The sequence below is a fragment of the Malus sylvestris genome, chromosome 15, assembly GCF_916048215.2.
Source record: "Malus sylvestris chromosome 15, drMalSylv7.2, whole genome shotgun sequence".
NCBI lineage: Eukaryota > Viridiplantae > Streptophyta > Magnoliopsida > Rosales > Rosaceae > Malus > Malus sylvestris.
The window spans coordinates 14,434,509-14,503,325 of NC_062274.1; the positions used below are offsets into that span (position 1 = coordinate 14,434,509).

General features: G+C 36.7%; 5 protein-coding genes, 2 long non-coding RNA genes and 2 pseudogenes across 10 annotated transcripts; 7 read left to right on the forward strand and 2 right to left on the reverse strand.

Moving 5' to 3' along the window:
• The first annotated feature begins 2,294 nt into the window (after positions 1 to 2,294).
• LOC126602293 (uncharacterized) lies at positions 2,295 to 3,027 on the forward strand. Its single transcript, XR_007616071.1, has 2 exons — positions 2,295 to 2,513; positions 2,611 to 3,027. It is a non-coding gene; the product is annotated as an uncharacterized LOC126602293 (long non-coding RNA).
• A 14,375-nt stretch (positions 3,028 to 17,402) lies between these two features.
• On the forward strand, positions 17,403 to 21,277 carry LOC126601576 (uncharacterized). Its single transcript, XM_050268305.1, has 6 exons — positions 17,403 to 17,707; positions 17,830 to 17,962; positions 18,254 to 18,357; positions 19,007 to 19,151; positions 19,235 to 19,378; positions 19,491 to 21,277. The coding sequence occupies exons 1-6, from the start codon at positions 17,667 to 17,669 to the stop codon at positions 21,018 to 21,020; spliced, it is 2,097 nt and encodes a 698-aa protein (XP_050124262.1). The 5' UTR covers positions 17,403 to 17,666; the 3' UTR covers positions 21,021 to 21,277.
• Positions 21,278 to 21,416: 139 nt separating this feature from the next.
• On the forward strand, positions 21,417 to 22,639 carry LOC126601578 (uncharacterized; annotated as a pseudogene).
• A 1,666-nt stretch (positions 22,640 to 24,305) lies between these two features.
• On the reverse strand, positions 24,306 to 26,792 carry LOC126601581 (ras-related protein RHN1-like). 2 transcript variants are annotated; one of them, XM_050268310.1, is made up of 8 exons: positions 26,626 to 26,792; positions 26,070 to 26,147; positions 25,802 to 25,969; positions 25,452 to 25,500; positions 25,257 to 25,330; positions 25,064 to 25,157; positions 24,642 to 24,754; positions 24,306 to 24,534 (listed from the first exon to the last, which is right to left on the reverse strand). In XM_050268310.1, the coding sequence occupies exons 1-7, from the start codon at positions 26,662 to 26,664 to the stop codon at positions 24,657 to 24,659; spliced, it is 600 nt and encodes a 199-aa protein (XP_050124267.1). In that variant the 5' UTR covers positions 26,665 to 26,792; the 3' UTR covers positions 24,306 to 24,534; positions 24,642 to 24,656. The 2 variants fall into 2 exon arrangements, with proteins under 2 accessions (XP_050124267.1, XP_050124268.1); XM_050268311.1 differs by having other exon boundaries at positions 26,622 to 26,780.
• A 5,954-nt stretch (positions 26,793 to 32,746) lies between these two features.
• On the reverse strand, positions 32,747 to 35,307 carry LOC126601577 (transcription factor IIIA-like). 3 transcript variants are annotated; one of them, XM_050268308.1, is made up of 8 exons: positions 35,064 to 35,212; positions 34,733 to 34,864; positions 34,420 to 34,586; positions 34,158 to 34,305; positions 33,787 to 34,072; positions 33,458 to 33,696; positions 33,196 to 33,339; positions 32,747 to 33,077 (listed from the first exon to the last, which is right to left on the reverse strand). In XM_050268308.1, exons 3-8 carry the CDS (start codon positions 34,515 to 34,517, stop codon positions 32,901 to 32,903), a joined length of 1,092 nt encoding a protein of 363 aa, XP_050124265.1. In that variant the 5' UTR covers positions 34,518 to 34,586; positions 34,733 to 34,864; positions 35,064 to 35,212; the 3' UTR covers positions 32,747 to 32,900. The 3 variants fall into 3 exon arrangements, with proteins under 3 accessions (XP_050124265.1, XP_050124264.1, XP_050124263.1); XM_050268307.1 differs by lacking the exons at positions 34,158 to 34,305; positions 34,420 to 34,586 and having other exon boundaries at positions 35,064 to 35,307; XM_050268306.1 differs by lacking the exons at positions 34,158 to 34,305; positions 34,420 to 34,586 and having other exon boundaries at positions 34,733 to 34,867; positions 35,064 to 35,307.
• A 1,013-nt stretch (positions 35,308 to 36,320) lies between these two features.
• LOC126601580 (uncharacterized) lies at positions 36,321 to 39,182 on the forward strand. The gene is made up of 3 exons (XM_050268309.1): positions 36,321 to 36,959; positions 37,868 to 37,939; positions 38,751 to 39,182. The coding sequence occupies exons 1-3, from the start codon at positions 36,381 to 36,383 to the stop codon at positions 38,751 to 38,753; spliced, it is 654 nt and encodes a 217-aa protein (XP_050124266.1). The 5' UTR covers positions 36,321 to 36,380; the 3' UTR covers positions 38,754 to 39,182.
• Positions 39,183 to 43,674: 4,492 nt separating this feature from the next.
• LOC126601575 (putative pentatricopeptide repeat-containing protein At1g69350, mitochondrial) lies at positions 43,675 to 47,810 on the forward strand. The gene is made up of 2 exons (XM_050268304.1): positions 43,675 to 44,066; positions 44,719 to 47,810. The coding sequence occupies exons 1-2, from the start codon at positions 44,032 to 44,034 to the stop codon at positions 47,318 to 47,320; spliced, it is 2,637 nt and encodes an 878-aa protein (XP_050124261.1). The 5' UTR covers positions 43,675 to 44,031; the 3' UTR covers positions 47,321 to 47,810.
• A 1,820-nt stretch (positions 47,811 to 49,630) lies between these two features.
• Positions 49,631 to 50,457, forward strand: LOC126601583 (uncharacterized). Its single transcript, XR_007615764.1, has 2 exons — positions 49,631 to 50,043; positions 50,179 to 50,457. It is a non-coding gene; the product is annotated as an uncharacterized LOC126601583 (long non-coding RNA).
• A 3,539-nt stretch (positions 50,458 to 53,996) lies between these two features.
• Positions 53,997 to 54,586, forward strand: LOC126601582 (UDP-N-acetylglucosamine transferase subunit ALG14-like; annotated as a pseudogene).
• The last annotated feature ends 14,231 nt before the right edge of the window (positions 54,587 to 68,817 follow it).

The window sequence follows — 68,817 nt, forward strand, 5'->3', positions numbered from 1 at the left end:
GTTGCTCTTTATAATTCATTAGGCAGTGTGAGAATATGGCACACATGTGACTCTCACATATTCAATTCTAAATATTTGTTCAAGGACCAACTTTAAACTACAGTAGTGAATATTAATTGACCAATTTTGGGTGAGCTCTATGTAGCCATGGCTAAACTTTTACAGAGGGTGATATGCATGCGTTGACGGGTCTTATCTCTATTAAATAGATGATACAAATGATGGTACAATTAGATGATAACCGTAGTATTACTCTTTGTTTAAAGTTAAAAACCTCGATCCATTAACAATTTTTTTCTTCAACCATATCTATACTACATTGAAACTACAAATTCTAAAATTTACTCTTAATTAAATGGTGTCGATTAGTTCAAGAAAACGGCCGTGAGTCTGCGGTCTCCAAGTTTGTGTTTTTTCTCTCATTTTTCAACACATGTCATACTATTTAACTTCAGTACTAATCCCGTTAGATTTTAATAATTAAAAATAAATAGTGAAAGAAAAAAAATTAGGGCCACAAAATAAATGGTACAACTAAGTGGTAACTGCAGCGTTACTTCGCTGCCAGCAAAATACTCTCTTTCTCTCTCTCGGTTAAAGATTCAGATTTGCATCGTAGATATTTGTTTTTTCTGAATTTCTGACAAAGATCATTGCTTCACATTCGAACTCTAATTAATCATGGCTGAGATTTGCGGCTTTCAATTTGACTGATTCGAGTGTAGTGGGCGATGGAGTGTGAATCTAAAAACATGAATTGTCACACAATATTATCTAATTGGGCTTTTGGTAAACACTCAACCAAAATGGTTGTGTTGGTTACTTTGAAGAATATGAGAGGATTCGAAGGTAACGAGTGGGATGCTTATGGAAGTGGGGTGATGAGATTATGGGAAATTTTATTTGAATCCATCTAACATTTTTTTACATCCAATTTACTCTCTTTATTTATATATTTTTTATTATTAAAGAATTAATATCTCTTTAAACTCAAATTTATTACCTAAACTACCATCTCAAACCCAATTCAAAATGTAAAGTTATCTTTACACTCATTCCCTTTATAAAATAACATCTCTAATTGAATGTTTTTTTTCTTCTTCAAAGAGGCATCATTTGCCCCTATATAATTGCATATGACTAGCATTTCCATGGCTTTTTTTTTCTTTCTGCTACCAAACCTATCCATAGACTTAGGATCCAAGAGATCCTTCCATAGATTTGAATTTGCCAGAGAATGCAATGCAAGCTCCAGTTCAGTCCAGCACTTTGCCAGAAACATTTGACATTGATGATTTGGATTTGGATGGAGACATGCCACCCATTAGTTAGTGGTCAAGGTTTATGAGGTTGGACAATCTTTATTTGCACCAAGAATCAAGTTATATGTCTTTGCACTACTAATTAAAAGTCCTTGCAATGGTGTTTTGGGGCGCAGACATAGAGAGAAACAAATACAATATAATAAGTATGAAATTTAATCCAAAGAAGAAACAAACAAATAAAATATTCATAAATCGAGTCATACCTTAGTTGGAGGATTCAAAACTTCAAAATCACTATCTATCAATAGAAAAGCTTGTTTTTCTCTATCAGAACTATTAGGTTTTTAGCCGGAATGGGCGTATGATAAACAAAGGGGTGATGCTAGGGTTTAATTATAGTGTCTGGGTTTATTGAGAAATTTGAGTTTTATTATTAATTTCATTTTGTACTTAATAGTAATTATACAATAAGGTAAAATAGACAATTAACATTTAAAATTTAAGTTGGATGTAGAAAGAACTTACATGGATTTAAATAAAATTTCCATAAACTCATGTGAGAGAGAGGAAGACAAGGGGAGGTTTGCGTGGCGACGAGTGAATCGAGGGTTGACGTCTATGGCATGGGTGGGATGACTTTGGTGGCTGTTGGTTTTTTAATTTATTTTTAGTATTTACCTTTTATTTAGAGAAATGTTATTAGCATTTAAAAAAAAAATTCTACACTCCTTTACAACTGTTTTTTTTCTTCTAATTATAGAATGGTTAGAGTATACCAAATGAGATTTTTTAAGTACTAGTAACAATTCTCCTTATTTATTAAAAACTCACAAGTTTAAGACTGAAGTTAAATAGTACGATACATGTCAACAAATAAGAAAAAAAAAACACGAAAAAAACAGGTACTTGGGGACCGCAGACCGGCGGCCCAAGAAAACTACTCATATTTGTTTGAACTCTCAATATTAAAGAGACACAGAATGAGTTGGGTTTTGCCTTTTCGGCCAATAGTGAAAACTTTTACTTGAATAACGGACTCCACCTATCCTTCCTGGTGGTTTGAGCACTTCGTACCTAATTTTTTTCACGTCAATTTTTTTTTTCCAGACGGGTAGGTTTGAATGTTTGCTGAAAGATTGACATATAATCCTACAAATAAATCACCCCAAATCAAAAAACCCCACATTCTCTTCCAAATCCAGTTCAGAATTTCATCTCCAATTTCCTCCTCCCTCACCGAAATCCATGGTATGTACGATCAAATTTATTTTTTTATGTGCAAAATATTGTTCAATTTATTTACTTTTTGTGACATTTTTTTGCGGTTGCATTTTTGGCGGTGCAGTCTCTTACACCGTTGATGTTTAGGACACTGCTGAGGCTGCTAACATCCTTAATCGGAGATCCTGCTGCCTCAGTTTCGACTTTACTCTATTACAGTGAGTTGCTTCCGCAGAACATCATCCTCCAAAGATTGGTTCGACACGAACTGCTCGATGGAGAAAATTACCTGTTCCATTTCCTCATCAACTTTTTGCGATGTTTTTGGTAGGTACTAACAAATTATCATTCCATATTCTAATCTAAGCTAAACTATGAGGTGGAGATTCAAACTTGGATGCAAATGGACGGACACTACCATGCAAACTTTTTTTTTCTGCTTTTTTGTAAACCATTATTTACTGGTGACTAACTGGCGAGCGTTCGAGTTGTAATATGTGAGTTCAGATCATAGAATGAGATATGTTTCACAGTTCTTTGACCCGATTGCAACTCCATTTAAATCCAAGGTTTGTTATTCACGTGTGTATATATAAGATGTGTAAATACCATTTGAAGACGATTAATGTATGGAATACCAACACTTAGAAATACTAATATTATGAATCATTTAATGAAGCATGTGATTTTGTTAAGTCGTTTAGCATCATTTTAAGGAAAAAAATTTAGGTGGGACGCTCCGACCGTGTTATATGTATAATGTTTCTTATAAAACACATGGAATTTTTTATTTAGATCTTATTCGACCCCAAGTTTGTTTCCCTTTCATGACAGCTACTCTAGTAGATTAGTTATACCGAAGATTCACTCCGCTTTAAGAGTCCACTACATTGTCTGATTGTAATTAGTTATGCTAAAAGTCTCTAATAAGCGTGCTTGAGAGACTCTCGCCATTTTGTATGAGTAGCTGCAATTTTGTCAATTTTCGTTGTTGCCAACCCTAGCTGTGGCTGGGGTCGGTGGCATTTTCTTCTTCTTTTGTTCTGTTTTTTCTGTTGTGTCCTCCTCCTCAATCCTGTTCTAGTTAGGGCTGGTTTGGTATTGCTGTGCTTTGAAAAAAAGCTGCTGTGAGAATAAGCGGCTGTGCTGTGAGAATAAGCGGCTGTGAAATAAAGCCAGTAGAGTGTTTGGTAAACTTTTTTGTGAAAGTGCTTTTGGAAAAAAAATTAGGATGATAGTGTGTCTTTTCATTAAAGGAGCACTGTAGCTCCGTGTGCTTTGAAAAAACTGGCTTTTTTTCAAAGCAGCAAATAGCAGCTTCAGCTTTTCCTTTGATTTTCAGCTTATTCTCACAGCAGCTTCCAAAATAAGCCATTTTTTTTCAGTTTACCAAACACAAAAATGACCCTCAGCTTTTTTTCACAGTGGCTTTTTTTAAAATCACCTCAATCCCAAACGGGGCCTTAGTTCTCCACAATCTTTTGGCAACCCTTTTTCTAGGTCATCTCCAATTCAATATGTAGCCACCTTTCATCGCGATTCATTGCGATCTGTCGAGTTGGTGTATCGAAGTCCGATGTTCTCACCGGTTCGGGTGTTATCAACACCACCACCTTCTCTCTCCCTCTGCCTATGGCAGCGTTGCATGTGGACTTCCACATGCTTCATGGCTGGGTTTTTCAGCTTGTGGTTGCGATTGATGAACTGTTTTCAGCTGGTGGGGGCGATCGGAGTGGGGATGCTTCGTCGGGAGCGTGGAATCGAGTTGTACATGATTTGCTTGTGCGGAAGCGGCTGCAATAGAGTTCTAGTTTGTTGTTTGTTAGTTACTGTGTGTTGGACTTTTGCTACAGGGACTTTAGTTTCTCTAGGATTTTCTTGTTTATTGTTTTTGTGTATTGGGCTGCAAACTGTCTTTGGGCCCTTTTTTGTTTTATGGTCCATTTTGTGTATACTTTGTATCTAGACCATTGTGTTTGTAAAGTTTGTTGTTGGTAATAAATAATACCCCTTGACCAAAAACGAAAAAAAACTAAAAAAAATTGGAAATGGTCGGCATCTATGACTTGCTTCAGCATGAATGTTAGATAGATGAAGGGGTTGGTGGTTATACGATAGTGATGTCCCTTTTAATTAGTGGAAGTAACATGTAGGTTGCTTAATTTATCCCCAAACACATAACTAAAAAGTGGATTAATTTAATCATTCATGTGACTAATTACATCTTGGGCATATTATCTGATCGCTTATATAACCTGTATGCACACATTCAATCTCCAAAGAAAATTTGGGAACCACTTGAACACAAGTGCACAACAGAGAAAAGAGGTACTAATAAATTTTTAATGTTCAAATATTATGAGTTCACTATGTTTGATAACAAACCCATCATAGACCAAGTTCATGAATTATTGGTCATGGTCTCAAAGCTTCGTGAATTTAAAATAGTTATTCCGGATCCTATGATAGTTGAGGCTATTATGACAAAATTACCCCAAACATGGAATAACTATAGAAAGAAACTTCTACACATGGTGGAAGATATTAGTTTGGAGGATTTGCAAAAGGGTATTCAAATTGGAGAGGAAACTCGAAATTGTGATAAGAATTATGCAAATCAGATTCCTCCAGAGTTCACATTGTCGAATGAAACAAATACAAAAAGAACTTCAAAGTCAAATTTGACAAGAGGAAGTTTAAGAAGACCAATTCCAACAACAATCAAAAGAATGCAAATGGTGTCTGCTATCATTGTGAAAAGAAAGGTCATTACATTCGTGATTATAGACATAGAAAAGCAAGTGAGGAATATGTCAATGAGACCAATAGCGCAAATATGGTGAAAAATTCTGGAACTGATAACATTGTTGCAATGGTATCAATGATACATATTGGCATGATTATCGAACTAAATATGGCATCGGCAATAAAATCATCCGATTGGTGGCTCGACTTAGGGGCTACTATACATGTATGCAATAATAAGGCACAATTCAAGACATATGAAGCATCAACGGACAATCAAGAGGTTTTAATGGGAAATCATAATTCTGCCAAAGTTCTAGGAAAATGAATCTTTGAACTTCAGTTTACTTCTGGGAAAAAACTGACGTTGCTTAATGTCCTACATGTTCCAGAAATTAGAAAAAATCTTGTGTTTGCAAATTTATTATGTAAGAACAGTATAAAGACTGTTCTAGAGTCCGATAAGTTAATATTGTCGAAAAATGGGATGGTTATTGGGAAGGGGTATTCTTGTGATGGGATGTTCAAACTAAGTATTAATAATAAAGTGAATTCTTTTGCTTATATTGTTGAATATTCCTCTCATTTATAGCATTTACGTTTAGCTCATGTAAATTTTAGATTTTTAAAATACATGCGCACACTTGATTTAATTGCTTGCAATAATGATTACAATGATAAATGTGAAACATGTATTCAAATGAAAATGACTAAGAAACTTTTTCCAACTGGCGAAAGAAATACAAATTTATTAGACTTAATATATTCTGACATATGTGAATTTAATGGTGTTTTAACAAGATGGGGAAAAAGATATTTTATCATATTTATAGATGATTGTTCTAAGTTCACCTATGTTTATTTATTGTCTAATAAAGATAAAGCTTTTGAGTGTTTTAAGCACTATAAGGCTGAAGTTGAAAACCAAAAAGAAAAGAAAATTAAATGTCTTCGTAGTGATAGAGGTGGTGAATATTTTTCACATGAATTTGATATTTTTTGTGAAGAGCATGGTGTTATACATCAAAGAACAACACCCTATACACGACAACAAAATGGTTTGGCAGTAAGAAAAAATAGGACACTCACTGAAATGATTAATTCTATGATGATCAATGCTAATACTCCTAAATATTTATGGGGATAAGCATTGTTTACAACATGTCATATACACAATAGATTTACATCTACAAAGACACATGTGTCACCTTATAAAATTTGGAAAAGAAGACAATCAAATTTGTCATATTTGAGATTGTGGGGTTGTGTAGCATTTTACAAGGCGCTGGACCCTAAGAGATCCAAGTTGGATCCAAGAGGAATTAAAAGCATATTTGTAGGATATGCAGAAAATTCAAAGACATATAGGTTGCTTAATTTAGACTCAAATACAATAGTTACGTCTAGAGATGTTGAATTTTTATAGAAAATAAATTTTATAACGACTACTCAATGTCTAGAAAAGAGAATGATCAAACATCTTTCTCTAATCCGGCTACTAGTCATTCTCAAGGTGAGAAAAGAAAATAGTTTGAAACTGTTAATAAACAAAGGAAAAGCCAAAGAGTAAGAAAAGAAAAGACTCTAGGCTCTGATTTTATTTCGTCTCAATCTATTGTATTTTTAGTCGAAGGAAATAGAAAAAAGGTTCTTAAAAAAATACTCATATTATTGAATGTTGTGGATGATCCTAAAAGTCTAAGTGAAACAATGATTTCAAGAGATGCAGCTTTTTAGAAAGAGGCTATAGATAATGAATTTGAATAATTAATATCCAATCAGACATGAGTTTTAGTATACTTGCCCCAAGGATCAAAAGCAATAGGTTGTAAGTGGGTATTTAGAAGAAAATACAATATGTTTGTACCATATTTAGGGCCTCCGTATTTAGACCTCGTATAAATACTCGGGGGACTCAAATGTAATTATGTAATAAATGAATGGACAAATATGTAATAAGTGAGGAGCCCTTATTCTATAAAAGGACTCATCACTCTCCTCATTAGGAGAGGTCAAGGTTTAGGCCATGGGAAGAGAGAGAAAACATCTCAGAGAGGGCAAACACAAAAAATAGGCTAGAGAGCACACTGCCTCTAGCCTTCTTGTATATTCACCATTCAGAGTGAAACAATATCAACATCAGTATAGATATAGCCCAAATATTGGGGTGAACCACGATACATTTTGTGTTCTTTACTTTTTTGCAGATTAACAGTCGGATTTACGTTGTTCCAAGACCCTCCGGTTTTGTGCATCAACATTTGGCGCCGTCTGTGGGAATCGACACGAAAAGCTATGTCAGTTCTCTTTCATTTTTTCACCTCTACCGTGAATTTGCAGAAACCCAAGAACCAAACACTTGCACAATCACTGCAAAACCCAAAACTGAACCAACCTCCCCCAGCTTTCTTTCTTTCTTTCTTTCTTTCTTTCTTTCTCTCTCTAAAAATATTTCAGAAGCATGCACTGAATCTCCATCGCCATGGTCAGATCCGCCACTACATATTCGTTGCTCTTCATAAATCAAGCTCAGTCGTGCAAATCAAATGCAAAACCTCCTGATCTTGGTGCCGACACACTCACAGAAGCCTCGAGATCGAAGACAACGGTGGTTAGGCGTGAAAGAAAGGACCGCAGAACTCAGATATGATGTTCAAAAATAAGACGGAGGACACAAAGTTCTCAAATCTAGATGTCGATGAATTCCTCGACTTCTCGTCGGTAAGACGGGGATCCCACTGGAGATCTGTCAGCGACTCCACCACCTTCCTCGATGCACCAATGCAAAAAGAAACCAGCGACCTTTTCTTCTTCCTGCAATTACTTGCAAGATGGGTAAAGGAATATGGATTCACTGGGCGATCATGGTGCTTCACGTCGTCGCCATTCTCTTATGCACCAGAGGCTTTCTTCTCACCCGGACGGAGTTCCCCTTTTACAGCAATTGCTCCGACACTTCCCAATCGCCTTGCTCATACTCCATTCAGGAACCCAAAACCGAAATGACACCGTTGAGCCGAATCAGCAGCGTTGCTGGAGCAAGCCTACTGTTGGGCGACTTGTAATCATCGTTTTCGACGCTTTCAGATCTGAAGGGAAAGTGAACTTTTCCACCTGTCGTCAAAGCATTTCGTCAAAAGATGCCCATCAATATTCTAAAAAAGATAAAGACTCTCATCATGAAGGAGTGCATGTTCCCACTCTCCACATGCGCCTATTTATTTTATTACTTCGAGAGCCACAAGAACTTTCATCATGAAAAGGCTTTTCTGAAAAAACCAGGAACAACAAGATAAGATTCTCCCTTTTATTTTATTTTATTATTTTATTACTTTATTATTATCTATTAACATGATGGCATATTAGTTCAATAATATAATTGTTCCTTTACATGTGATATCACAATGATCATTATCATAAAACGTAGTAAAAGTCTGTACATCCACTACACCATTTACATTATGTAATGATTTTATCACATGCTTACTGTCAAAAACATTACAAAGCACATCACATAAAGTTATATATATATATATACTCTAGTGGAGTGATGATTGACGAATGGAGCAGCAGCTCTTTATTGTTTAGGCTCTCTGCATCTCTCTGCATTCTCTGCCAAAAGAAATAAAACACTTTACTTTACTTTTTCTTTTCAGCAGACATCATTATGTTTTCTCAATATAATTGTTTATTTAATATCTTATTATTTTATTTGTGTCATGATGACTAATTATAAAATAATAATGTTATTATTTTTATGTCATGATGACTTGTGATTAAATAATATAATTATTATTTCCGGTATCACATGATTACTACCACGTTGTTGATTTATGCAGCATGTCATTTATCAAACAACTGAATAAATCATTTATTCATGATTATATATATATATATACACATACATTTAGGCAATACCTAATATATTGTTGACTTATACAACATGTGTTTTACCACACGACTGAATAAATTATTTATTTATAGAAGGCACATAGTACAATATTTTGTCTTGACAAACTTTGTCAATTTGATTTATTCATTATACGGTCATACTTATACTGTCATTTATTGTCAGGAATTATTGAGCAACTAGATCCACTCATCAACATTGTTGCTAATTAAAGAAGTCTACCAACTTATAGACCGATGAGCCACATGCTCATGGTGATCTCTTGTCTGACCGGACACCCACTTGCTTATCACCAACCAGGTGATCAAAAGTACATCTAGTACTTCAAAATTATTCGGCAGTCTGCCGCTATTATCACCAACTAAGTGATCAAAAGTACGTCCAGTACTCCAAAATTATTCAGCAGCCTACCGCTATTATCACCAACTATGTGATCAAAAGTACGTCCAATACTCCAAAATTATTCAGCAGCCTGCCATTATTATCACCAACCAAGTGATCAAAAGTACAACCCGTCATCCAAAAAATCATACATGAGCATCACTCATGACAATCACCATCATACATGAGCATCACTTATGTCAATCATACATAAACATTCATGAGCATCACTCATGTCAGCATTCATGAGCATCACTCATGTCAACATTCATGAGCATCACTCATGTCAACATCCATGAGCATCACTAATGTCAATCAACATAAACATTCATGAACATCACTCATGTCAATCAGCTTCGAAAGCTTCATTTACAGAGCTCTAGCTTCGAAAGCTTCATTTACAGAGCTCTAGCTTCGAAAGCTTCATTTACAAAGCTCCAGCTTTGAGAGCTCTAGCTTCGAAAGCTTCATTTACAGAGCTCCAGCTTCGAAAGCTTCATTTACGAGAGCTCCAACTTCGAAAACTGCATTTACAGAGCTCTAGCTTTGAAAGCTTCATTTACAAAAGTTCTAGCTTCGAAAGCTTCATTTACAAAGCTCCGACTTCAAAGCCTCATTTACAAAAGCTCCAACTTCAAAGCTTCACTTTCAAAGCCTCACCTATAAAACTTCACTTTCAAAGCTTCACCTACAAAGCTTCAGTGCATGGTATACAAAGACCGCCTCCGAACAACCGCCACTTCGGCCCATACATGGATTGAATTTGAAGTTTCCAGCCAACATACTCTATTGACTGAAGACTTGGGGGACTACACTATGTACCATATATTGGGCTTTCGCAATTGGGCCTCATGAAAAACACTTGGCGGACTTAGCCCATTATTTATGTACTAAAGAGCGAACCCTTATTCTATAAAAAGGACTCCATCACTTTCATTATAGAGCAACCATTATTCATGTATTGAGAAGCGAACCCTTATTTTATAAAAGGGACTCCCTCACCTTCATTAGAGAGAGACTCTTAGCCCATCACTTATGTATTGAGGAGCGAACCCTTATTCTATAAAAGGGACTCATTCCCCTCTATTAGAGAGCATCGCCGCCAGCTGAGCAACCGCCTCGCCACGAGCATCACTCCTAACCCATCACTTATGTATTGAGGAGAGAGCCCTTATTCTATAAAAGGGACTCCCTCACCATCATTAGAGAGCATCGCCGCCTGCTGAGCAACCGCCTCGCCGCGAGCATCAACTCTAACACATCACTTATGTATTAAGGAGCGAGCATTTATTATATAAAAAGAACTCCCTCACCATCATTAGAGAGCATCGCCACTTGCTGAGCAACCGCCTCGCCACGAGCATCAACTCTAGCCCATCATTTATGTATTGAGGAACGAGCCCTTATTCTATAAAAGAGACTTCATCACCTTCAACGCCACAAGACGAGCCAACCAAGGTAACATAAGCCACAAGCCGAGCAGCCTCGTAACATGTGCTACTTCTAGTTAAGCATCATTTCACATTGAGTACCGCCTCATATCGAGTATTCAGTTCTATACGACATCTAGTTACTTCGGCCCACACATTGACTGAATTTCAAGTCTCCAGCCAAAAGATTCTCTTGACTGAAGACTTGGGGGACTACTGTTTGTACCATATTTAGGGCCTCCGTATTTAGACCTCGTATAAATACTCAGATGACTCAAATGTAATTATGTAATACATCTTGTGTTCTTTACTTTCTTGCAGATTCACTGTCGGATTTACGTTGTTCCAAGACCCTCCGGTTTTGTGCATCAACACAATACATACAGGTTTATTCAGACATTTAAAGTCAGGCTGGTTGCTAAGGGTTTTAAGCAGAAAAAAGGAATAGACTATTTCGATACATATGCACCAGTAGCTAGGCTCACATCAGTTAGAATATTGTTTGCATTGGCATCTTTATATTATTTGCATGTGCATCAAATGGATGTGAAAACAACATTTTTAAATGGTGATTTGGATGAAGAAGAAGTCTACATGGAACAACTAGAAGGGTTTGTTCTCCTTGGGAACGAAAAGAAGGTTTGTAAATTAGTAAAGTCGTTATATGGATTGAAGTAAGCACCAAAACAATGGCATGAAAAGTTTGATTTTGTCATTTTATCATATGGATTTAGACATAACAGTGCTGATAAATGCATATACTCTAAATTGACCAATGATTATGATGTTGTTATATGTTTATATGTCGACGACTTGCTAATTTTTGGTACAAATGAAAGGTGTATCTGAAACTAAAAAGTATCTAAATTTAAAATTTAAGATGAAGGACTTGAATGAAGTATATACTATCTTGGGAATTAAAGTGAAGAAGCATAGTAGGGGTTACTCTTTGTGTCAGTCACATTATATAGAAAAATTGCTTCTTAAGTTTAAACATCTACAAATAAAAGAAGCAAATACCCCTTATGACCCTGACCCTAGTGAAACTTTGCTTAATAATTCTGGTAGGTCCGTTGCACAGCTTGAGTATGCTAGTGTAATCGGAAGTTTAATATATGCCATGCATTGTACCAGGCCATATATCGCATTTGCACTAAGCAAACTTTCTAGATACATTAGTCATACAGGTATTGCTCATTGGAAAGCAATAAATATAATTTTTGGTTATCTTAAAAGAACTATTAACCTGAGTTTAACTTACTCTGAGTTTCTAGCAGTACTTTAAGGTTATTCAGATGCAGGTTGGATAACAAGTGCTAATGATAATAAGTCTACATCAGGGTGGATTTTTACAATTGTTGGAGGAGAAATTTCTTGGGCTTCGAATAAGCAAACATGTATAGCACATTCAACTATGGAATCTGAATTTATAGCATTAGCGGCAACAGGTAAAGAAGCGAAATGGATTAGAAATTTGTTATTGGAAATAGCGTTGTGGCAACAACCAATGCCATCAATTTCTTTATACTGTAAGTGAGGCTACTTTGTCTAGAGCATACAATAAGGTATATAATGGAAAGTTTAGACGTATTAGCTTGAGGCACGAATATGTCAATCAATTAATAACTGATGGAGTTATTAATATTATTTATGTTGAATCAAGAAATAACTTGCCGGATCCGTTAACGAAAGCACTTTTAAGAGTTTTGGTAGTTAGTGCATCTAGTAGAATGGGGTTAAAACCCTTTATTGAAAATTTGCCACCAATGATGGTAACCCAACTTTGTATAGAACATCACTAATTTAAAAGTTTAATGGTTAATAACAAGTTATTGATAAGTGATTGTGAAAGCATTGAAAATTAATATATAGCTCATTCCAGGATAATTAGTGCAAGATTGCTACGTTTAGGAGGATGAATTTTATTTCTTAATGAGGTTATTTGTAGTTAGGTCTATAGTAGTAGGGACATGGGAAGGAACCTCACCTATATGAACATAAGAAGTGGTGCTGCTTCTACCAAGAGTTGGGTTTTCTCTTGTAAATGTTCATGAAACCAGGATGAAGCACAAGGTCATAATAGTGCTTAATTAGTTCATAAATTTCTTAAAGGAAATAAGACATAGTCATGTGTGTAGTGATTCCGGTTTTAACATAAGAATAGTTGGTTTAAACCAGTGTTCTAAAATGCGGTCTAGGCGGTGCTCCATTGCGATTAACTCGAAATCGTTCACTAAATCGGCAAGGACATTAAGCGGTGTAAGGTGACCGTTTGGGCGGGCTCTGCGGACGTTGGGCGGTCGGGCCGGCCTGGAAAAGAAACTTTTGTCGCCAGACTCACAACCTTCTTGTCTCCCCGAGTCTCGCCGTCTGCCTCTCTATTTGTTAAAAGAGAAGTCGAATATGGAGAGAGAGAGAGAGAGAGAGAGAGAGAGAGAGAGAGAGAGGTAGATGAGATTTGTGCAATTGCAGGGATGGGTAATGGCGATGGGTTGTAAAAGGTTTGCAAAGATGGGCACGGCGACAAGTTGTAGAAAATGAGTGTAATTGTAGAGAGCTGCAAGTTAAGGTTTTAAGAAATTTGCAACTTTTTGCTTTAGCTAGCACCTTTAAACAGTCGGTGAAGGATTAATTAAAAAATGAATGCAGGGCCAACGTTTTATTTTATTGAGAGGCCCAACAATATGGACTTACAAAATGATACAATTTTTGAAGTTTACATGTATCCTCATATTTAACATATATACCTATATATATTCTTTTTTCCTTTTTTTTTGAAAATAACATAGTATTAATGTTTATTTATATATATTATGTCGTAAATTTGATTAATTTATATGTGGTTTGAATTGTGAACTTGTTGTACATGTGTCATCCTATAATACTCCTCACTATTGTTATATGGCATATATGCTTAATGTGTTTTAAATTTTGGACTTGTTGGATACTCTTTTTGCATTTTATCATTCTTTTATTATCTTATCTATGGATTTGATACAAATATAATTTTTTGTAAGTTTCAATATGCATTTATTTACAAGATATACAATAAATTTACCTAAATCCGCCTAGACCCCGCCTAACCGCCTAAGCGCTAGGCGCCAGCCAGCCGCCCAACTAGTGCCTAGCGTTTTTTAAAACCTTAGTTTAAACTTAAGTCACCATCGCATTCGTTATAACTTTGAATTTCTTACATTAATTAAAGGTTTAATTCGAAAGACACATTTCTTGTATGCATGATTATATCAGTATGTTTGTGGTTAATTATAGAAAGAGAAATGTTATTATATTATTTATCATATTATTGAAATTGGGAAGGATTGTTAGAGATTTCAATAATAAATATATAAATTATATATATATGACTTGGCTGCATTGTGCATCATGTGTGTGTGTAATCTATAAAGGGTGTTGTGGTGCGCAGAAACTGTATGGGCAACAACCTTTACAAAAGGTTGGGCTTCATTCAACCTTTTACAGTTGTATATTTTGTTGAATGGTTGCAACTTTTGATTAAAATACATGATGCTTACTCAAATTGTATGAATAGAATTAAAAAATGTAATTAATCAATATTTATTTTCTGAAAATTCTAAATATAAGACATATCTTTTGGATAAACACTATTAAGAATGGTTGTATATCTTCAACTAAAATGAAAGGGTTCGATGAACGGGTGCTTCAATGCATATAAATACCTATTGTGGCATAATGTTTCATACACAAATTTTATAAATTTGTTTCTACATTCCTTGCTCTATTTTCTCTCTATCACATTCATACAATTTCTTTCTAGTTATTTCTAAGGGAATACAATTCGGTTTTGTTAATCGAATATTCCATACTTTGTTGTATCCTGGAAGTGATTTTCCAAGAACCCTTTAGCAAACTCATTCGAATGAGGGCAAATAACACTTTAAAGAAACAATTCAAGTCGTATTTCAAAGTCATCATTCGGATTATTCTCTATATTTCTACATTTTCTCTAACATGGCTTTGGTCGATTCCGTAAGTGGTGGGGCGGTGATGCAAAGTTGTAAAGCCTAATCCATCCACGTAGGTTTCTAACTTTCTCTATGAATGGGGCATGCAGAAGCTTGCAGACGTGGAATGTGATAGTCCTGTGTGCTTTCTGACTCTGCAGATGGATCTGTTCGAGTTAACTAAAAACTTTATTTTGTTTCGAAATATCTTATAATGTATAACTTTATGTAGTTGTCCTGGAAGGTGTAAGTAGCAGCATTCCCTGGCACAAATTGAGGCCTTCGTTGTTCGAACTGGGCTTGAGTTGGCCACTGAAAGGGGATATCAAAATGTTATTTTAGAGAGTGATGCACTTCAGATAATTTCTACATTAGGCGTACCTTCGATGGATTTGTCTTTCATTGCACTAATCATTGAGGATGAGAAATTCCTGATGCGTTTGATCGCTGAAGTTTCTGTTTTCCATGTTCATTGCCAAGCAAATTCAGTTGCCCATAGACTCACTAGGTTCTCCCTCCAGTCGGGGGTGTGAATACTTGGTTTGTGAACCTCTAATTATCATTTGTGATACACTTGAGGATGACCTCTCTTTGCCATGTAATTCTTAGTTTGTCAAACTTTGGAAATGAAATGAAATATCTCTTTTTTCCTAAAAAAAAAAAAAAAAAAAAATTGTAGTTAAATTTAAAAAAAAAACTAATGAAAAGGGCTTGAAAACTTTGAGCTTTAATGATAAGGACAAAATAAGTGAATAGTAACTGGATTGAATTTTTAGTGTAAAAATGTGGTTTTCCGTTAAAGGGAACAGTACCATGAGCTTTTCATTAAAGTTCCCTAAATTTTAATTCTCGCCTTCTTGATTAAGTATTTAATGAACAAAAATACTAAAATAAAGAATACTGCGGAGACTACTAGAAAATCTCGAAATAATTGACATCTTCTATTCATTATATTTTGAATAAGAGTAATGCTAGGTAAACACTATTTCTAGACTAAATTTGTAAAACATGCGATGTGTCATCAATAAAAAATAAACACGTTAATCAACATTCTAATCATCAACAACCACGTCATATAATTTAACAAATTTTGTCTAAATATTTAATCTCCTTAACATTTTTCCTTTGAATAAAATATAATATCTTTGTTGAAGAGAGGAAACGTGGAGTTTTTTTTTTTTTTTTTTTTTTTGTCGAAGATCAAATATTATTACGAATTGAAATGTTTACCTCAGAAGTTAGAGCATTAAACAACCACTCTAGTTCAAAGCAGACCCACATATGATAGCCCCCTACACGCGTGACACAAGTTGTCACCAAATGTGCAGCCCCATTACAGGCACGAGGAGTGAAAAGAAACTCAACTGAACTCAATTGCTACTTAATATGGTGAATGTCCCATATAACACCTTCCATGACAGCCTTCGATTGCAATACACCATTTAGCATGTCCACCATTACCTTCGAATCTGTTTCCACTTGAACTACCCCCGCTCTCCACACAAGCCAACAAAGCCACCCTCATTGCTTCCGCCTCCACCATCGAACTAGATTCACATTAAATATTCCCCACCCCTCCAGTACCTTTAAATATCCCAGCAAAATCTCTAGCAACCCACCCAAAATCACCCCTTCCCGTTTGCTTATATCAAGCCCCATCGCAATTCACTTTAATTGTTCGAAATGGAGGCTCTGGAAGACGTGGAGTTATTCGATCAATGTAATATTTGAATATGAGTAATACAAATCAATGTCGTCATTGAGTTAGAATTTCGTCAAACTTATATTAGTAGATGATGTGACAATTATGTGAGACTCACAAGTCTAATTAAATATTGTCATGTAAAATTTTTTTAAATCATATAAAAATTAATTAAAAGCATTAAAATGAAGTTAAAAAAATAAATAATAATTTAAGCTCAAGGGGTAGGCTAGCGACAGAGAGAGATCATGCCAACCAAAGACCCATCGATGTAATGACCGAGCTGAGGACGTCATCCATTGTCGAGAAACTCCATTTTTTCTTTCCTAGATCGGCTAATCTGTGGACCATCCAAAAAAGAAAATCATTTTTTTCAGACCGATTTCTGATCAATCGGTTAATTGGCCGTTATCAACGCTCTTCATTTTCTTCTGTCAGACCGAAAATGATCATTTCATTGTCGCATGAAAGCAATATATAATTAAAAATAATAATTATTATCAAAAAGGTTAATTAAAAAAATTAAGGAATGTGACCCAAATAAAGCACTTGACGGTCTGGGTCCAGCTCAGCATATTCTATCAACTCCTGGAGGGCTGACTCGTCATTTACCCACCTTGACTTGATTACCCTACGTCCCTCCGGACACCCTCCAGTTGGCCACAAAGTATTCCCTCCAACGACCACGATCTCCAAACCCACCAAATCCGCACTTATTTCCCCAAAACACCCTCCGTAACGTTATAAAAACGGGTCGTTACCCGCGTCAACGTCGGTGTGAAAGGTGAAAGAGCAAGGGCCTTGTTGTCACAAAAGTTCGCTCTCCCATCAGTTTGGTGGCCGAGTGAGAGTTCGAAAAATGTCCTGAAGCGGTTCAGAAAAGCGAGAGCGAGAGAGGAGAGAGAGACACTTCTTCTTCTTCTTTTTCTTCTACTGTTATTGTTCTTGTTCTATTGCACTGCGATTCTGTCAATGCGTGCTCATACATTCTGAGTCGCTGAGTCGAATCGTTCACCGAGTTATTGAAAAATGTTGGACGGGCTGCTGGGCCGTGGATTTGCCTCCAAATGGTTTGCGTTTGCCCTCAGATCTCTCTCCATATACAGTTGCATGATTTGCATCTACCTCTCTATGTATATCAGAATAGAAATATATATATGTGTATAAATATTCTGCATGTTTTGATTTGCAGCAAATCGCTGATTAAATTGACGAAGACTCGGATCGACGTGATACGGAGGAAGAGGAACGCGACGCAGAAGTTTCTGAAGAAGGATATCGCTGATCTGCTCACCAATGGCCTTGATATCAATGCTTTCGGAAGGGTGAGATTGATTGATTACTCTGCTCTTCGATTTTGATTCTTTGATTTCATTTTTTGGGTTTGAATTTTCTGCAATCTGTTTGGTCGCCGAGAAAATTTGTTTTTCTGCCTTTTTGTATTTTACGATATTTGCTCTTTGAAAAGGATAAGAATCGTTGGATTAAATTAAATAAAATGTGCAAGGTTTTTAATTAATCGGAAATCAGACAAAATATGTTGGTGATGTGGACCAAGTTTTGTTTTGCCTACTTGTGCACCTAAAGCAAGAGTATGCTATATTTGGTAAATGCAGGCTGATGGACTCACAGCGGAGTTGATCCTTTCTTCGTGTTATGATTTCGTTGAGCGATGCTGTGATTTGGTGCTCAAGAATCTTTCAGTTATGCAGAAAGAAAGGTACACCTCGTTCTTGAGTGGTTGTGGGAATTTAGAGATTGTTTGCTGCCAAAACCGATCACTCAATTTTCTTTACCTATTTGGCGTGCAACCGCTCTTTTGATATTGGATTGGAACACCTTATACCAATTTTATGCTATTTTAATATGTTTCTTCTCTACATGTTATGGTCAACTTTGTGAATTATTGTGTTATATGATATGCGCATTTGTATAATTTGTGGCTGATTGTGTTAGAAGTCGCAAAAATGGCTGTAGATTTAGTTGACATTTTCTCGTTAAGTGGCTTGATAAGATACGTTGCCCCTGTTGATGAGAAAGGAGACATCAAGTGAGGTAATTTGTTTCGACCAGGGGAAATACTTGTTGGAAAAATATTGGTTTCAGTAAAAATGCGTAAAGAAGTGTGGACATATTGTCACGTGATTGCAATTCTCATAAGCACAACTTGTCTATGGTTCTGCCCCAGATATTTTCAGCTGATTCTACGTCAATGCTCCATTTTGTTTGTTAACCTGATATTATTTCTCTAATATTATGCACATTAGGAAATAATCCAAACAAATTGTTCGGTTTCCTGCTAAAGGAGATGACAGTCCTGTAGTGAAACTCAAGATAACATTCCCTTTGCTACGCTATTTTCTTTGTAGTGATTGCCCTAAGGAATGTAAGGAGCCTGTGTCATCGCTGATGATTGCTGCCGCAAGGTTCTCTGATTTACCAGAGTTGCGTGACCTTAGGCAACTTTTTCAAGAGAGATACGCAAATTCTCTGGAGTATTTTGTGAATCAAAAGGTAATTCTTTATCGACATGCTCATATAGAACTTTATGCATCCGTAACTGCTTTAAGCTAACTTACTGCATTATTAATTGATAGTTTGTTGAGAACATAGCTTCAAAGCCTCCTACACTGGAGAAGAAGATTCAGTTGTTGAAAGACATAGTGGTAGAGTTCTCAATAAATTGGGACTCCAAGGCCTTTGAACAGAGGATGGCAAAACCTCCTCCTGCGTTTACACAGGTATGTCCTACTCTGTTGTTGCCATAACACCTATATCAGATACAATGAGGAATTCATGATAAAAAACATTGCTTTCTCAAATTAAACATCACTTGTGGACTGGACCTTGCAGGACAAGCCAAAAACTTACGGGCCTTCCCATGTTAGTGACGATAAAAGCAAATTGTCTACTGGGAAATCTGCAGGCCCAAAAGGAGAACATAATCTTTTACCCACAGAAAGGAGATTTGATCTTAATGATGCTCAGAAATTACACAAGGAGAAGCTCGGTATTGTATTGAAAAAAGATGATCATGTTCCTGAAACTAGGCATAGACCCTTTGGAATAGAACATAAGTCTTTCAGTGCCAGGGAAGATACTGTCATGGAAAATGATGGCCATGGAATTTTGTTCCGGGAAAGGCAAGAATTGGCTTCTCACAAATATGAAGCATGGAATAGAAAGGAGGACGATCACGTTCATCGGACTAGGCATAGACCCTTGGGAAAAGAACACAAGTCTCTCAGTGCCAGTGAAGATACTGTCATGGAAATAGATGGTGGAAGTTTGTTCCAGGAAAGGCAAGAAGTTGCTTCCCACAAATATGAAGCTTGGAATAGAAAGGAGGATGCTCCCCCAAAGTCAGTTAGATCAGACAGTTCATCTCAAGGAAAAGGACAGGAAAGGGGTCACGAGAGGGAGAACAATGTTCCTAAAAGAGACTTCCATGAAGTTTTACCTCGTGTACAGCCAAGTGTTGCTGGACCTCATGTGAAAAGCAACGGTCAAGGCTTATTTGCTGATGACAATTATGGTGGCAAACAAAATGACGCAAAATTAGGAATTAAAGAAGAAGAGATGCCTAAGTTGAAGCCCCCCTACAATTATGGGGTCCCTCCTCCGTATGTGAAACCGAATGCCAAAGCAAAAGATAGAAAACATGAAGTCAAGGATGGTTCTGGCAGCAAGCGCATCACTAAGGATCCTGTAGCGTATAACATAGCCTTTGTTGACAATATACTCAGAGGGGTAAGCGTAGGATCTGATGATGAGGATGAGAAGCCTGCTGCTACAAAAGTTAATGGTCATGATCATGAGAAGGATTGTGCTCATCGGGATGATGCATCTAGCAACCACATACCAAAACCAAGATCTTCTAGGAGGAGACACTCAAGATCTCGGTCCTCTCACAATGATGCTGGAAACAGTCAAGATACAGAAGTTGCAATCAGAAAAACAAGAAGCAGGAGAAAGGATGAGTCACGACGAGGTCTGCAACTGTTGTTTGATGACGAGCACTATAAGAAGGATGAAGAAGAGAGGAGAATGGACGAGCTTCTGATTCATTACAGTAAAAAGCCATCTAACTTGGACTCAGAATTGTCAAGAAGAAAGTCGAGAAGTCGTCACACACAGCATGCAGGCACTGGTGTTGGTGAATCCCCAAGACACGCAAGCAGAGATGATTCCGAAATGGTTCCAACAGCAGTAAGATCAGTTTCCCTTCCTCATGAACATAGCGGTCCATCAGAGGCACCCAAAGTATTTGCTCGTGCAGCTTCGTTTCAACCCGACAGGTCCAATCCAGCTAAGCATGTGCATCCCAAGCTACCGGACTACGAAGATTTGGCCGCCCAATTTGCAGCCCTAAGAGGAATGTAAAGGGTAAAAGCAAGAATCTTAACTGTATGAGCTCGATGGCGACCATTGTTTCCGGTAGTTGAGTGGCACGGTAGCATCCGACGGTTGGTCTTTTTTACCTCACACTGCATCTAATAAATCATATATTACCGAAATTTCAAATCATTGGAGTCATCATTGTAGAATTTGTTATAGTGTCTTGAGTTTCAATGGATAATTGAGAATGCTTCTTGTCGAGTGGTGTTCATCATAAAATAACAGTTACACACTTTCGGAAATTTTGTCTTCAATCAAGGATAGAGAGGTAAATTTGTAGTTTAGTGTTAGTGCCAAATGACTAATTTGACCTTGATTGTCAGAAGGGAAAGCCTTTACATTCCCCAGGACTATTTGCCCCTCTACATTCCCTTCCCTTGTCACAGGTAACGTACTGTTTCCCGCCAAAACAATAAAGCTGCTCTGTGCTCGGCCTCCAATATAACACCAGGACACTCTTCTCCTCCCTCAGTCCACCACAGTCTAGAGATAGAAAGTGAGGGGGAGAGAGAGAGAGAGAGATGAAGGGCACGTCGAAGGTGATAATGGGGGCAACACTGGTGATGGTGGTGACATAGTCTTAGGCTTGATCTTGGTGCTGCTGGCCGAGCTCTACTGCTCACTCCTCCTCTGCCGCCGCCAGCACAAACCAACAGCTACTCCAACACCGTCGTTGACTCTGCAGCGGCCGCCACAGCCGCTCCTCATCTGCCCTCAACACAGCAGTCTCAAGACCACCCAACCGGCCCTTCTCTCGGCGGCTTCTTAGGTATTCATCGCGCTCCAAGAAGCTACCTTTCCCTACCGGTTTCTTCCAAAGAAGAAGACTGTGCAGGTACAGAGAAGCAGTACTCTCAGCTCCTCCAAGTTTTCGACATCCCGGTCCAAAACCAAGAAATGTTACCAAACACATCTCCCTGCCGTATAGGGATAATTTTGTCAATCCCCTCCCCATCAATTTCTTTTGTAACTTCCCCGCAACCAACCCCAGATGACAAAATTAGTCCCAGTCATGGTGCTAATTGTAACGAAAAAGCTGGTGGCGGCAGCGGCGGTTGCGGTGGTGGAGCTGCAGAGCATTTTGTGTACATTTCCAACGAAGCGATCGGCAGGGCAAGCGAAACAAACACTCCTTTCCAAACGCCGGACATGTCGCCATCAAGGATGGAAATGGGGGTTCTTCTTCAAGCTCCGGGGACGAAGAGGTTGCGCAACGAACCCCCTCAGGTCCGTCAAACCCAATTACCACGCCTCCTTTGACTCCGATGAAGAAGCTCCCTGCGGGGGCTTGCTCTGTTTCTCTCAGAGATGCAAGGTCTTTTGGCACTTCGGGTATTGATTCCAATAGTAACAATGGCCTCTCTTCCTCCTCTGGTTCTCGTTCCACTTCTCCTTAATGGTGATTAATTAGAGCTTTTATATTTCTTCGTTTTTTCATTTTTTTTAATTTTAGTTATATGGTTTTTTTCCGTAGCAAATACGAATTAGGTAGGTTAGTGTATTATATTTGTATCTGGTTTTGTGCATCCAAGTTCGACTCTCTTTTAATTCTCCTCGTAGTTTAGGATATTATATTGTCATAAAGAGATGGGTTTTTTGTGATCTACGTCGGAGAGAATAACTTCCCTACAAGGGTGATAATTTTTTGATAGAGTTGCCCTACTGGAGGAGAAATTTTTAGCTATGACGGGAACACAAATGGTACACCGCGTGTTTTAATAAGAGTGGTGTGAAATTTTATTTTTTAAGTTATTAACTTTTTAGCACACATATCTCATCATTTGCATAGTAACACGTGATGTATCATTCCATGTACCGATCACACTAAAAATTCTCTCCTACCGGAGCAATTCTCATATTGAGCAGGTTTACATTACATGGGTTAGGTATGATCAAATACATAGATCTATTTTTGATAGAGTTGCCCTATTAGAGCAATTCTCTAGGGATAAGGATTGTCTGCCCTCCCACTTTCGGTGCTCTCCGTGTTCTCCTGTTTTGTATGGTCACGGTTAAGCCATATCAACATTTTATATTGTTTTTTTATAGAGATAATAAGACAAAAATGAATAGAAATATAAAATGTTGACGTGACTTAACCGTGATCATACAAACAGGAGGGCATGGAAGTAGGAAGGCAGACAATCCTTGTCCATTCTCTAGAGGCCTCATTTTTCAGATGGACAAATGACGTGGCCGATATTCTTACTTAAGTAGTTAAGTTATTATTAGCTTCAAACGTCTCTATGGCATTTTGAGGGTTGTTTTCACCATGACGAAATATTAAACTAATCACTCAATATTAAGTGCGACGAATGAAATGAGTGACAATTCATGATTAGCATAAGACATCATCACAATAATATCCACATGATGGTAAGTTTTTTTGTAAATGGAAAGACAGTACTCCGATCAGCTTTTCACTGCATGCGTTGGTCATGGCTGGTCCATCCAAGCCATGCCATGCTTGTCTCTTTTCCTTCCCTCCCAAACTGCAAAAGCAGAGAGCCAGAAGTACTTTTCTTGTTTTCACCTGCTTTTGTACTAGTTTATGGAGAAGCAGTTTCATTTCATTTTTCTACACGTGAGAAATTGTGAGAAATTGGATGGGTGTGCACGTGAACGGGAAATGGTGGACTAACAAAAATTCAACAAACAAAAAATACAAATAAAAAAATTATAAAAAAAAAGTCTGTTTTTAAGGGACTTCGATTTGAGATAAACAATGCAATTGAAACCTGCTGGAGGTTTTTGTCCACTTCGGTAAGAATGAGAGAGAGAGAGTGAGAGTGTGTATTTGGTTTGAGATAAACAATGCAATTGAACCTGCCGGATATCTTTATCTATTTTATCACATGACAAATCAAACCTGCCGGATATCTTTATCTATTTTATCACATGACAAATCATGTAACGAGAGAGATGTGTAGAGCAAAATAATAGAACAGTTACAGCCAATAATATCTTTCCGTTGTGCACTGATGAACAAACTAACAACAAGAGGAACTTCGCCAACCCCGTTGTGTACCTCTCTCTCCGCACGAGAGAAAAACATACAATCAAGTTTTTGGACAATTGTTCCAACACCACACTTCATGTGTTGATGACAGTGTTAGGAACAACTGTCTCATTACTCGAGGGCACATGAGTATATCTCATGGGACGGGGATATATAGGTAGGTTATTTTTCAATCTTTGGTGGCGAAATTTTATTGATCTTTCAAGCTACACCAAGAAAGCGTAGATTGTTTTATTCACCGTCATGGCACGTTTTAAGTGTGAAATTTTGCTTCTCATAATAATTATGTTCCACAATCACTCTTTAACATCAATTAACATAATGAAATAATTCTTATAATTTGTACAACATAAACAAAGGAAATTCATATCTTGTAGCAGGTTGGCAGAGCTTGCAGATGGATATTCATTTCTGATACAGCCATAGTTTTAGTTAGTTTCTCCATCTTGTTGAACCATGTCCTTGAAATTGTTCACAATCCTGTTAAAAGAAGTTTAGTATCTTTGTAATCGTCGAATTTAACAGAAAATAAAACACGGTGACCAAAATTGAAATCGAGGCAAGATACAGCGAATGAAAATGCATACCGAAATCATCAAGACTCAAGAGCAACAGAACATTCTCCTGCTGTTTTGAGGTGATCTGCTATGCAGTTTTATCCCAGATTGACGAGAAGGGCTAGCTTTGGCCAATTTTTTTGCTGCAAAAAAAGACTTGTTTTCATAAGCGTTTTTCAAAAATATTTGCTAATGGACTGATGGAATTGGATCATACAACTCGAATACTGCCCAATTGATTTCAAATCAAGCGGAAAACTTGGAATACTTATTATTCCAAACATTATATAGGGTGGGAGACGTGGGCGTAGCCACATTAGTCAATTAGAGCGGATATTCTCCCTCTATGCACCCGAGTTTGAATCCTCTTCCCCGCAATTTAGATTAGTTTAAAGTAGAATATCACTTCTATCGGAAAAGAAAAACATTATGAAAGGGTGATAAGTATGTACCTATTTCATAGAAGAGCTCATTGACATTCTGTGCAGTTTTTGCAGATGTTTCAAGGAAAACCAAACCATTTTCCTTGGCATATTGCTCACCTTCCTGCAGTCAAAAATAAATTCAAAATATAAATTTCATGAGAAAAACTTGAAGAATCAATAAATTACATGTACAAAATGTGTCCTGGTGAAGAGTGAATACCTCAGACCCTACTTTTCTCTTATCTTCCAAATCAGCCTTGTTACCAGCCAAGAACATTATTAAGGTTGGATTTGCTGATTTGAAAAATATTGAACAAATTTCAGTTATCTTGAACAAATATCAAACTTCATTCGAATTGATGCGAAAACTAATTGAAAATGAAACTTTTAAGTACAAAAACTGGCATGCATTCACCTTGTCGTTGCACTTCTAGAACCCATTTTTTCGCCCGAAGGAATGAATCCTGCAGCAAACACACCACATATTGAACATAAGAGATATCATTAGTGAAGCGTTGTTAAATCATTCGACAAATAACAATCCAATCCAATCCTAGGTACCAAACGAGCCAAGTATTATCCGAAGTTCTAGAGGTTGAAGCTGCTTAAAGGAAATCTTTCTGTTGCTAATCAGTGAGCATATTAAGCTGCAGCAGCCATTTTGGATTACCAACAAATGTTCAGGGCATTATGTGACAAACATGAACATGAGAAGACCTAGCAACAAACGTGACGATAGAAACTGTTCTGGACTAGTCTCCATACCATGCTTGTGATATCGTACACCACAACAGCTGCAGCAGCACCGCGGTAGTACATTGGAGCCAGGCTGTGGTACCGTTCCTGGCCGGCGGTGTCCCATATATCGAATTTGATAGTAGCTTCGTTTAGTGACAGAACCTGAGTGAAGAAAGCTGCTCCGATTGTTGATTCCTGCATTTATACAGTACTCATATTAATTAAAAGCCATGAACAAATATTCTAGTATTCTACATTTTGTACATAGAAATTAAGATTTGATCCAAAGTGAAACCTGGTACTCCAAAAATTTTCCAGTCACAAATCTCAATACCAAACTTGTTTTCCCAGTTCCCATGTCCCCAAGAAGTACCTGGAAACAATCATAATAACGAAGTTAACCAATTTACAAAAATTTCAATGCGAAATTATATTTATTGATAAAATGTGACAATTTTAACAATCTAATAGCTAAGTGAATAGAAGAAGCATTTGACTCCTTCATGCATGCTCTACTTGGCTCGGGGGTATAGAGCTCGGTTGGTAGAGCTCCGCTCTTGCAATTGGATATTTTGCCTACTAATATATATTTACATATATATATATATATATATATGTAAATATCTGCGAGAATCCTAATTCAGGAATCATCGCTATAATCAATCCTAAGAGTCATATCATATATCATCGTGGATGGTGCTCATCAAGTTAATCAGAATCATATCAAAACTCAATTAACCTCACAAAATTACTAAGGACAATAGTAATTAGCAATAACTCAATAGATCATGCATACAACTAATTAAGCGAATAAAAGAAAAAAGTAAAAATAAAAAGGAAGACATACCCACCAGCTTGGCTTGTATATTCTTATTGCCGGTTCTCGCCATGGATCTTTCTCGATTAAAATTACTTCCAACTTTTTTCTCGAAAATTCAGGAACAACTGAGACAAGATTTCTTCGTTTGAAAGTGATAACTTAGCAAAGGCACTTATGAGCCCCCAGAGAGAGAAGAAAACCAAAAGATCAAACTGACTGGTAGTTTGTTCCTTGACTGGTAGTTGTTTTCTAGCTGCCTTTTTTTTTTTTTTTTTTTGTATTTTTGGCTGTTAATTATTCCTTTTTTCTTTGCCATTTTTATTTAGCTTGTTACTTTCAATGCATGGTGGATCCAGTCAGATGAAGAAGGAACACTCGGGCATCATTGACATTTTCTTCTAAACTTATCCAATTTTTCTTAACCCGTATGACATGCCGTGCGTTCATACATCAATAATCGCATTTAGGTCTGTATTTACGATTTAGATCTGTTAATATCTATTTCGTTTTTTAAGAGAAATAACGTCTTCTTTTTTTTGTCCAAAAAATGACTTTTGTTTTGTTTTCACTTTTTGTGTTTGCCACATGTGTAAGCTATATTAAAGTGAAAATGAAAAAAAAAAATTAAATGGTTAGTAAACGGATCTTTCAATCATTGGATTCTCACATATAAACCCGAAATCAAATAATCAATTCTTTTATATATATGTATGCAAACATTATTAAGGGAAAACTCGAGTGAGAAGTACTATTCTCACTCGAGTCACTAAAAAAAGTCTCAATTTTTTAAAAGAGCTAGTATTATTAAAGGATAACCAATCAGTAAGTCATTTTATTGCCAATTTAGAGTCTAGTAGACGAGAAAATCCGTTATGAAACTGGTGGTACATTTACTTGTGTCTATTTTGTTGAGTGTGTTTAGATGTACATAGACATATTCACAGTTTAAGATAGATTTACGATGAGTGATGTAGACATAAATGGATACATCCCAAGGTAGATTAATCAAACCAAAATGCAGTTCTTGGAGCTTAAATTAAGTTCAGATGAGTAATGCGCAATAGATAAAAGAAGAATCATAACAAGCCAGCCGACTTGCATTGTTGAATTTCATATATATATATATATGCTATCTTGATAACTTAAAAAGGTCATCGCTATCATCGAACGAAAACGAAACTTGAAGGGATTGGATTAGGGAAGGTGTTAGGCACGGACAAGGATTGTCTGCTCTCCTTGTTCCTGTACCCTCCTGTTTTGTGTAATCACGGTTAAGTCACGTCAACATTTTATATTGTTTTTTTTATAGACATAATAGGACAAAAATGAATAGTAATATAAAATGTTGACGTGGCTTAACCGTGACTACACAAACATGAGGGTATGAGAGGGCACGAGAATAAGGAGGGCAGATAATCCTTGTCCGTTAGGCACCACCCCAAATTTCAAAAGAAAATAAAAACTAAAGAAGGTTGGTGGGGTATCATTTCATACAAATTCCTACAAGGATATAATTTATAAAGATAAGATAACATAATACAAGGATATATATAACCGTGTAATTCAAGTTGAAATTGCTGTAGTATGAGACAGCGCATGCATAGCCTGGTATGTTTGTGTTTGATTTCAAAGATGTATTTGAAATTAACATTACGTACATAGAAAAATGGTTTCTTCTAAGAAGAAATAAATTGTATGAACATTCACCGTCTTGCAGAAGCAAACTATCACTAACAAGCATTCTTTGGTTTAAAGACTATCCCTTTATTTTGCCGACTTTGTAATTGATGACTAATTCCAAAATCTTGGTTCTTTCTGACTATCTTGCGCGGATTTTGAGAACAAGACTATTTTGGTAGACTAATGAACAAGCCTTATGAATAATTCGACTTGTCTAATCTATTATCATCGTTTCCTTTAAAAACAAAAAGAAAAAAAATTGCCAATTTCATTAGCTTGTGAAAATCAAACAAGCTCGCAACAAACAAACTGCCAATTTCAGTTTCTACACATTAAAAACGATGCAATGGTCCTGTAATTTGTATGGATGAAGAAGTTAACCTAGTTAAGTCGGAAACAACAAGAATACATATCAAGTAGTCATGAACAACCCATATCTTCAATATGGGCTCATGTCATGCATGGCTAAGACAATATATATAAACAGACCCCTTAAAGGAAGAGATTTTCATTTTTATCAAAAATGGGAATTAGTTGTGGAACCACTTCACATCGAACTTCAACTATCCAAACTATCTACTTTGTAAGTTTCAATATCATAGATCATCCTTACAAAAAATCAATTCAATCCGAAACTATTTGCTTATTTAATTATCACGATAAAATTTCAATGTTTTCTTTAGACCAAAGTGTGTCAATTTTTTTGAACTCAATTAGATGTCTCAAATATTTCTGATTTGGCTAATATTTTACAAAGATGATTTAGGAAATGAAACTTGAAAAATATACGGTTTAGCTCGTTAAAGTTTAATGTTGTCAGACCGATGACAATGAAAAGCTCTTGCTCTTAAGCAATAATGGGAGATGCCAATTCTTTTTGACTTCGGGTAGGGAGAGCACATGTATGGACCATGTATGGTCTGGTGTAAAATAGCAAATTAATCAGAATGTATGCTACGTGTGCAATCAGCATATATATATTGCATATACTTTATAATCCCTCCCACATGGAAGCCTCATCTTCATGCAACCACTAGCTATTATACCCATTCACCTTACCGACCTCAACATATCACCCTTTTTTTTATCTTCAAGTCTCCTTCCACATCAACTTTTCTTCTAACGACAGAAGTCATGAATCGACAAGTTTGAAATAAGAGAGAGGAGGAGTTGAGATAAGATCAATTATTTTCCCCACAACTAATTTAATCCTAAATTTTCAAGTACATTACAATTTACAAGGTGGGGAGGGTCATCTATGATTTCTTTCTTATTACGTATGTGTTAGTACACTCAAGGGAAAAAAATATTAAAAATAATTTTAATCACTATGTATTAAGGAACATAAAAAAAGTCGGGAATCAAAATATTCTAATTCCCATTACAAACAAAAATAGTAAACATTTCATGATTTGCCTTTCACTTTTTCTTTTAAAACAGTATTGCCTTTCACACTGGTGAAATGTTATTATATGAGGAGTTTTGAATAGGCTCAAAACTCTTAACTTAAGTGGGTGGATTATGGAATCCATCTCATGATCTTGTCCTATTCTCTTCTCTAATACATGATTATTTTTGTTTTTTTGTTTTTGGTAAAAATGATTCATTTATTTAGAAGTTGAGATAATGACTCCTCATCTGTTTTTAGCCACCCTTTTCAACCTTTAGACCGGATTAGCATAACAACCAAGGGTTTAGAGTCTATTAACTTCGTGAAAAGCACAGATGTAGGTTAGAAACAACAAACAAAAAACAAAATTAACTTATTTATGAATAATTTTTTTGTAAAACAATTACGTTGTTACATGATATCATTAATTATGATAATAGAATATAAATGAATGATATAACTAATATTCCATGCACCTATCTGATAATATTAATGTTGTGAGGATCTTAGGAATCCTTCAATCACTTCAGTTCATCGTACATCGTACGGTCAGAAATCATTATTAATTTTTTATTTAAAATTGAATATAAATAATACCTGACGAAAATTGGCCGAACGATGTACGATGACCACATTATATAGACATTTAACATTATAAATGAATCACATGACAGTACGAAAAGACAAATTCTTAATTTGGTTTCTAGAGAGACAAATAAGGGTAGGAATCAAAGATATAGCTTGATTGCCTTACTAGATCGCTTCTGACCGCACACTCTTCGAGGATAAAATCCCTTTTTTTTTCCCTTCTTTCCTCCTATATATAAAGGCAATCTGGCAATAAATTTATATAAGCTTTTCCTTCATTAGTATCACTATCCTCTATCAAAACATGGCCTCCCATGGCAGTGGCCTGAAAGTCTCAACAACTCCAGAAAATGGTGGCAACGCAGAAGCTGCATCAATTACTTCACAAAAAGGTCAATGTCTGTGCTCACCAACGACACATCAAGGCTCATTCCGGTGCCGGTTTCACCGGTCCACGTCATCGGTTTGGATGAAGCGATCAAAGTCCATGCCTACCAATAATAACTCAGAGGCTTCTTTCTCTCCCACATCAGTACTTGATCAGTCTACTTAGTTAACTAAGTCCGCAAAAAAAGTTTGTTGTTGCATCCTTTTCATTAATCCAACTATTTATAGAAGTTGTACGTATATATACAAATAGGTATAATGAAAATCTTGTCTCTGCTTGCTTAATTCAGGTGTAAATGTTTTTATATGAATATATGATGGATATATACAAGTGTTATACTTTTATCTTTATTAATTAGTACTTCTCTTCTTCTTGAACAATCAGAGCACATATATAGGGTTTAGGGTTACCAAGGATCCAATTTTTCATCAAAATAGTACTAAGTACTCTTATGGTAAAATTACTTGAGAAATACTTATAGTCAGGATTGGCCTTGACATGTGCAGGTGGTGTCACCGTACAAAACTCTCAATTTTTTATTTATTTTAAGTGTATATTTGTGTCGCACAAAATTGTAAATCGCTCATTGCAATTAATTATTCTTTTGATATATGAAGTGTATTGGCTATTATATGAAAAAAAATTCAATGTGGCAGTGTTAGAAATACGGTCCGGTACACCAAATGTCATAATACAAGTGGTTGTATACTTGAAAAAAAATTTCCAACCACTTGTATTATGACACTCGGTATGCCTAACCATGTTCCCGAGGCATTGAAAAATCTCTCCATGTATACTGCCTCCCTTCATTTTTCTCCTTTTTTCTAGACCATAATATGGATATCTGATTGAGATGAGTTTTGTAGGGCTGTGATTTTAGTCAGTTTATGTATATCATATTCAATAATAGGAACTGATTTTTCATACGATATCTTAGCCCATGGTATTGGATGGTTGCGTGCCGTCACATCCTCCTTACTCTCATCTCAAATTTTCTTGGATTCACATGAATATCAAGGTTCCAAATATATATTAATCTAATCCATGCAATTTTTTTTCTAATTATTGTAGGCGCAAAAGGAGTGGTAATGAAAACACCCATTCCAAAAAGAGAAAATTTAAACCTGAATACAACATGGTAATAAAAACACTCATTTTATATTAGCTGACATAACACATTATTTCACTCGAAAATCTTAAAAACAATTTGAAAAAACAATTATGTCAATCTCCTTGATGATCTTCTCATTATCATATCCAAGTAAATACAATATAATATTTTAAAGGGGCCTTTTGAACTAAATGTTGGTCAAAAATCACTCGACCATAATTATAATTACACAACTAAATATTGAATTTGACATATTAAAAGTTAATAGTTGATGCCAAATTTCATACCATTTTATGTTAGACAGGTCAAAAACGTAATGGGATCAATTTTTCATTATATTGAAAGGAACTAAACATTAAATCTATTATAATCCTAACTCAACTTTGAACCTTTTTGTGACTAAGAAAGAAAAGCTTTAAATGTCAAGGGGGTTGCAAATAAGGACGGATGCACATTGGGACCAAGGTGGTCCTAGGATCAGGATCACCCGCAAACCAAGAAACAAGCATGTGGAAGTTCTCGGGCTCCGAATGTTTGGTAGTCTCTTTTGTGCTCACTTAGTGTTTGGTGTAATGACTGTTAAGCATATCTCAGTAACACTCGACCGATTGCATCGACAACACTCAACAAATACTCTTGATAACACTAATCAGATTGCTTCGAAAAATAACGATATCTGTTAACATATATGCAACATGATTCGGCCAACATAAACGGCAAGCCTACATCAACAGCCGGAGGTAGTATGGAGGACAATCGAGAAGCAGAGAAAGGGGGCGGCAAAAAGGATCGAGTTATCGCGCCCAAACCAAGGGCGGCACGACGTAGTGAATCTGTAAAGGATGTGACTGCTGCCCTGGAGAGGGAACCTCAGATGTCGAGGTTCTACTCTGATGCATCGCTTGTTCGAACGAATTCAAACAGTAACAGCGCTGGTGAATAATCTAAAAAGTACGAAACATAGTGCAATCCTCACCATGATTGTTTACCAAGACTTCGTTAAATACAGAAATGCTATATATATTTATTGTTGAGATTCATTACACCATCCAACATCCAAATCTCGTGTTGAGAAATTCCTAATTCCTAAAGCTTTCACTCTCATAGGTTAGTATGCGTGTCTGGTCATTTTAACTAGAACGCCACGACTCAATTCTCATCCTCCGCGTCTTGTGAGAGCAACCAGGAGAGGTACTCAGGCTCCAGGCCCAACTGAGCCGGTGGAGTCACCCGTTTTCGTAAGAGCATTTCTATGGTGGGACACTTCCTCTTACGGCCGCCCCTTGGCCTTGACTGGAATTGTTCATCAGCCTCTACGAAATCCCCCTGCAAATCAAAATAATGTTCCAAATATGAATTTGTAATGTGGCATTTTCCCGGAAAGATGCTTATCTGAAAATCCATACATGGAAAGGGTATTGAATGCTCCAAGAACAAAACTCACATAGGCATAAACATGGCGTCCAGTCTTCTCATGGTTATCCCTCACATGCTTGTATGCAAATCTCATGCCACACCCCGAAAAGCTACAGGCAAAAGGTTTATCTTCAAGGTGTACAGCCTTGACATGTTGAGTGAGATTTGATTTCTGCAAATGTCCAGCCAAAACCCGAAAAGGAGTCAAAAATAACCATGGCAACACAGAATAACAAACAATAAATTTTCTGTACCAAAATAATGCAACCAATCCAAAGGCTGCAACTTACAGTCGAAAATGTGTGAAGACAACCCTTGTAACTGCATTTAATTCTCTCAACTGAAGGCGCTCCTCCTTTATGGGTGAGTAGATGCCTTTTGATGTTCCTTTTCAACTTTTTGGAACCACATATCTCACACGTAACATGTTGGTGGCAGGACAGGATATGGTCCTTGAGGCATTGGTCATTGGTAAAATATTTCATACAACCTGCTTCAGAGCAGAATGCCTCCACTGAATCCATATGAACTACAGAAATGAAGGATATTGTCTTTAGTTTGCAATTCACATAGTGCCGAAAACATAAATAAGGATTTAGAATTTAGAAATGAAAGCTACCATGAGAACTCTCATGCTTCCGCAACTTCGAAGCAAATAAAAACACCTTTCCACAACCAATTTCCTGGCACACATGCTGCTTCTGACCTCTTCCAACATAGGTGCCATCCTCACTATGAAGTTCTTTAACATGCCTGCTCATGTTACCTTGGCAAACAAATCCACGATTACAGTTCTCAATTGGACACTTAAAGAGTTTCCCTTGGTGCTGAAGAAGGTGGCGATTTAAGTGGTCTTTTCTTCTGAAGCTGGAACGGCAATCATCCACCGAACAAACATATGGCCTCTGTACAGAATAAGCTAACATAAATAATGAACCAATAAACACAATTCCAAAACCCAAATGAACACGAATTCAAATCACATATTACGTGATTGAGGATCGCTTGATGGAGCTTCACAGGAGGTCTCCCACCTGTTACTGGTCCATTCAAGTCAAACGCTCTCGCATTTTGGAGTTCTTGATTGGGATCCAATGCTTCACGTTGTCCAATGGATACTTCATTAAAATGTTGATTCCTGCAAAATTTCTAACTTCAACCGATGCAAACATAACGAAAACTTCATACAAAAGTAAAGAGAATAAGCTAAAGCGAATTCACAAACAAACTACGCATGTTCAAGCATTCAAACCTCAAACTGAAAGGTACGTGACTGAGGCTCGCTTGATGGAGCTTCACAGGAGGTCTCCCACCTGATACTGGTCCATTCAAGTCAAAAACCTCTCGCATTTTGGAGTGCTTTGTGTGGGATCCAATGCGTCACGCTATCCAAAAGATAGCTCTTAAAAATATCGATGCCTGCAAAACTTCATTCTTAAATTGTTGCAAACATGACGTAAACTTCATCGAAAAAGTACGGAAAGCTATAGACACAATCAACTCATATGAAACTATCACAAACACGTAAAAGCTAAGAACCTTTGAATTCGATAGCAATCAAATACCTCAAGGGAGTGGCTTTGAATGTGTTGCTTCAAATGTGCAGGTTTTTTGAAAGTAGCACCACATTCTTCGCAAGTATTACATTTTTCCTTCTCTCCTTCCCCTTCCCCACCAGCCTCTTTTGCCATATCCATCTGCTACAGCATATAAGAAAACAGCGAAAAACTAAATAAAAATAAACACAATCAATCTGAATAAAACCCAAAACTTCAAATTTCGATTAAAATACAAAAACCAAATCGACCCACAACAGTAAATCCCTCGAATTCAAAAAACCAAATCGTAAAAATTCATAATTTGATAAAAAAAGAAAAAAAAGACGGGATTGGAAACCTTGTGGTGATTGAGGATGTGAGAAGCGATCAGAGTCTCTTTGAAGCGGCAGATCCCGCAGAATTCACAGTAATATCGCCTTATGTCCTTGAAAACTGGCACTTTCTGATCTGCTTCTCTGTTATCCATTGATTTCTCCAACTCTCTCTCGACTCTCTCACTCTCACCCGCCAAATTCATCAGGCAACCGCCGTTTGGTTTTGCCTTCTGGAAGTCTGATTTTCTAGGGTTTTTGTATTAGCAAGGGATATACGCTATTGCCGCATCTTACTATACGACCGCCAATCAAAAAATAAGTTTTAGACATATTGCAAAAAGAGCACCTAGTTTTTCCATTTTTGTGCATTTACCACTTAAGCTTTGTTTTTTCTTTTTTCTAGAAATTATCACCAAAAACGATAAAATAACACTTAGCAACTAGAATAATTATGTTTAATTTCATTATGTGACTTATATGAACTGGAAAAAAAAATAGAGGATATTCTATTTAATATTTCTGCTCTTTCAACCGGAAAAAACATATATATAATAGAGTTACAAATAGAAATAAGTTTGTGTTATTTGTTATTTTTCTCTAGAGTAAACTGACGATTTGTCTTATGAACTATCATTTAATTTTCGATTATCTCTTTGAACATTTTAATTGAAAAATTAAGAACTTAAACTAATTTTTTTGGCCGATTTGTCCCTTGTTGTTAATTTTTCATTCATTCCATCCAAATTTCTGTTAAATGGAAGCATGTGCACACGTCAAGGTAGTTTGGTACTTCATTTTGTAACACAATTGAAAACCTTATATTTCTAAAATATAAACCTATGCAAGTATGTGTGATTTTATAGGTTTTGTATCTAAAGGTCTAGCGAAGTGACGCTTTTGTCCACAAAAGAGTCACATGGTGTATTTGTGATAAAAGTTAACGTTAATTTGGATGAAATCTATGAAAAACTAACGCTAAGGGGGAAATCGGCCAATAAAAATTAGTTTAAGTTCTTAATTTTTCAATTAAAAAGTTCATGATTAAAATTGAAAGTTAAGTGATAGTTCAAAAAGTAAATTGGCAGTTTAGCCTTTTTCTCTATACGAGGGAAAATTGTACCAAAGTGAAAAATGTCCTGGGTCGCATGTGCAAATTGGCCTAATATTGGGGGGTCCTGGGTTAATGATCGGTTAAGGTCCACTTGGACGGCGTCGATCGTGCCACGTAATCTATGGCCCACCAAATCAACAACCTAATATTTTGCGTAGAAAATAAACGGGGAAAAAGCCAAAGAAACTCTGTTAAGTCGTCGTCGCGTCTTTACGCTGTTCCAGCAAACATGGCCTCCTCCAAGAGCGAGTACGTATTCTACGCGCCGATCCCGTCTGGCCCCTACAACCCCCAACCTCAGCAAAACGTCGTCGTTCTAACTCATTACCGCCCCACTCCCGACTACTGCTGCCGACGCTCTCTCCGCCTCTACATCTCAATCACCACCTCCCTCCTCCTCCTCTCCGCCGCCGCCTTCTTCCTCTACCCCTCCGACCCCACCGTCCAACTCGCCCGAATTAGCCTCAACCACGTCCGAATCAACGCGGCCCCCAAGCCCACTCTCGACCTCTCCTTCTCTCTCACCATCAGAGTTCGAAATCGCGACTTCTTCTCTCTGAATTACGACTCGCTCAAAGTTACGGTGGGGTACCGCGCGAGGGAGCTAGGGTTTGTGAGCTCCGACGGAGGGCGCGTGAGGGCCAGAGCATCGTCGTACGTGAACGCCACACTCGTGATCGACGGGCTCGAGGTCCTCCACGACGTGTTCTACTTGCTTGAAGATTTCGCCAAGGGGGTTATTCCCTTTGATACTGATACGGAGGTGGATGGAAGTTTGGGGCTTTTGTTCTTCAAGATTCCGATCAAGGTAAACTTGCTCTTGATGCAATGTAGAGTCTTTTACTTCGAATTGATTCAATGTAGAAGCTTTTCTCTGGAATTGGTTCTGTCTGATATTTGTTTGAACATTGAGAGGAAGAGATTAAATTTTTTATTAGAATCTGTATCTATTTGGGAATTTTTTAACGAAAGTTGCAAACACTCCGTTTATGTAGTCTTCGAATTTTCGTATTTATAAGAAATTCTGAGTTTTGCTATCAGAGAGTTGGGAAATTGTGTAAGAAGTGTTATAACTAGTTCACATTTTTCACTTCTCATTTGGTTGACTGATTTCGCCTTTACTGTTCTTGAGGCTCGTAAAGTTTTCTTCTTTATTTAATTTAGTAGTTCATAGGATCAACTTTGCAAGAGCAGTTTGAGACATCCAGCATTGTTGAAATTTGATTTACTTCTAGTTTGGTCAATCATTTAGGAAATGAGTTGAGAGGAAAGGTGCCGATAAGTTCTTGTATATGCACTCATGATTGGTGCAGAGGGCTACTTGTTTACCCCCAAATTATTTTGTGTTGGAAAAGAAAGAGGAACAATTGTGTGTACTTTTCATTGATGCATAGTATGTGATATAGTGCTGCTGCTAGTAGAAATAAGATTCTGATCCAAACCGTAGAGTTACAGGAAGCCCAGATTTGGTAGGTGAAAGATCGGTACAAACAAATGGGCACATAAGGATAGAGTGACTGTTGCTATCTGCTAACAGATTTATCACTTTAGAAAAGATACATGTGAAATCCTGCAATTGAATAAGGGTGAGATGGTTGAGGTGGACATTGATTATGTTGTGCTTCACTTCACGCTTAACCACTCTATCGTGCATCTTAGATTAGATGTTAAATCTTGCTTTCTAATATTCTAATTATGATCTTTAATGGTAATCAGGCGAGAGCATCATGTGAAGTATATGTAGGTACAACCAATCAAACAGTTGTTCGTGAAGACTGCTACTCTAAGGTGAGGATTTTCTTTTCTTTCTTTAACTAATCTCAAACTCTGCAAAAATCTCTATAGTCCATGCGACATATTCATTTCCTATTCTCACGTCAATTTCGTATATTTGGAAGCTCCATCCTCCTGTGCTATAGTTAGTCCTGACAGATTGATAAAATTCATTCTTCTTGCACTGTAACCACAAATAGAAAAGTGCTATTCACACACCCATTTTTACCTCCCATGGACCCCTGTTAAGTTTTGGCCAATGATATTCTTCAGTTCATATGATCCGACGGCCGAAAATTGAGAGGTGTGTGAGTAGTAAAAATGGGTGTGTGGATAGCACTACCCCACAAATATTGTCTTAATTTCTTGGCGAGGTTTATCCTTTGGCTCTACCCAATTTGTTTAGAGGCTTAGTTCATCTAGAAGCCTGGTTTACACCAGTTCCTCATAGTAATGTGTCGTTTCATTTGGTCTTGAGGTTCACCCTCCTTATCAACAAAGAATCGGTGATACGTTGACATGAATTTGCTTTCTTTGGGCCAGAGTCCTCTTACATTTTGTGCCAAATTCCTCGTGCATCTTTAGAAAATAATGAAATTAAATCCAATCAACTCAACGATAGAGTTGTGCCGTCTGGTGACTAAAGTTGCTTTATACTATTTAACGAAAGAAGTTTTCAAATATTAGTGTCTGTGGATGTGTCCTTGACCTGCATATGAGAATGTTACCTGCAAGAATTTTCTGATATACTGCTGATTCTTGCAGTATATCCTCTAATTTGGATGTCATAATAGCCTTGATTAACTACCTTATTTGATTCTTGCAGTGAAATCAATGGAGTTTTACTGCTGTATAACCTCTAATTTGGATGCTAAAGTCGAAGATCGAGTTCAAATTGATCACAGACAGCATGTAGAATGTGAACAGGGTGTGCTTGATTATGCAATCAACGAAGCTTGAATAGCAAAAGAAAATCATTAGATGAAAATCCCAGTGGGGAAGGCTTTTACTTGTTTCACTATACTCTGTAAAATTTGGTTCCTCAGTCAACTTCGCAGTCGAGACGTGTCAATTTTAACAAAGGATCCAACGTCGGTGGATGCTATGAAATCTCGAATTATCAATGTCATTTTCATAAGCACGCTGTGGAGTATGGACCAACAAATGCAATAATGTAGACTGTCAACGTTGGGGTAGAAATTGGTTTGAGGAAATTGATTTGATGGCTAGAGTTTTCCTCTATGCACCCGAATTTAAATTCTCGCTATATAAATTTGTTTTGTCATCGACGGCAGGACAGTCGAATGCAATAAAAAATAAACCGTTAGAAATGGGAAATAAAAAAGACATAATTATTATTATGCACAAATTACTTCATGCATAAGTTGAGAGAAAAACAGATCGCCCGTATATATGATCATCTTTTCCCCTTAATTTGTACTAATATAATGGAACTAATTAATTACTCGACATATTTCCTCTCAACTTCCGACCACCGCCCCAGACATACTCAGCACGGTGTTGCCTACACCGGAACGACCCCGGATGCCGCGTCGGCGAGCACAAGCACCGCCTTGTATCGCCGCCACCTCCAGCAGCAGCCTCTCCAACCCTTCTGGCCGCAGCTGCAGCCGCATGCAGGTTCACTGCCGTCTCTACCGCCACATACGCCTCCAGAAGAAGCCACCTGCGATGCTGCTGTAGCACGGCCAAGCCTCTCACTCTCCGTCTCACCGAATTAGGCACGCCTGAAGGGTGACACATAATTTCTAGCCTCCAATTCCAGAAAACTGAATTACAAAACAAAATGTTAATTTGGAAAATTGAGAGCAGATTGAGAAATTGAGAGCAAAGGAATGTGGGAAGGGAGGTAGCTACAGAATTATACGGAGGAATAAGAATATATTTATAAGAGGGGAAGATGGCTAAGCCAAGTTAATTTGGCGTGAAAAGAAGGTAGATTTTCGATATGATTCCCGGGAAAGGAGCTACAATTTTTGCTTTTAAATGATGCTTTAATTCTTGAGGAGGAGTTTGTGATGGTTAAGGTATGAGAGGTTGTATCAGAGCCCAGGCAAGCCACGGCTGGACTAGTTGAGTCGTTGTCTGTTATCGATAGACTTGTATATATATAACACGTGTATATTGTTATCGATAAACTCATAAGGATAATATATCGGTACGTAAGTTTCGATACGATTGTAACAAACACAAGTCTCGATACTTACGTACCGATATATTATCCTTATGAGTTTATCGACATCGTAAGTTTCGATACGATTGTATCGATACATAAATTTTGAAACGAATATATCACTATTTAAGTTTTGATACAAAAATCTCGTTATATAACTATAGTATATACATAGCCACATAGGTACATACAATGCATATATATAGAGAAATTCACACATAATGATATATAACTTTTCATATTATAGGGACGTAATAATAATCATCAAATAATATTTTTATTGTTTATGTGAATCAATATATAACCTACATACAAAAAGCTCAATAATTACTACAACCTAATTAATATTGGAATGTTACAATTAAATGTCAAGAACTATAGTTAGTTTTTAGCCACTTAATACTGAGGTATAGTGATATTTTTCTTCACTTATAAGTAAGAAGTCTTAAGTTCAATTCTCATAAAAAACGAAGTTGAACCATATTATTAAGGGTGCATTTTTGCTCACCCACATTAACTTGGGTGTATGCTCACCACACATCTCCAAGCTTGCCAAGTGTCCCCTTGCCTTAACCCTGGTTAATTGTGATTTAATTACTCTTTATTAATTTAATAAAGAAATAAAAATAAACTAAAAATAGACAAATAAAAAACCGTATGCAACTCACCTCCCGAAGCGTTTATTCAGTTCCAAAGAAATTGTCCTCCTCCACCAAATCATCCATGGCGTTTCGAATCACAGAAATTATCTCCTAATTGTAATTTTATTTAGGGAGACTTTGGATGCGGTCCTTAGTCATGAATATTCTTTGATTGAAACCTTGTTAGTTTTTAATTTTTGATTGAGATCCCTGAAATTAATGTGATAATTTATTTCTATGTACGTTACTATTTTTTTAAAATTAAAAATTAGAAATTTTAGTTGTTTATATAAATGAGATTTAAAATAAAAAACCATAATTTGTGGGATTAAAAATATTAAAATATAATCTACTATTGTGTGTGTGTAAACATGGGTACATTCATCAAAATTAACCAAAAAAATCAAAACATGGGTACATTCTTCAAAATCACAAAAAAAAAAAAGATATTAGGCTTAATAACATTAGTAAATTTCTTCGGTTAAACTTGACATAGATACATTTTAAAATCAAAGAAAAAAGAATGTACCCATATAAGTTTAAAAATGGATTAGAAAAAAATTGAATAGATTTTATATTAAAAAATGGTACATTTTACATATAACAATTTTGTATATTTAAGAATGAGTACATTTTAAGATTAAAAAGTTTTACATGAAAGGGTACATATAATTAGCATGGGTACATTCAGCAAAATAAAAAGTACAAATAAAAAAAAATATGGGTAGAAATACAAATAAACTTTAAAAAATATGGGCACAAAAAGAAATTAATATATGGGTACAAATTAAAATTGAAAAGAAAATTGGTACAAATTAAAAAAAATTACATATTAAAAATGGATACAAACTAAAACTAAAAATATATGATAAAAAATTTAGTCATAAATATAAATATACTAATTGTAAAATTTTTAACATTAAATGAATATATTTAGAAATAAAAAATATTTAATTATTGAAATAATTAATGATTTAATAATACCAAGGACCTTGATCAAAAATTAAAAATGAATAGGATTTTAATCAATAGAGTAGTCAAAGGAAGGATAAGAACCTAATTTTTCCTTTTATTTATGTATAATATTCTATTGGAAATTGCTCGAGCATTTAAAGCACCAACGACGACCCTTTATTCCTCTCACTTGTTATCTGCTTCCTCCCACCTATCACCACCCCACGCCAACCACCCACAATTTGGAACAGTCTTCTGGGTACAAATTTTCTTCACTTATCTGTGCATCTTTGCTTCGGGTGAATGGAGGCAACCTGTGCTCCTTTCTCACGATGTCGATGGACTTCACCCCGTCAAATCAATTCACCCATTCCTCTTTAAATTTGTATTATAATTTGAGATTTTAGATTTGGGATGTTCGCCCAAATGACAGAAAAGGGGGAAAAGGGACAGAGGAGAGAGATGGGAGGGGGGAGGAAGAGGGGAGATGGACAGTTGAGATACAAATATTGATTAAAAAGTTTAAAGATAAATGTTAAGATGATTATTAATGCATTATTATAGTAAAATATTAATAACAAATGAAAATGTTAACCAGGATTAAAGCAAGGGGACACTTGGCAAGCTTGGAGATGTGTGGTGAGCATACACCCAAGTTAATGTGGGTGAGCAAAAATGCACCCTATTATTAAGGCTAGTCCAGTGTGAGGTTTATCCCACTTCTTACCCCCTCAATGTAAATACTATCGTTTGTTAATAAAAATAAATATAATTCTAAAGGAAAAAAACATATATATATATATATATATATATATTTATTTATTTATTTTTTTTTTTTTTTGTTTTGTTTTTGTTTATGAGTGATGCTAAGCAAACTATTTTTGAGATTGTATTTTATAGAAGATATGATGTTAGGAAGGGATCAGGATCCTCTCCTGAGCAAAGAGTGAAGATTCTCCTGACCAAGGCCATCGGGCCGTTAAAATTTTATCTAACGACTACAAACATAGGTCTCTCTAAAAGTTATAATAATTGTAGCCGTTGAATAAAATTTCAACGGCCCGATGAGTTTGGTCAAGAGGATCCTCACCATTCGCTCAGGAGAGGATCCTGATCCATTAGGAAGGACGGTTGGAATCTCTATCTAAATCATTAATAAAGGAAGTTAATCATCACCCTATAACATATAGTTGATAAAATATAGTTTTTAAAAAAAGTAGTTTTCCTAGTTTTTTCATTCTCGCAAAACTTAAGTCGTATCATGTAAATTGTTTTCTATAAATAAACACCAAACCTAATGAAACAACTTTTATATTATATGTTCCAACTGGTCCACCAGAAAGAGACGTGGTGAATAAGGATCCTTTTCAAAGAGGATCCGGAGATTTTCCAATCGTGTTTGTTTATCGTAAATTGTACAACTAATTTTTATCATGTATTGTTTATATTCAATTTTAAATAAAAAATTTAGAATAATTTATGACCGTACGATATACGATAAGTAGATATAATTAAAGGATTTTCAAAATCTTCACAAAGAGAATCAAGAGAGGATTCTCATTTCAACTTTCACATGGATTAGATGCTACAAGTACTTTCATTATCTTTTAAAGTCTGCCACGTGGGATACACTTGTCCTTTTCTATGGTCCGTCATTTGTGAATGTCACGTGATCAACCAGGACGATTCAATTGAAAGTTAGGAAGTGCAAAAGGGTTGTATTAAAAGGAAACAGAAAAAGAATAAATCTGAATGTGCTTCATGCATGCTTTTTACACTGCACCAAAGATTTTTTGGTTAAAGGAGGAAAAGAGAACCACTTAAGAAGAGATGTTTTTAATATGACGGAAACACATAGTAGTACACTATTAGGGGATAGGAATACAAAATACTTCTAAGCCGAAGTTAGTTCTGTCCATGTTGGTGGTAGGATTCGAATTTCTAAATAAGACGACGAATGAGGTGATCAAAACTCAGAGTAACACGTGGCAGCATCTAAGCCTTCATTAAGGGCATTACTGTCAATTTCATCGTTTCTTTCTTCCTCACTTGTGGTTTACTTCGCACGTGTCTGAAATCCACTCTGGTTCGCGCTAAACCCTAGCACGCCTTTCTTCTTCCTCCACCGGTAGAGGGCTGGAGCATCCACATCCGACCCAAAATTATCGGAAGTTACAGTATGTTCGGGTCCGGATCCTACTCCGACGTGTACAGAGCCCTCCGAATCTTCGTCAACCTTAATGTGAGGTCCGCGGCTACCAGTCGGCGTTACGAGAAATCGAAGCCCTCCGCCGCCTTTGATGGGTTGATGAATCCAAATGGGTTCTCGAATTATATGCATTTTTATCGAAAGGTACGTGTTTGTTCGATAAAGTTCCTCACTTTCTTGTATATTGCCATTTTAGTATGCCCGTGAGTTTCCTTTTTCTTTTGATGTTTGGATGCGATTGCAGTGCATCTGTTTGTGGGTATTTTTTATTTTTCTGGGATTTTTGTGCTTGATGTATTTGCATGGCTCTTGGGATTCATCTAACTGATAGGTGGAAAATTTGAGATGGGTTTGATTTATTTGAGATGAAATGTTTCTGAGTAGGTGGTTTTTGCAATGCAGCACGTGTGATCAGATTTTGTTTCAGTGATATATAGTGGTTAATAAGAATGTGAGGTTGCTACCATAATTCACTTGTCATGAAATCTTTGTGCATTTATAATTAATAGATCATGTTTCCATTTGTATCAAGTCGAATGACATGACTAATATGACTATGCGTCAAGTTCACTTTTGTACAGTGAGTATCTGAATACAATTTGAAAAAACTGAATTTAGATGGTTATGACATGATAAATTTTGAAGTTCATTGTCTTTTGTTTGTTAGGTTGAACCTTAGGCTTTAATTTCTCCCATCAGATTCTGAATTTTTTTTATGAAAAGTAAACTTATCTTTACTGGAAGCTGCAGTTACTTAGTAAGCTTGTAGCTTACACATTGTTATCTGACATTTCAGTGTAACGGAGAATGGTGAGAGAAAGATTGCTCATTGCCAAATCATAGAAAAACTACTTAGTCAACAATTCTTTTTACGGAATCATATAGCATCGTACTTTGAAGACATCAACGCCTTGCTTCTTTCGATGTTAAACCACCTTCACCATGCATTAAGGCAGTTTCACTTGGCTCTGCTACTCTCATGCAGCAAATATAATTACAAATCAAATCCCGCCCGAACCTTGTATCTCTCTACCACCACAACGCCTTGTACACATGCCTCACCAACTTACCCTCGTTCTGATCTCCTCATGCTCAGCTCCAACGTCCAAACCCTTCGCCAAACCAAGCAAGTTCACGCCTCTGCTCTTCTCAACGGAGTACTGCCCCACAGTGTCTCTCTATGTGCCTCCCTCATGCTCAGATACGCCACTTTCAGATCCCCAGAAACCTTTCACCATCTCTTCCAACAAACAGTCCAGCATTGTCACACTGCTTTCTTGTGGAACACCCTCATACGGGCTTGCTCCATTGCTCAAGTTAATGATAATTTTCAGGCTTATAATCAAATGGTTCGGAGCGGTGTTGGACCCGATGACTATACTTTTCCTTTTGTTCTCAAGGCATGTGCAGACCTTTTGGAGGTAAAAAAAGGGATGGAGGTTCATGGGATTGTTTTTAAAGTGGGATTTGATTATGATGTTTTCGTTGGAAATACCCTTATGTTGTTTTATGGTAATTGTGGGGATCTGAGAGATGCAAAGAGGATATTTGATGAAATGCGTGAAAGGGATGTTGTCTCATGGAATACAGTTATTGGGGTGCTTTCGGTCAATGAGTGCTACGTGGAAGCACTTGATTATTATAGAGAGATGAATTCGGCAATTGGGTTTAAGCCAAATGTTGTTACTGTTATCAGTGTGCTGCCAGTTTGTGCAGAGCTCAAAGATGAGTTGATGGTGATCCAGATTCACAGCTATGTTGTGAAGGTTGGTTTGGATCTTTTGGTGACTACTGGAAATGCATTGGTTGACGTGTATGGGAAATGTGGGAATGTGAAGGCTTCAAAACAAATTTTTGATGAGATAATTCAGAAGAATGAGGTTTCTTGGAATGCATCTATTACCAGTCTCTCTTACGTGGGGCATAATTTGGAAGCCTTAAATACATTTAGGTTGATGATTGATGTAGGGGTTAAACCAAACTCTGTCACCATTTCTAGCATGCTACCAGTGTTAGTTGAACTAGAATTCTTTGGAGTTGGCAGAGAACTCCATTGTTTCAGTGTCAGAACAGGTATTGAAACAGATATCTTCATTGCCAACTCATTAATTGATATGTATGCAAAATCAGGCCGTCCAAATGAGGCATCGAATGTGTTCCAAGAGATGGATAAAAGGAATATTGTTTCTTGGAATGCCATGATTGCTAATTTTTCTCAAAACAGGTATGAGTTGGAAGCCATTGGACTTGTGAAGCAAATGCAAGCTCATGATGCAATTCCCAACTCTGTAACCTTCACAAATCTTCTTCCAGCTTGTGCTCGTTTGGGTTCCCGCCGTCTTGGAAAAGAAATCCACGCAATGACAGTTCGCATGGGATCTGCCTCAGATTTGTTTGTCTCTAATGCTTTGACAGACATGTACGCAAAGTGTGGCTGTCTAGGTCTTGCTCGAAATGTGTTTAACATCTCCGTCAGAGATGAGATTTCTTATAATATACTTATAGTAGGTTATTCTCAAACTACTGATTGCTTAGAATCTCTGAGTTTGTTTTCTGAAATGAAGCTTAAGGGAATGATGCATGGCGTTGTTTCCTTTATGGGAGTTATATCAGCTTGCGCAAATCTAACTGCAATCAAGCAGGGCAAAGAGATTCATGGATTTTTAGTAAGAAAGATTTCTGATACTCATCTCTTTGTTGCTAACTCGCTTTTGGATTTTTATACCAAATGTGGGCGAATTGATCTTGCTGCTAAGGTCTTCTATTGCATGCCAAGCAAGGATGTAGCTTCATGGAATACTATGATTTTGGGATATGGAATGCTAGGTGAGCTTAACATTGCAATCCGTCTTTTTGAAAAAATGAGGGAAGAAGGTGTAGAATACGATTCAGTTTCATACATTGCAGTTTTGTCATCTTGTAGCCATGGAGGGCTAGTTGAGAAAGGTAAAAAATACTTTGAGGAGATGCGCACACAAAATATTGAGCCAACAGAAAAGCACTATGCTTGCATGGTTGACCTCCTTGGGCGAGCTGGCCTTATGGAAGAAGCAGCAGAACTTATTAAAGGCATGCCAATTGTACCCGATGCCAACATTTGGGGTGCTTTGCTCGGGGCATGCCGAATCCATGGGAATTTAGAGTTGGCGAGTTGGGCAGCAGAGCATCTGTTTGAGTTGAAGCCTGATCATTCTGGGTACTATATACTTCTTTCAAACATGTATGCAGAAGCTGGGAGATGGGAAGAGGTAAACAGGGTGAGGGAACTGATGAAATCAAGGAAAGTGAAGAAGGACTGTGCTATCAGTTGGGTTCAGGTTCGGGACCAGGCGCATGCTTTCATAGTTGGAGATGCAATGGAGACATTAAATTCAGACAGTTGGCTCGCAGAATCTTAGATGTTTTGACCCAGCAGAAGCAAGAAAAGAGAATGAGTGGTCAGCCATGAAAAGGAGATGTAGACAGAAGCATAAGCTGAAGTAGTTGATCAAAGCAATTCTTTGCCTCCAGAAAAAAATGAGAAGATGGGAGAGGATTTGAGAAAGCAAATAGGTGCCACAGCTTATATCGATGCAGCTCTGAGACTTGGCAGGTATATAACTTAGAAGAATTTTAAATTTAGAAAGCAATTAACTTAGAAGAATATAAAATTTAGAAAGCAATTATTTGCCTTGATACATTTGCTTGAATAAATTAGAAATATGTGGCTTAGTTTTGTCTCTCCCTCTTCAAAACTGGTAATGACTGATAGTAAATTTAATCTTACCCAAGAGACTTGTTACCCCCACCTCTTCTTTTACATAGTATAACAATGTGTTTCAATTTTATGCCAGTGCGCATTTGTCACCGGTCCAATTCATGAAAAGAAATTTGATTATTTCTTGGTTAGGTTTTGTTCCACTCATTTGGTTATCTTAAGAAGATCGTTCTTTTTCTTCCTCTCTCTTATTTTGTTCCGCATCATAACTCGCTTGCTAGATTTTCATATTGTTAGTACTGCCTCGGTTGTGTATATTTGATTCAGGTAATTATTGATTCGTGCCCATGTAATTGATGAGTTAATGAAGAATGAAAAGGAGATCAGAAACTCGAAAAAAGTACTTATCAAGTACTTTCGAGAAAAGCATTTCCAAACGGGCATGTAATCCTGACAGAGAACACAGAAAATGATCTTATTTGTGCACTCTAGAAGTGTAGATATATTGCCAATTTTTGCACGATTTTCCTTCACTCAAAGAATTCAGGGGTCCCAATGGACTCTACCTAGAGCCACAGATGGGCATATCTGAGTCGAGTTTACAGCTGGTGTGAGTGGGAGCCATGGTTTCAACGCAAAGAACAACTTTTCCATGGCACGTAATTGTATTGTGTTAGAAGAAAACTCGTAATTAACTTGTGATTAGTGGGCTGACATCTGTTTTAAGACTATTCTAATTCATAGAATCCTTCCGTTCGGCTCTGACCTTCCAATTTGGCTACGCATTCGCATTTGCTCTGGAGTTTCCTACGCATTGGAGACTTGTGTGGCGGGCTACGGGCTTCTGACCAAAAACGCAAATCCATTGCCTTGAAACGGGATTCTCTTCTCTCTCATGATACCTGCCTTTTGGAGTGATGAGGGTCCGAGTCAACACGCCGCCAACTCGGAGTCAAAGTATGACTTTTTCCTTCCAAACCAAAACAAAACCTCACACCAACGGGAAGGGATCGTTTCCTTCTAATCCATCAAATTAGGAAATCCATACTACTAAAAATTGATTCAACGGTTATAAACAAGGGGTTCACTTTAAAAGTTATAATAACTTCAGTCATTTGATCAATTTTCAACAGCACAAATCTCCTGATTTGGTAGATTAGAAACAAAAGATCCGGAGACGATCCCTTTTGCACACCAAAAACACAGAGATTCTTACACCTTTGTGAAGATATTAAAGATTAATATTATATTATTTACCCGAATGAATATTGGCGTCATATTATTTATATGAGATGTCATGGCATATTCAATGACATAATAACATATTGGTGCGTCACTGTTATATCAGCATGCAAATAAATCTGTATCTGTTTAAAATTGTAACTAGAAGGTTAAAAATATATTTGGACAATAATACGCTTCTAACAACATCTGACACTTACCAAGTTCTTTTTACAGAAACACTTCTATGAGCTAAAATACAGAACACAAAAGAAATTCAAACGGCCCTCCTTGTTGTATATTTAGGTACCGTTTGGTACGCAGACGGGACGGAACGGGACGGGACAGGACGGGACGGAACAGATGATGTAAATATTAAAAAAGATAAGGAGAAATTTTGTCATAAAATGTTATAAATTTGTATTCCACGGATGACGGATGTGGAACAAGTCGTTCTAGGGGGAAGAGGTGGAACGAAAAATCAGTCAAATTTCGTCCCATGGGACAACCCGTTCCACAGTTTTTAGGCGCACCAAACGTGGGATGAAACGGCTCGTCCCGTTCCGTCCCGTGTACCAAACGGTACCTTAATACATGGAATACAATTTGAAGTCATTAAATTCAATAATTGACATTTAACAGCTAAAAATCTCGATAATAAAATTGAGAATTGTTATTAGCATTTAAAAATTTTCATTACAAACTCTAAATTTTCTATATTTAAAAAGAAAAAACATTTGTAAGTCGTTCAAAATAAAAAATTTAAAATGTCAATGACAGTTTTCATAAAATTAAGGGGTTAATTAGTAGAAGTCTCCCACAACAGGCGCAAGTTGTACTCGTTTTCTTTTTCATCCGCTTTCCAGAGAAACCGCACATGTTGGCCGGCCCACCATGTTCCCATGTTCCCATGTTCCAAAAACCCCACCCCTCCTTACTTCCCCCGTATATAAATATAGCACCGCCAACTGTTTCCGCAGCCTCCTTCCCCTCTCCAAACGTCACCCCACCTTCTCACAGATCTTCGCCTAATCCCTCTTAATTTCCCTTTATTTTCACTAATTTTCTCTTAATTCATATTTAGCGGTCGAAAAATGAACTCAATCAGATCCTCCGCCTTCCCAATCATCGGGTTCATGTTCATGGCGCTCCTCAGCCTCGGCTACGGCCAGCAGGCGCCAGCTCCTGCTCCCACCAGCTACGGTAAGTCCATCAATTTCTTCCCTAAAAAAATCAAATTTGCAATTTTTATTGTGTTGGGTCGATCCAAAAATTTGACAACTTTATGGGTTTTTTCTGATAATTTTGTCTAATTTTTCTGGGTTCGAATTGTTGCAGGAATGGCGATCGATCAGGGAATCGCTTACACGCTTATGATGGTGGCGCTTGCAATTACGTACCTCATGCATTAAGAGATTGATTTTCTCAAATTTTCTTGGGGCAGAAAAACCGAATCAGAAATCACATTGAGCATTATTGTTGTACATCTGGTGATATTAAAAATTTTAATTCTTTTTTTTTTTTAATTTTGTGTGTGTATTTTTCTCTTATTCAGATGGAAAAATTTGCTTTGTAGTTCAAATATTAATATAAATTAATTTATTATTATTAGCTCAATATTTCTGAATTATGTCACGTTCGCTTGGAGGTTTTGGGCTGCGGCAGCCAACCTGCCCTTTCACATTGTCGCAGTCAATTCATGCCTTTTTTTTAAGTTAGTTTTAACGAAAAATTATATTTTTATATGAAAAAATTAATTCTGATATTATTTAATTTATTATTTATTTTATTTTTATCGATAAAATTTTACGTTTTTAATTATTTTCATTAGTTTTTGTTTTTTTTAAATTAGGCTGACCACACAGAGTGGGCCTCTTTGTGCTTCATCAACCTCCGTTCAGGCCTCGGTGTTTGTTTTGGACCTTACTGGATCACTGATTTTAGCCCAGGGTATTATTTTATTTTTATTTTTTAAACAAAACGATAAGCTAATAATTAGCTAGCCAGAATTAGGTACATAACTCATCACATGCATGTACAGATGTACTGCTTTTGAATTTTTGTAAGTCGGATTAGTGACCTCCTTTTGTTTGTGGCATTGCTTACTAATTCACAATTTGGTAAGGGAGTTGGATCGAGGAGTCAAAATCTGAATTGTTCATGTTTACTTACAATGAACGAAATTCCAAACTAGAGTTTAATTCTCATTCCTAACATATTCTTCGTTTACTAACGCATAATATTTGGAAGAAGAAAATAAAAAGTGGTGGATTATTTACATTATTCCGTAACATTCCCATTTCCGAAATTTTAGCAAACATGCCCAAAATGAAACCAAATTACCAACTTTAATTCCACGTATTGGGTCTTATTTGTGTTTCATTCCCAAATGGTTAGTAAGCACATAAATAATCCGTTATCAAGATTTAAATCTTTATTTTTATCGCAATTACAAATAACTGCACGTGTCAAAAACTCACAAGTGAAGACAAACCCATGTCAAGGTTTACGGAATTGGATCCGCTCCGGACCTTAGTGTCCGGAGTATAGAGATCAATTCATCTGGGCTGCACAAATTGAATTCAACAATCTCCATTAACTTATTTTTCTGGCCCACCACACAAAATCAACAACTTTGATTTCTTTTAGACACCAATCAACAACCTAGATGATTTGATCCTTAGACTCCGAATATTAAAGTCCTAAGCGGATTCAATTCCAGGTTTAACCTCATTGTCTTAATTTGATTAGCAGTAACTAAGAAAACGACATGTCAATTGTTGGTCGAAGAATACGATAAACTGAACAAACATATGCACAATCCCAAACCACATAAAACCAAAATCATGACGAAACTGTGCAACTTTTCAATTTACAATTGAAAAGTTGAAAACGCACTATCTAATTATTATTATTTTATTTTTTTCTAATCTAAAATGTATCTTATGAATGGCGCTGTAAATTAAGGATTACTATATAAAAAGTAAACAAATAGAAATAATGAATCATAAACAAATTTCCTAATTTTTCTGTTTTCCCTTTCAAATTTTTTAAAGACTTTCTCAACTTAAAAGACAAAACTTAAAGAAATAAATGGTTATCGCTGCACTTCAACAAAATTCTGAGGATGATATGTCTCCGCCGGGGCATGTGATTAACGATGCTAGACATTTTGTGCACTCAATCGCCCACTCGTGACTGTCTTTTCACCAAACGGGAGGCTAACAAGGTTGCACACCGCTTGGCTCGGTAGGTTCTTTTTATGGATGGACAAATAGTTCGAGGGAATCTATGATATTATCAGTGATCTTATGTTTGAAGAAAGTTTAGACTTGTAATTGTATGGCGTGTGATGTCTTATTTTCTTAGATCGAGTTGAAATCCAGTTTTTATCAAAGTCTATGCATGCACCTGTTCTTTTTTTTATACGTATACTAATGTAGTGAATAAGGAGTTTATTCAATGGGGCTTTTGGTATTTTGGTGTTCATCCATTCCGTTAATTATTAATTTGAGATTCATGTATCTTAGGTTGTGATTTAATGTTTTGTAGTAATTTTGATGCATTGTAAGTTGTGTTTTAAATTAAGTGGCTAGATGGAACAATTGTCATTTAATATGTTTCAGTGGCTTAGGGAGTTGTATTTGCATTGATGAAGATGTTTTGGCACACTAGTATATTAGGGAGGGAGTTTGATATGCTAAAAGAGACAATTTGGAATTATAATTTTATGGTAACGAAGAATTGAGCATTGCTCTTCTATCATTTTTCTGTCAAGCCTCGTGTGTCTTTTGACATCTCCTCTATCTCTTTGTCGTTCTGCATTATATACCGTACTTTGTCAAAAAAAGTATAAGATTAAGTGCTGAAACTATTTGTTTTATACGAACGTCATTTGGACTTTTGCTAGATAGTTTTTCAATATTTAGCACTTTTTATTTTTATACAAACGTCATTTGGACGTTTGTTTGATAGTTTTTCAATATAAATCTTATACACTAAATCTTAAACTTAACATGTTTAAGAAGATAACGTTGTTTTTTATGTACCCTGTTTATACTATAGTTAGGACCTCCGTATTTAGATCTCGTACAAATACTCGGGAGATTTAAATGTAATTATGTAATAAAGGAATGGGCAAATATGTAATAAGTGAGGAACCCTTATTCTATAAAAGGACTCCTCACCCAGGCCAATTCTTAGGCCTAACCCCTCACCCTCTCAAAGCTTTGACTCTCAGAAGCTCTCTCCATCTATCTCCCTCACAAATAGAAAAATACAATATCAGTGTGGATGTAGCCCAAACATTGGGGTGAACCACGATACATCTTGTGTTATTTACATTTCTTGCAGATTCACGGTTGGATTTACGTTGTTCCAAGACCTCCGGTTTTGTGCATCAACATTTGGCGCCGTCTGTGGGAAACGACATGAACATCTATGTCGGTTCTCTCTCAATTTTTCATACCACCACCGTGAATCTGCAAAATCACAAAAATCCAAAAAACCAAATCTCTCTTTTTCCCTCTCTCTCAAGTTTGGTTTCTCAGAACAACAAACTTGTTCGCTGGGTGTAGATGATTGAGACCAAGAACCAGGCTTTATTCGCTGGGCACCTTGTTGAGCCCGAGCTCACCGACAGTTACTTTAAATGGGATGGGCTAGTCTCTTGGTGCATACAGCTTATGCGGACCGTTAAAAGGCCCGGACTAGTTTCTCTCCCCCAAACCCGCCGTCATCCGCCTTGCTTCCTGCGCATATATATACACGTGCTTTTGGCCAAAAATCCTGCAGTATTGCTGCAAAATCACCAAGCTCGTCTTCACGTCATCGACCTCTCTCCCGTCCTTCTGAGCCTCGGCGTACGCCGCCAACCAATCACCGAGCTCGTCTCCTACGACACCGTCGACGGCGTATACGACGTCGCATGATTTGAGTCCCACGATTCCCTCATAGTCGGTGCTATCGCCGACGGATCCGGCCTCCAACCCCCTTCGCTCCCTCCACGAGCACACGCGCGAGGTCAGCTCATTCAAGAATCACGCATACTGCGCCGTATGATTGGTTGGAGACGAGCTCGATGAATCTGTAGATCTGCGTTTTACTGGCGAAGCCGAAGAGCCAAGCAAGTGGCAGGGTCAACACCGACGCAAGAGATGATCAACCTGATCAACCTGTTGTCCGCCCTTCAAAAAGACATATTTACCCCCATGTTCTACATCGCAGCGCCCACTAATAACATGAGTCTTCAGAAAGCTCGACTGCTCGAAGAGAACGCCGATGAGAGTTCGAGCTCGCAGTTCATGCAGATCTACCAGAGTAGGGAAGTGGGTCAGTCCTATTTCACCTCTGTTTCGAATACTTTGATTGCTTTGGCTCATGGGCTCTAGCTAATGATCAAAATCTGACCCCAAGTGATTATGTGCAATGGGCCTAGGACTTGTGTTCCACTTTATGTAATTGCGTTCTTATTCAAGGTTGTGGGGAGTAGATGGTCGTCTGTGTTTTATGTTGAAAGTAAAACAAAGAGTGCAGCGGCTCTCCCTGAGTAGCTTGCTTCTTTACAAGTTAGGATAGCGGATCAGTTCTTTGTCCAATAGCCTCAGTTACAGAAGAAGTATCTCAGAGCTCACTATGTCGGTTGTCTCATGTAGTTGATCCGATTCTGCTGCTGCTATACGTGCTCTAACGTTCAGGTTTTCTCAATACAAATCAGGCATGAGGATTGAAAATGGGCTTGTTTCGATTCTTAGAGAGAGAAACCTGAAGGAATTATTTTGTAAAACATGTTCATTTGAGCAACATCATATAGCATGCAATTAACAATTAAAAGGTGGAATCATGCTTGTATGTACTCAAAAACAAAACATGACCATGAAATTCAAAGCCTAGTAGATTGGTGAACCAATAATCAACTCAAAAATAAGTGAGTTGAAATTAATACCTTTGTAGATTCCTCTTTGCATAAGCAAAGGCTAATCACCCAAAGAGATAGGGCCTTCATTCCTTGCTTCTTAGATCCATGGATTTGGATGGAAGAATAGGTTCTCCAAGTTGCCAAAATTGAGAACCTCTAAGTCTCTACACCAAGGAGAGATAGGATGATGAATGAGTGACCTTGGAGGATTAGATGACTAGCTAATCACCTCCAAGGTGTTGGCCTCTTTAGAGAGAAAATGGAGAGACAATTCTCACCCATTTTCCCCAAAAATAAACCCTTATTTCACTTAATGAATATTTAGTTATAAAGTCATTTATATAGTCACTTCTTTAAGTGACCTAAATAACCAAACAACCCTAATTCATCTAATATGGCCGGCCACCTAGGGATTTTTGGGCTTTTGGGCTTTAATGAATCTTTATTCATTAAATTGTCATACAACTTAAGTTAATGGGCTTGACGTTCGAAGCCCATTGGGCCTTAAGGTCCAAAACTATCCCGTGGTCTTTAACGAACTTATTCGTTTGATTAATTAACATATTAATTAATCCTTGCCATAAATAATTAAACCATTCAATTAATCTTACTCATTTCATTTATTTCGTCCATCTCTACCTTACACGGTGTACGATCCATTAGGTTCCTTTTAGCGAGGTAGTGGGCGATTAAAACCATTTTACATCGATTGTGAATTGAAACTATTTTCAATTCTCCCTTTAGTGATTACACACGTTTAGGGCTTCCACAAACCATGAGTGACACCTAGCCGTATGTCATGGTTACCCAAGCTAATCAGAAGAGGTGGAGAACCTATTCAGTCTGGGATTACAAATGCAATACGGTCCTTCTCTAATCTAATACTCTTGACCACATTGTTTGGTTTGATAGTTTATTTTCTCATGTCTACTATCCAATGTGTGTCTTGTGCTTATATGATTACCTTGAATGTGATTAGGAACGCATTCCCAAATCTCATTCATACTCTGGCCAGAGATTCAAATCATATCAGAGAGTATTCTCCTTCAAACGGTTTGAAGGTTAGAGATCCCTTGTTGCGCATTCACTTGTCTCCATAGCTAAGCGGCTTGACCCCAACGATGCCGTGGACACCCTCCTGGTGGGATGACTTTGACATAATCAAAGATCAAGGTCTTAACCACAAGACAACTATGATGCCTCAGGTCAAAGGACTACTTTGCATTATCCCAACCATGAGTTCTCATGTGACATGGAATATGAGAACTCTTCGTTGATCGCGTTCAGTGAACTCATTCTCTATTGAGCACCTACCGTACTTGTCTTGATGTCACACACACCAATGACTAGAGACTAATCACTCTCCCTGAGAGAAGACATAGTACGTACCGATCTTGACGGACTGTCAATGCCCAATTGGCAATCCTATGATCAGGAACGTTTAAGATGTGTCTACGAAAGAATGGTCTCAAGAATCTAACTTCATTAGATTACATTCTCCCAATCACATATTCCTTGGACTTTATTGTTTAAGCATATAACATTTATATGAGACGGCTCAAACAATAATGTATGCCCTTTATATGTTAAACTGGATTAGTTTAACATGTGAAATGTCCGTAAAGTATCATCACATGATTGGCTTTAGGGCACATTTCCAACAATCTCCCACTTGCACTAGAGCCAATCAGCTTGATCATCAATGATGATATCTCTTCTGTAGTCATTTCATAAATGGCTGAATTGTAGGCCTAGACAGTGGATATCTATATGTGTTATCCACAGAAGCAACCTTGAGAATAACGACGTCACCATTATACATGATTCTCAATCATGTGGTTCAGTCTCTCATTTGTGTTCGGATCTTGATGAGACCTTGATTCCCAGGCTTGAGCTATCGCCCCATTAGTGTCATACACTTTTTGGTTGGAACCGAATAGAGAGTTCATAAATGAACTTTCCCATCCAAACAACATTGTTGTAAACTTCTATATGGCAATATATCTTGCATTCATAATGGAACACACTAAAGTCATTACTTTAATGTTTCCATCCAAATATCTCTTTAGTCATAATAAAGAGATATTCGTTTATCTCTTCATTCATAATGAAGAAACATCCAATGATGGATTAGATTCATAATCTAATACATTTACGCTTCCATTACGTTACTTTGATTCTTCCTCATTCTTTGAGGAATTTATCCTTTAGTATTTCTTAAATACTTAAGGACTCACTTGACAGTTGCCATGGTTCTGATCCTGGGCTTGCATTGATATCGTCTTGTACCGTTCTAGGTACAACTCATATCAATGTTTTTCATACAATATGAAATACATAAATCACCTTTCTGCATATGCATAAAGGATTCAATTTACGCATTATTTCTTTGGGAGTCAAAGGGGTACATTCCCTTTGAGAAGGGCAACTTGCTAGTCTTACTAGAATCGTCCTTCTTATTGAAGTTTATCATCATATGAGAAACTTCCTAGCATCCATTGTCTATTATTTAGGGATTGATATAATCCAATTATATCATGAAATATATCATTATAGATTTCCATCCCATGTATATAGACTATATCTCCCATATACATTCTATCGTCATATAATGTATTAAAGTCATAACTTTAACAAAGAAGTATTCTTTTCATTTCCAAAATTAATATATCATATATATTTAAATTTTAGGAACATGATTAACTCCCACTAATCTTTTGTAAAACTAGTAAACAAAAGATTTTTATGAGAAATCAAACAATTTGATCATTTTCTCATAAAATGCAAATAGCTCCCACTAACTTGCTAAGATCCATGATGGATGGATCTCTACAACTTACATGTCTTGTGATTTATAGTTTTAGACATATATTATCAAGACTATCTTAATAATGGTTTCGGAAACCCATATTATGTCAAAACATTGAATCACCATTTAGTTGTAGCTAGCAATCTTCGAATTAATTGAAACCATGACTATCTCAAAGATGGTTTCTTCAAAGTCAACCATTCTCTTTGATTGTAGTCACCTTAAGCTACCAATTAGCTATGAAGGTTTCATTATTTCGAGTCAAATGATACTTTACCATTTTCTTGAGTATATATCGTATATGCACTCAATGTAGTCATAAAGTTCAAAACCATTCAACTGAGACGGTTTATAAATCCTTATCGACTACCTTGGAGCTTGTGGTATAGGAACTAGGTTGTTATATTTGTTGATTACTTTCTTGTCTCTCAAAGAACCCATTCTTTGAGTTCTATCTCTCGTTCATTTGCTTTTAGGCAAATCACATTGTAGAATTACAATGAACTACCCAACATAACAACATTTGTTAGTTGGTTTATAGAAGCGATATCCAAAAGTTATTTTAAGGATATCCTACAAGATTGTTATCAAACAAATATTGCTTGTTAGCACACAACCCCAAATCTTTAACATGCTTAAGATTTGTCTTTCTTTTCCAACTACATCTTATGGAGTCATGAAAATATTGGAAGATCTTCTCATTGACAATCATATTGTTTTTAGAAGTATATATCCTATATATGGGTAATAGATAACATCTAACGAACTAAATCTTATTCGAGTTCGTTCTTCTCCTAATGGAGAAATACATTATCTTATGATGCTATTTTCCTTGATATCTTTCAAGGAAACTCATCTAAAGTGTTACCTTTCCTTGGATCAAATCTAAGGAGGTAAATACTTTAGACGTCTTACTCATCAACTTACATTACTTGAATTCTTTGAAACATTTTGCAAAGTATTCGGACTTGTGTTTATTCAAAATAAACTATAGTCCAACCGAGAGTGATCTTCGGTGAATGTAATTCAACATGAGTAATATTATGTTTGTGGACAAGTGCCACTAACATTTAAGTGAATTAACCTCAACAACTTTGTGATTCTTTCTTCTTTCCAAAAGAATAAAGATTCGAACATTTCGCCTCCATACAATTTTAACAAGAAGGTATTGGATCCGGATCTAACGATCCAAAGCATCCATCTTTCACCAACTCGTAATTTATGTTTTAGAGGTATCACAACTTTAGTTGGGATTAGTCACTACCTTGCAACCTTTTGGGTTTTAAGCATCATTATTTTCTAAACAGTTAACACTACCATATTATCTCTACTATAGAGACAATTAATTAGATTACCATAATCTAATCATTGATTAAAAAAGAACATTGTTTTGTCAAACAAAACATTTATCCATTTCACATAGTGACGGAATTTAGTTCCTTAAAATTGGAATACAAAGACAATCTATGTTTTTCCAATTTCTTTGGTAGTTCATATGAGGAAGTAAGTACCATCTGCTTTCGCAGAGATCTACATTTGATTCACGTTTCCGAATGTGAAGCACCTTCTCTTCTCTCATATATCTTCTACTTCTTATTAGTCACACTTTTACAACGATTGTAAAACATAGTTGCTAATACGAAATCAAGCATTCAAGTAGAAGAACCAACTGTTTTGAACTTTTCAAGAACAATTTTCAACACCTTCGAAAGGTGTGTTCTTGACACTTGCAAGACATTTCTTGCAAATACCCCTTCCAATGTCCATCCTTTCATAAAGAAAGTTTGTTCCCTTGGAGTTATTTATCTTCTTTATTTGACTTTCACCTTTGACTACATTAGTCATTGTCCCTAAACTCCCACTATCTCTCTTGAAACCTTTTTTCAATTGTGTTATACACATCAAACAATTTTGGAGAGTATGTGGTTATTGTTCACTATATAGTTTACAATAAACTTAGTGAACGATTAGGATAGGGAAACAAAGGTGAAGTCCTTGCCTAGTTTCCGTCTCGTTAAGTGGTTTATCACTTCAACATTCAATGATTCAAAATCATCATAAGTCCATGTTAATGGACTATTTTTGTCAACCAACCATTATGTTCTAAACATAATTACAAACCTTCAAGAGTTGTACAAGGCAACTCTCATTTCTTCATACAACAATTTGTAAGTGAAGAAACATGGCACATAAAGTGTTCATGCCTTTGTGCTTTCTTCTCAAGTTCTTTGTTCATTTAACAAAGAAATAAGCACTAGTGTTTGCATTGACTAAGAGTTGTTCAAAGCAACTCCTATTTCTTCATACAACAATTTGTAATTGAAGAATTATGACATTAAAAGTGTTGTCCTCTTTATGATAGACCTTTTCTAACATATTCTTCTAATGATACATTATCAATAGGAAGATTGTGAGGATGAGACTACTTTGGTACTTTTACAAGCCATTAAAGACAATCTATGGTTTTGTAGTACCAAGTCCGTAAACTAAACGTTCGGTTTTGTCAAGTGTTGGATAGCGTTTGCAAATATATTGGTAATCAAATACATAACGAATATAGATTGATTGATTTTAAGCCATTTGATTTGGGTCTTTAAATCAAATAGCACCACCCACTATTTTTGGCAAATTCCATATCCCTCATAGGAATTCGAGAGTTTTGGATGAAACTCCTAGTAGGTTATGGGAGGCTCACTATTACCAAGCCCACCTCACGATGATACGATATATGGCTAGCAACAATAATAATGAGAGAGTACGCTTACTCATTTGCAACTCATGCAAGTACCCATCTTATTTGGCCTCTAGAGAATGTAACCTCACAATGATATGATATTGGTTCCATTGCACTTAGTTAAGTTCTTCCCACCATGCTTAGTGTGTGAAGGGGTTCAAGAATAGCCTCACGATGATACGATATATAGCTATCCTCGTTGCCTACACTCACCTCATCATATGTATATGGATTCCTCCTGAGTATAAGCATGCACTGTGTACTCCCCCATGATAGGGTGAAGCCGGTGTACAAGTCATAAACGATTGGATCCCACCACGGTGGAAGGCCACGAAGAGATATTCTAAACATCTCTCGCTTATCAACTTAATATTGGTTTGGTTGAGGGTTTTAGGTCTCATCACATATAAACATACATTTTAATCTCTATTAAAACTATTTTAGTCCTATTACAACTATTGGTCCATCTCATTGTTTTAGTTGTACATAATACTCCCACTATGCTTTTAAAACGATTTTTAAAGTAAGAGTATATGATACTACTAACATAAACTTTGCATTCATTTGATGGACTACATAGTTGCCTTAGGGCCTAAGGATGATTATGAACCTTTGTTTAGATTCAACACGAGCCTTGTGTTGAACCTCAGTCTAGGAATGAAGATTGATTTTAGTTACGCGTTTAATCACATTAAGGCGTGTTGTCTTATGGGCGTTGGACCCAACTACTTCATTTTCATGCATATCGTATAAAGCAAGAAAGAAGTACTTCAAAGTAAAGGTGAGCTTATGCTCATTACAACATTTGCATATAACAAATTACTTTAAAGTAAAGAAGAGCTTAAGCCCTTTTACAACATTTGATCAAATCAAATTACAACCAAAATCTAATCTACACATTCCCATGGTTCAAACAAATTTGAAACGCCTTTCACATAGCTCAATTATATTAGGCTTAGGTTCATAATCACCCTTTAATTAATTAACACTTTAACTAATTAATGAATGCAACATTTTCATTTGGTTTTTGTATCCATAAAATTGATTTAAATGGAGCTAAACAAAATGAAAATCCAATTCTCATTTAAAGAGACAAAACAATTTTGTTCTCATCCTATTTGGGCCATCATGCAATTAACCTCAACTTTTGGGCCATATTGCAATAACAAAAACTTTTGGGGTCACTTTGTATAATACACAAAAGTCACAACTTCATGTAAATACAACTAGAACCCAAACTTTTAATAATGCAAAAACATCATTAAAGGATCAAAACAATTTGTCCTTTAGCGTTTTTGGACCTAAACGTAAAAACGTAAACTTTTGGGCCAAAGTGCAAATACACAAAAGTATCAAAACTTTATGTAATTGCATAAAAGCCCCAAAAGTACTCCCTTTGAGGGAGTGGCCGGTTTTAGGGGAAGATAAGGTGGGAGTGTGTGTTGATTTGTGAGTTTTGTCAAAAACAATCATGCAAGTGTATGTAAGATAAGTTTTTGAAATAATTCAATCACAATTATTTCAATCATCATTTATACAAATATCTAACACTTTAAATACATAATAAATCATTTAAAAACATATCACATATACTTTATGAAATAATTCAAAACTTTGAATCAATACACCAAACCTTTTTGTTCTTGGCAAGAACATCAAGAACAATGAAGAACATCCATGAAAAACCCAAATTTTTCCATGAACTTTTTCCACCCAAAAACATTCCAAAACCATTCTTACTTAAGGGAAATAACATCTAACCAAACTAGGGTACTTAGGGGTTCCAAAGAACACATTAAAACACTTTTAACAAGTCAAACAAGAACCCAAAAATTCACCCTTTGATTTTGGCCGAATTTTCCCAAAAGCATGGCACCAAATTTTAGCTCCAATATTCATGCTCATATGAACAACATCTACAACATTTGAGATAGCAAATTTTCCAACAAAATTTACTTTCAAAGAAGCAAGAATAAAGCTTGTAACAATTACAACTTTTAGATCACAAACTTATGAACTACAAAACACAAAAGGATTCACCAACTACTAGACCTAGGCTCTGATACCACTTGAAGGAATTATTTTGTAAAACATGTTCATTTGAGCAACATCATATAGCATGCAATTAACAATTAAAAGGTGGAATCATGCTTGTATGTACTCAAAAACAAAACATGACCATGAAATTCAAAGCCTAGTAGATTGGTGAACCAATAATCAACTCAAAAATAAGTGAGTTGAAATTAATACCTTTGTAGATTCCTCTTTGCATAAGCAAAGGCTAATCACCCAAAGAGATAGGGCCTTCATTCCTTGCTTCTTAGATCCATGGATTTGGATGGAAGAATAGGTTCTCCAAGTTGCCAAAATTGAGAACCTCTAAGTCTCTACACCAAGGAGAGATAGGATGATGAATGAGTGACCTTGGAGGATTAGATGACTAGCTAATCACCTCCAAGGTGTTGGCCTCTTTAGAGAGAAAATGGAGAGACAATTCTCACCCATTTTCCCCAAAAATAAACCCTTATTTCACTTAATGAATATTTAGTTATAAAGTCATTTATATAGTCACTTCTTTAAGTGACCTAAATAACCAAACAACCCTAATTCATCTAATATGGCCGGCCACCTAGGGATTTTTGGGCTTTTGGGCTTTAATGAATCTTTATTCATTAAATTGTCATACAACTTAAGTTAATGGGCTTGACGTTCGAAGCCCATTGGGCCTTAAGGTCCAAAACTATCCCGTGGTCTTTAACGAACTTATTCGTTTGATTAATTAACATATTAATTAATCCTTGCCATAAATAATTAAACCATTCAATTAATCTTACTCATTTCATTTATTTCGTCCATCTCTACCTTACACGGTGTACGATCCATTAGGTTCCTTTTAGCGAGGTAGTGGGCGATTAAAACCATTTTACATCGATTGTGAATTGAAACTATTTTCAATTCTCCCTTTAGTGATTACACACGTTTAGGGCTTCCACAAACCATGAGTGACACCTAGCCGTATGTCATGGTTACCCAAGCTAATCAGAAGAGGTGGAGAACCTATTCAGTCTGGGATTACAAATGCAATACGGTCCTTCTCTAATCTAATACTCTTGACCACATTGTTTGGTTTGATAGTTTATTTTCTCATGTCTACTATCCAATGTGTGTCTTGTGCTTATATGATTACCTTGAATGTGATTAGGAACGCATTCCCAAATCTCATTCATACTCTGGCCAGAGATTCAAATCATATCAGAGAGTATTCTCCTTCAAACGGTTTGAAGGTTAGAGATCCCTTGTTGCGCATTCACTTGTCTCCATAGCTAAGCGGCTTGACCCCAACGATGCCGTGGACACCCTCCTGGTGGGATGACTTTGACATAATCAAAGATCAAGGTCTTAACCACAAGACAACTATGATGCCTCAGGTCAAAGGACTACTTTGCATTATCCCAACCATGAGTTCTCATGTGACATGGAATATGAGAACTCTTCGTTGATCGCGTTCAGTGAACTCATTCTCTATTGAGCACCTACCGTACTTGTCTTGATGTCACACACACCAATGACTAGAGACTAATCACTCTCCCTGAGAGAAGACATAGTACGTACCGATCTTGACGGACTGTCAATGCCCAATTGGCAATCCTATGATCAGGAACGTTTAAGATGTGTCTACGAAAGAATGGTCTCAAGAATCTAACTTCATTAGATTACATTCTCCCAATCACATATTCCTTGGACTTTATTGTTTAAGCATATAACATTTATATGAGACGGCTCAAACAATAATGTATGCCCTTTATATGTTAAACTGGATTAGTTTAACATGTGAAATGTCCGTAAAGTATCATCACATGATTGGCTTTAGGGCACATTTCCAACAAAACCACCGCATATATGCTCTCTCTTTATCTCTCTCTCTTCAATTTCTCTGCGAGAGCACATAGGAAAACAAAATCAAACCAGAAAAGATGCAGAAGAAAGGCAAAAGTAATCAAGTGAGCCGCGGGAAACAAAAGCAGAAAGCAAAAAGAAAGACGAAAGCAAAAGCAAATCAGAAAACGAAAGCAAAAGCAAGTGAGTGTGCCTGGAGGTGGAGAGATCAGGGTAAAGGAACAGAAAAGAAAAAGAAAAAAAGATCATGTCGTTGGGAGAATATTTCAGGAAACAGCAAAAGAGAAAGCAAAAGCAAGGAATAAACACCCCACCAGAATGATGTGATTTACTTTTCTTGGTTTTGTATGATGTGATTTATTTTTCTTATCTTTCGGAAACATCTGTATAAACCCCATCAGAGGGTAATAAAAAAAACAGAAAAGCCTAAAATAAATGGGCTGGAATGTTGTGTGGAGGGCGAATGCCTATAAACCCAAAAAAGCACCAACCAGGTGACCAAAACTACGTCCAGTACTACAAAAATTTATTCGGCACCCTGCCGCTATTATCACCAACCAGGTGACCAAAAAAATTATTCGGCACCCCGCCGCTATTATCGCCAACTAAATGATCAAAAGTATGCCCAATACTTCAAATTATACATGAGCATTACTCATATCAATCATACATAAACATTCATGAGCATTATTTATATCAATCATACATAAACATTCATGAGCATCACTCATGTCAACATTTATAAGCATCACTCATGTCAACATCCATGAGCATCACTCATGTCAATTAACATAAACATTCATGAGCATAACTCATGTAAATCAGCTTCAAAAGCTTCATCTACAAAAGCTCTAACTTCAAAAGCCTCATTTACAGAGCTCTAGCTTTAAAAGCTTCATTTACAAAAGTTCTAGCTTCAAAAGTTTCATTTACAGAGCTACAACTTCAAAAGCTTCATTTACAAAAGCTCTAGCTTCAAAAGTCTCATTTACATAGCTATAGCTTCAAAAGCTTCATTTACAAAAGCTCTAGCTACAAAAGCTTCATTTACAAAAGCTCTAGCTTCAAAAGCTTCATTTACAGATCTCTAGCTTCAAAACTCCACTTGCAAAGCTTCACCTACAAAGCTTCAGTGCAGGGTATACAAATACCGCCTCCGAACAACATCCATTTCGGCCCATACATGGATTCAATTTGAAGTCTCCAGCCAACAGACTCTATTGACCGAAGACTTGGATGACTACATTATGTACCATATATTGGGCCTCAACTGGGCCTCATGAAAAATACTCGGGGGACTTAACCCATTATTCATGTATTGAGGAGCGAACTCTTATTCTATAAAATGGATTCCCTCACCATCATTAGAGAGCATCAACTCTAGCCCATCGCTTATGTATTGAGGAGCGAGGCCTTATTCTATAAAAGGAACTCCCTCACCATTATCATCAACTTTAACCCATCATTTATGTATTGAGGATCGAACCCTTATTCTATAAAAGGGACTCCCTTACCATCATTAGATAGCATCAACTATAACCCATCGTTCATGTATTGAGGAGTGAGCCCTTATTCTATAAAAGGGACTCCCTCACCTTTAACGTCACAAGCCGAGCCAACCAAGGCAACATAAGCCACGAGCCTCACAGCCTCGCAGCATGTGCTACTTCTAGTTGAGCATCATTTCAGATTGAGCACCGCCTCATATCGAGCATCAGTTCAAGACAACATCTAGTTACTTTGGCCCACACATGGACTGAATTTCAAGTCTCCAGCCAAAAGACTCTCTTGACTGAAGACTTGGGGGACTACTGTTTATACCATACTTAGGGCATCCGTATTTAGATCTCGTACAAATACTCAGGGGACTTAAATGTAATTATGTAATAAAGGAAGGGGCAAATATGTAATAAGTGAGGAGCCTTTATTCTATAAAAGGACTCCTCACCCTCTCAATTAAAAGAGGCCAATTCTTAGGCCTAACCCCTCACCCTCTCAAAGCTCTGACTCTTAGAAGCTCTATCCATCTCTCTCCCTCACAAACATAGAAATACAATATCAGTGTGGACGTAGCACAAACATTGGGGTGAACCACGATACATCTTGTGTTATTTAGATTTCTTACAGATTCACGGTCAGATTTACGCTGTTTCAAGACCTCCAGTTTTGTGCATCAACATACCCAAACAAAAATGGTATTAACTTTTCCTTTTGTAAAAAAAAAAAAAATGGATTGATTCACGCTCAAATTTTATTCACTTATGTTCTTTTTTTTAGTACATCAATATTTTACATATTTTACACTAAGACAATGAGAAATTAAGTTAAACCACACAATGGGCAATATAATTTGGTATCAAATTCGTTATTCACGATATTCGAACCTAAGACCTCTCACTTCTAAATGAAGAATAATACTATCAGACCATAGTACTGAGTGGTTATCCACTTGCATTCTTAATTTATTATTTCATAATTTTTTTAGCACTTTGGTTGGGCCCAAAAATATTGTTTTGGGCCGAGCTTCGATCTTTTTCGGCCCAGTATCGGATAGGCCGAGTTTAGATTCGTTCTCAGCCCAGAAGTCATGTACAGGTGTTATTGATATTTAGTCAATGGGCCACACGGTTAAATTTGGCCATATCATATGGGAAGTTGGAATGTAGACGAATCCTGTTTTGAAAAGGAGTTACGACGAGATCAGGATAATGAGATTGAATAACATTTGATAACAAGTTACGTTTAAAGTCCTATTGGGAATAGGATTGGTTGAGATAAAAAAGTTATAATCCGAGAGGGATTGTGATTCAATACAGGTTGGCCGCTATAAATAGAGGAGGTTGTGCATCATTCAAACCCCCCTTCAATTCAACACACAACTGCCCTGCGCAAATTCTCTCAACAACCTTGAGACTTTTTCCTTTTCTTTTTTCACCGACACACCTTCAGTTTGGATAAACAACACTGTGAAGGCAACAGGTGATATCTTCAGTCGGCATAGATATCACTGTCACCGTAGAACCAACCGGTCTCGCAACATCTTCAGTCGGCATAAATAGCACTGCGTCGAGGGTGACTAGTTATCTATCCAAGTCTCGGTCGAAAAGGATTTCCGAATCCTTATGGTTGATGTCATCTCATTAGCCTTCTCGACGAAGTGAGGTGTTACAGTTTATTAGGGTTGACACATTGCACACCGAGTTAGTTTATGATTGGATACTTTCAAGTGGGATTTAGAGTTAGGCATTTTGACGGCCGAACCACGTTTATTGTTAAGACATATATCCGCTTTGAGTATTTTTGCCCTTACACTTTGGTGTCGATTCGGCGTGAGTTTACTCTGACTAATACCATCACTATGACCGAATTCGACAACGACGATTTGTGAACTTCGTAAGAATAGTAGCCTTGTCTTCAGGTTCGAGAACCCAAGAGGCCGAGGCGTGTTCCTTCCTCGGTCGCAATTGCAAGACGCAGAAGTTGACCACGCACTCAACACAACATCAACATATTTTACTCTTCGACCGAGCTCGGCCGACGAGTTGGCACGCCCTGCATTCAACCGAATGACGTAGTTAGCTCATAGATTACTCGGCCTACGCGCCACGTAGGTTTGGTAGTTTTTAGGGTCAACACACTTAGAAAACGTGCATATTTTATTTTAATACAAGAGATACGAACTCTAAATTAGGATTTGAATTGAACCATAGCATAATCAATTGAATAAAAATGTCGTGTTCATCATAAATGAATAAACTAGCGTGTCCCATGTTAACAAAATATCATTAACAGTGTAGGATATATTTATCTTATAAACCAACTATTTAGATATAATTCTTTATTATTTTATATCACACATTTTCAAATATATATAAGTAAAGAAGCCCTAATAAGGGAGTATAAAATCCAGATAAGATCCTTGCCGGATCCTCTTTGTGAGAGTTCTGAAAATTCTTTAATCTTGTTATTTCATCATACATCGTACGGTCATAAATTATTTTTAAATTATATTATTTAAAATTGAACGCAAAAGTACCTGATAAAAATTAACCGCGCGATGTACGATGAACGGATAGAATTAAAGAATTCCCGGAACCTCACAAAGAGGATCCAACGAAAATCCTATCTCTATAAGGGAAAGGTTAATCCACTAAGTTTGTGGATCCAGACCATTGAAATTTAATCAAACGGCTAAAATTATTATAACTTTTAAAGTGAACCCATGTTTGTAGCCGTTTGATCAAATTTTAATAATTCGAATTCGTAAACTTGATGAATTATGAGGAAGAGATCCGGAGATGATCCATTTTCGAAAAATCACCTTCCAAACAAAACCGACACTATTAAAGAATCAAGGATCAGGAAACATCCCATTTATCGAAGAGAAATACGCATGACTTTTTTTGGTTTGGTAAAATACACTAGTTAAAATTTGGGAGTCTAGTACAAAATCTTTCCGATAATTACGAATAAATGCTTAGCCCAAAAATTCTTTCAGTAACCAGTACATTGATATATTTTTAAATTAATGAGAGAGAAAGTTCGGTTAGGACATACAATTAGCAATCTAATTTGTTATAAATTTACCGTCCACGAGAATTGTACCTAAAACTTTTCACT

Bases quoted from the DNA above. Each gene is read 5' to 3' on its own strand.
- LOC126601580 (XM_050268309.1), top strand. From the start codon at position 36,381: ATGGCCTCCTCCAAGAGCGAGTACGTATTCTACGCGCCGATCCCGTCT. The intron at 36,960-37,867 runs GTAAACTTGCTC...AATGGTAATCAG, and splicing joins TCTTCAAGATTCCGATCAAG to GCGAGAGCATCATGTGAAGT.
- LOC126601575 (XM_050268304.1), top strand. From the start codon at position 44,032: ATGGGTTCTCGAATTATATGCATTTTTATCGAAAG. The intron at 44,067-44,718 runs GTACGTGTTTGT...CTGACATTTCAG, and splicing joins ATATGCATTTTTATCGAAAG to TGTAACGGAGAATGGTGAGA.
- LOC126601581 (XM_050268310.1), bottom strand. From the start codon at position 26,664: ATGGCGAGAACCGGCAATAAGAATATACAAGCCAAGCTG. The intron at 25,501-25,801 runs GTATGGAGACTA...TGTTTGCTGCAG, and splicing joins TGTACGATATCACAAGCATG to GATTCATTCCTTCGGGCGAA. The intron at 25,331-25,451 runs GTGAATGCATGC...TTTTCAAATCAG, and splicing joins TCTAGAAGTGCAACGACAAG to CAAATCCAACCTTAATAATG.
- LOC126601577 (XM_050268306.1), bottom strand. From the start codon at position 35,243: ATGAATTTGGCGGGTGAGAGTGAGAGAGTCGAGAGAGAGTTGGAGAAA. The intron at 34,868-35,063 runs GTTTCCAATCCC...TATATGCTGTAG, and splicing joins ACATCCTCAATCACCACAAG to CAGATGGATATGGCAAAAGA. The intron at 33,697-33,786 runs GTAGCTTTCATT...TCATTTCTGTAG, and splicing joins GAAGCATGAGAGTTCTCATG to TTCATATGGATTCAGTGGAG.
- LOC126601576 (XM_050268305.1), top strand. From the start codon at position 17,667: ATGTTGGACGGGCTGCTGGGCCGTGGATTTGCCTCCAAATG. The intron at 17,708-17,829 runs GTTTGCGTTTGC...TTTGATTTGCAG, and splicing joins CGTGGATTTGCCTCCAAATG to CAAATCGCTGATTAAATTGA. The intron at 18,358-19,006 runs GTACACCTCGTT...TTTTCTTTGTAG, and splicing joins TCAGTTATGCAGAAAGAAAG to TGATTGCCCTAAGGAATGTA.